At 41.5% G+C, this 72,089-nt stretch overlaps 1 protein-coding gene across 2 annotated transcripts; it reads right to left on the bottom strand.

Annotated features, from left to right (window-relative positions):
* Nucleotides 1–12,025: 12,025 nt before the first annotated feature.
* lmo1 (LIM domain only 1) lies at nucleotides 12,026–64,917 on the bottom strand. 2 transcript variants are annotated; one of them, XM_063063179.1, is made up of 5 exons: nucleotides 64,914–64,917; nucleotides 62,848–62,963; nucleotides 24,462–24,675; nucleotides 13,494–13,619; nucleotides 12,026–12,450 (listed from the first exon to the last, which is right to left on the bottom strand). In XM_063063179.1, the coding sequence occupies exons 2-5, from the start codon at nucleotides 62,867–62,869 to the stop codon at nucleotides 12,345–12,347; spliced, it is 468 nt and encodes a 155-aa protein (XP_062919249.1). In that variant the 5' UTR covers nucleotides 62,870–62,963; nucleotides 64,914–64,917; the 3' UTR covers nucleotides 12,026–12,344. The 2 variants fall into 2 exon arrangements, with proteins under 2 accessions (XP_062919249.1, XP_062919251.1); XM_063063181.1 differs by lacking the exon at nucleotides 64,914–64,917 and adding an exon at nucleotides 64,846–64,862.
* Nucleotides 64,918–72,089: the final 7,172 nt, after the last annotated feature.

Raw genomic sequence — 72,089 nt, 5'->3', positions numbered from 1 at the left:
AAATTTCAAAACAGTGAAACAAACCAACTATGTCCAAGTCTATAAGTAGTCTATAAGTTAAGGGGTGGGAAATTTAAAGCGGCGATGTTTTCTCCCCCATACAGGATAGCTGAATCTGGAAAGCACTGAGCACTATGGCATATAAAAAGTGCAAGAAAATGGAATTTGATGGGCAGTGACCTCCCCCCCCCACACACTGGATGAATAAATCCATATACATATTAGTGTTACATAATTTCATAGCACTGCTCCATAACAACCAAGCAGGAAACGAGTCCTAAAATAGGAACCTGGGCCTATTTCCAGGATGCACATTTTGTCAGCAAATCTTACAAGACTTTGTTCTCCTTGCATTAAACTCTTAGATGCCATGCCTTTCCAAAAACCAGATATTTCCTTAGCTCCATATTTCTTTTATTGTTAAGTTCAAAGTTCAAAATAAATGATCAAAGTACATATATGTCATCATATATAACCTGAGGTTCATTTTCTTGTGGGCATTCACAAATAAATTCAAAAAAACAATAGAACAAAGACTGCACATAACAAGATAGACAACCAATATGCAAAAGAAAAAGTAAAAATAGAAAATAAATAAATGCACATAAGTAGAGAACGGGAAAAGACGAATCCTTGAAAGTGAGTCCATGGATTGTGGGAACAGTTCTGTGTTGGGTGAGCAAGGTGGAGCGAAGTTATCTCCTCTGGTTCGAGAGCCTGATGGCTGAAGGATAATAACTGTTTCGGAACCTGGTGGTGTGGATCCTGAGCTCCTGTTCCTCCTTCCTGATGTCAGCAGTGAGGGGAGACCATGGCCTGGATTGTAAGGGTCCAGTGCCGATTTCCTGCGACAGTGCTGCATGTAGTTGTGCTCAATGTGGGAAGGGCTTTATCTGTGTTGGGCTGGGCTATATCCACTATTTGTACCCTCTCCATCTCTGATTCTCCGATGAGGACTAGCTCATGGACCACAGGTTTCCTCCTCCTGCAGTCAATTACCAGCTCCTTGGTCTTGCTGACATTGAGTGAGTGGTTGTTGTGGCACCACTCAGCCAGATTTTCAATCTCCCACCTACATGCTGCTTCTTCATCATTGTTTCAGCCATCGACAGTGCGGTCATCGGCAAACTTAAATATAGTTCTTTAGAATTGGCAAATAGTCTATAGTCCTTAGACCGGATCAATATACACAAACACCGAACTACAACAGAATGCAATTCTGAAATCATTCAATGAAAATTGTACTGAACAGTTTCAATCAATTTATGGTTTATAGTAACACTTCATTTACATATGGAAGTTATCAAAACTAAGTGAACTAATGGGAATATTCCTTTGTGAAAGATAAGCTTACTTTGCTAGCTGGAGGTTATACTAGTATTTGTTTGCTCAGATGGCAAAATTTGTCAACTAAAGGTGCATTGGGTTAAGGTTGCCAGCACTAGATTTATGTGAATTATGTGAATTTTGAATCAAATACCTTATGGCAAAACCCAAACAGAAAAAATTTCTATTAAAAGCTCAAGTGATAGCAAATGTATTCATTACTACCTTGTGTGCAACAATAGCTCGATTTTACAAACAATGTGTTGGCAGATTTTCGCTAAGTGAACACATTTTGTAGATCAGTTTTTATAGACCAACAGAAAACAGTTTCTCGATCTGTTTCCATCTCTGGAGACAAACTGTCAACGATGTCTTTTATAAACCTACTGATTCCCATGGTTATCAACTATACCTCTTTCCACCTGTAAAAATACTATTCTCTGTTCCCAGTTTCTTTGCTTCTACCGCATCTGTTCTCAGGATATCAGAGATGTCCTTTTCCTTTAAAGCATGGGGTTTCCCTCCCTCTACCTCTGATGCTTCCCTCATGCACATCTCTACATTTCCTGTACATCTGTGCTCACCCATCTTCCCACCATAGTGGTGGAGTACCTCTTGTCCTTACCTCCACCCCATCAACCTCCGTATCCAACACGTTATCCTCCACAATTTCCACCATCACCAAAGTGATCCCACCATAAAACATCTTTACCTCACCCCCCACTTTCTGCAGGGATCACTTCCTCCGCGATTCCCTCGTTTCTTTGTCCCTCTGCACGAATTTCCTTCTGAGCACTGATCTCTGCGAGCTGCCCAAGTGCTACCTGCCTATCCACCTCCTTCCTCACCTCTATGTAGGGCCAGAAAAATTCCTTCCAAGTGAGGCAACACTTCACCTATGAATCTGCTGGAGTTGTCTATTGTGTCTGGTGCTCCCAATGTGGCCTCCTCTACATTGGCGAGATCTGTTATAAACTGGGGGACCACTTCATCATGCACCCCCACACCATCTGCCACAAGCGGGATATCCCAATTCCCATTTCCCGTGCTGACATATCAATCCATCTGTGCCAAGCTGAGTCCACCCTCAGGGTGGAGGAGCAACACCTTATTTTCTGTCTGGGCAGCCTCCACGCTGATGGCATGACTATCGATTTCTCTTTCCAGTGAACAATTTCCTCCACTCCCACCCTCCCCCCCACTGCCCATTCTGACCTTTCGCTTCTCACCTGCTTAGTACTTCTCCCAGGGTCCCCCCCTCCTCCTATGGTGTATTCTCCTCTCCCATCAGATTCTTTCTTTCCCACACACCTGGCTTCACCTTTCCCTCCCCTCACCTTTTTATTCTGGAATCTTCCTCCTTCCTTCTCAGTCCTCAAGAGTCTTCTCCCAAAAGGTCAACTGAATCAGAATCAGGTTTAATATCATTGGTATACAGAGTGAAATTTGTTAACTTTGCAGCAGCAGTACAATGCAATACATAATTAAAAAATAGAAAAACTGAATCGCAGTATATTAAATAGTTGAGTTAAAATAAGTAGAGCAAAGACAAATAAGTAGCGAGGTCATGTTCATGGGTTCAATGTGCAGAGGGGAAAAAGCTCTTCCTGAATCACTGAGTGTGCGCCTTAAGGCTTCTGTTGTTCCTCCTCTGGGAAGAGAGCATGTCTTGGGTGGTGGGGGTCTTTAATGATTGTCACTGCCTTCCTAAGGCACCGCTCCTTGATGATGTCTTGGATACTGTGGAGGCTAGTACCATTGATGTAGCTGTCTAATTTTACAAGTTTCTGCAGCTTATTTTGATCCTGCGCAGTCAGGCCCCACCCCTTAACTAGATGGTGATGCAGCCACACTTTAAGTATACTCAATGTCTTGGCCTCTTCAGTGTGGCAATGAAATCCACAGACTCACAACCCTCTAAATTCCTCATCTGTTCTGAATGGACACCCCTGTTCTGAGGCTATGCCCTCTGTTCCTGGACTCCACTAACAGAAACTAGTCCACATCCACTCTATCTCGGCCTTTCAATATTCGATTGGCTTCAGTGAGATCCCCCTCATTCTTCTAAACTTTAGTGAGTACAGGCTCAGAGCCTTCAAATGCTCCTCAAACATTAACCCCTTCATTCTTTGAATCATTCTCAAACCTCCTCTGGACCCGCTCCAATGCTAGCACATCTTTTCTTACAGAAGGGGCCCAAAACTACTCAATACTCCAAGAGCGGTCTGACCAATACCTTATAATGCCTTGGCATTACGTCCTTACTTTTAGATTCTGGACCTCTTGAAATGAATGCTAACATGGCACGCCTTCCTCACCACCGACTCAATTTGAAGTTAACATTTAGGGAATCATGCACAAGGACGTCCAAGTTCCTTTGCACCTCTGATTTTTGAATTTTCTCCCAGTTTGAAAAATAGACTGCCTTTATTCATCCTACCAAAGTGCATGGCCATATACTTCCCTAAACTTTTTTTTGTCCCTTTTCCTAATCTGAGTCCTTCTGCAGATTGTTTCTTCAACTTTCTTCAACACCGACTACCCCTCCATCTATCTTTGTATCATCCACAAACTTGGCCACAAAGCCAACAATTCTGTCATCCAAATTATTGACACACAACATGAAACAGTCCCAACACCAGCCCCTATGGAACACCACTATTCGCTGTCAGCCAATAAGAGTAGACTGCCTTTATTCCCACTGATTAACGTCAACTGATTATCTATCCTGCCTGTCATTTCCTCAGAATTCCAACAGAATTGTCAAGCAATATTTCCCCTTAGGAAAATTGAGCTGACTTTGGCCTACATTATCATTTGTCACCAAGGTCTCCAAAAACATCCTTAATAATGGACTAACATCTTCCCAACCACTGATGTCAAGGTAACTGGCCTATAATTTCCTTTCTTCTGCTTCCCTCCCTTCTTAAAGAGTTGAGTAATATTTGCAATTTTCCAGTCTTCCATAACCATTCCAGAATCTACTGATTCTTGAAAGGCATTCACTGCTAATGCCTCCTCAGGCTCTTCACCTATCTGTCAGAACCCTTGAGTGTAATTCATCTGGTCCAGGTGACTTATCTACCTTCAGATCATTCAGCTTCACAAACTCCTTCTCCTTAGTAACTTCTGCTCTGATGCTCTTGAATTTCTGGCATAGTGCTGCCGTCTTCCACAGTGAAGACTGATGCAAAATGTCCTCTTTTGCTCTTATGCTGTCTTTGACTTGTGAGCCACAGCATTGCATTTGTTTTCCTTACTACTGACTCAACCTGCAAGTTACCTTGTACAGAATCCTTCACTCGAACTCCCAAGACCCTTTATACTTCCAATTCTGAATTCACCCATTTAGAAAAACGTCCACACAGTTATTCTATTAAAGTGCTTGACCATACACTTACCTATACTATTCCATATGCTTTTTTGCATATTTGCCTCATCTGTCCAAGGTCTGAAGATTCATTACTTCCTTAACACTCCCTGCTTCCCTGCCTATTTTTATATCATCTGCAAGCCACCAATTCCATCATCCAGAACGTTAACATAATGCAAAGGTAGTGAACCCAACATTGACTGTGGAACACTAGTTACCAGCAGCCAACCAGACAATTCCCCCTTTATTCCCATCTTTATCTTCTGCTAGTCATCCATTCTTCTGGCCATACTAGTATCTTTCTTGTAATAGCATTGGTTCTTATCCTATGTGGCATCTCGTCAATGACTTTCTGAAATCCTCAATTCCAACAGATTTGTCACACAAATTTTCCCCTTAAGGGAACCAGGGTGACTGTATTTGATCATATGCCTCCTAGTAACCCAAAACCTCATCCTTAGTAATGGACACCAACATCTTAGCAACCAGGCTATCTGGCCTATAATTTCCAGTCTTCTGTCTCTCTCCTTTACAGGTGCAGTGGTATTCAAGTTTTCCAGTCCTCTGCAAACATTCCCAATGTAGCGATTCATGTAAGATCACTAATGCCACTAAAATCTCTCCAGTTACCTCTTTCAGAACCATCTGGTCCAGCTTCCTAACAACTTTACTATTAATAATAGCCATTACACTCACCTCTGCTCTCTGACACGCACATTTTTTGGCATGCTGCCAGTGTCTTCTACTGAAAAAACTAATGCAAAATACTTTTTATTCATTTCCTGCACCATTTCTTCCCCTCTCTCAATTACATTTCCAGTGTTGCTTCAGCAGTCTGATGACCACTCTTGCCACTTTGGAAAATTTTTAGTATCCTCTTAATATTGGCTAGATTACCTTTTTATTTCATCTTTTCTCTCCTTGTTTTTTTGTTTTCTGTTGGCTTTTAAGAGCTGCCCATTTATTTTTGCTATTTTTAATGCTTTTTAGAACAGGGGCTCCCAACCTGCTGTCCATAGACCTCTTGCTTAACGGGATTGGCTGCTTTAGAATGTTTCAATGGGATGAACTATCCTGCATCTTTCAGAGGACTCCTAGAATCTCTAGCTATTGTTGCTCTGCCATCATCCCTAGTGTCCCCTTTTAATCATGTTTGGCCAGCACCTCTCTAATTTCCTTTATTCCACTGTAAAACTAATACACCTGAATTTAGCTTCTCCCTCAAATTGCAGGGCGAATTCAATTCTTTATGATCACTGCCTTCCAAGGGTTCCTTTACCTTCAGCATCCTAATCAAATATGGTTCATTACACAACACCCAATTCAGAGTTGCCTTTTCACTAGGGGGCTCTACCACAGCCACTCTAAAAAGCCATCTTATAGGATGCTAAAAATTCCTCATTATAGGATTCAGCACCAACCTAATTTTACCAATCTACCTGCATATTGAAATCCCTCATTACCATCATAACATTGCCATTTTTGTACATGCTCTATTTCCTGTTGTAACTTGTATTCCACAACCTGGCTGCTGTTTGGAGGCCTGTATAACTCCCATGAGGGAGTCTTTACCTACAAGGATTATACCTCTTCTGATCCTGTGTCACTTCTGTAGGGAATTGATTTAATCTTTTAACAAAGCCACTCAATCCTCACTGCTCACCTGCCTGTCCTTTTGATACGTGTATTTTTGAATTTTAAACTACCAGATGTCGTTTTCTTTCAACTATAACTGGACTCAATACATGCACACTTACAACTCAATCATACTTTATTTTACTTGTGCACAGGAACTGCATACCTATCACATTACCCTGAAGCCAGGAATGAAAAAAAACTTTTATACAGGATTGGCTCATCAGTTACAGTTATTGGCCATTTGGTAAGTAACCTTTGAATTCCTTACTTGCTAGATCAATCACCATTCACAGATGTTAAAAGTCAATGGAAGCTACAAGCTGATAACTGATGACACATTGAAGCTAAAGCAATTGCCCGAGTTGTTGGGTACATTTCACATCCTTCCATTATTCTCATCTCATTTGTATCTAGCACCCCCTGTGCAAAGGGAAGCCATGTTCTTCAAAGACCTTTCTAGAAAAGGTCTCACTTCAGAAGCCCATCTCATCTGCAGTATGCAGGGGTGTCTCCAGCAATGTCTCTTCAAAGGGCACTTGTCTGGGATGAGTACAAATGCCCCAGGCTATCCTTGCCTGGACATTGTTTTTAACCTTGAGTTACCACGACTCCCATACCCACATCATGCCTGTGAATTTCTAACTGTTGAAAGATCTACCTTGTGTATATTGCCTGCACTTAAATAGAGAACATTCATTCTTGGAAAACCATGAGACATAGGAGCAGAATTAGACAATTCAGCCCAGTGTGCTCCACCATTTCATCATGGCTGATCCATTTCCCTCTCTGCCAAATCTCCTACCTTCTCTCCATAACCTTTCACACCCTGACTAATCAAGAACCTATCAATCTCTGCCTTAAATGCACCCAGTGACCTGGCCTCCACAGCTGCCTATGGCAACAAATTCCACAGATTCACCATCCTCTGGCGAAAGAAATCCATCTGTTCTAAATGGATATTCCTTTATTTTGAGGCTGTGCCCTCTGGCCCTAGACTCCCCAAGGAAATATCTTCACATCCACTAACTAGGCCTTTCGACAGTTGACTGGATTTAATGAGATCCCCTCATTCTTCTAAATTCCAGTGAGTACAGGCCTAGAGCCTTCAATTGCTGCTCATATGACAAATTTCATTCCTGGAATCATTCTTCTGTGAACCCTCCCGAATGTCAGCATGTTCTTGGAAAAAGGTGCTCAAAAACTGCTCAATACTCCAACTGAGGCTTTACCAGTGGTTTATACAACCTCAGCATTACATTCTTGCTTTTATATCCTGGTCCTCTTGAAATGAATGCTAACATTGCAGTTGCCTTCCTCTTCACTGATTTAACCCACAAATGAACCTTTGGGGAATCCTTTATGAGGGCTCCCAAGTCCCTTTGCACCTTGAATTTTTGGATTTTCTCTTAGTTTAGAAAATAGTCTTTCATTTCTTCTACCAAGTGCATGACCATACACTTCACAACTATTCCATTTCCTATTCCCCCCCCATTCTTCTCACTTGTCTAAGTCCTTCTGCAGCTTCTCTGCTTCAACACCACCAGCCCCTCCACCTATCTTCATATCGCCTGCACACTTGGCCACAAAGTCTTCAATTCCTTTATCCAAGTTATTGACAAACAACCTAAAAAGATGTGGTCCCAACACAGACCCCCGAGGACCACCACTAGTCACCGGCAGCCAAACCAAAAAGGCTCCCTTTACGCCCACACTTTTACTTCCTGGGAATCAGCCGAAGTTCTATTCACGCCGGTACCTTTCCTGTAATACCCCGGGCTCTTCTTTAGCAGCCTCATGTGCAGTACCTTGTCAAAAGCCTTCTGAAAATCCAAGTACACGTCCATCAATTCTCTGTTGTCCATCCTGTTGGAATTCTTTGAAGAAAGAGCAATAGATTTGTCAGGCAAGGTTTTCCGTTAAGGAAACCGTATTGACCGTGGCCTATTTTGTGAAGTGCCTCCAAGTACCCCAAAACCACATCATTAACAATGGACTCCATCTTCCCAGCCACTGGGTTCAGGCTAACTGGCCTGCAATTTCCTTTCTTCTGCCTCTCTCCCTTCTTGAAGAGTGGAGTAACATTTACAATTTTCTAGTCCTCTGGAATGATGCCAGAATCTTTTGATTCTTGAATTATTACTAACGTCTCCACAATCTCTCAAGTCACCTCTTTCAGAACCCTGGGGTGTAGTCCATCAAGTCCAGGTGACTTAACTTCAGGCCTTTTGCTGCTTGTAAACATCCCCATTCTCAACCCCACCACTCTGGTTCCCACTACCCTACCAAACTAGTTTAAACCCTCCCCAACAGCCCTAGCAAATCTGTCTGCAAGGACATTGGTTCCGCTCAGGTTCAGGTGTATCCCATCTCTTTTGTACAGGTCACATCTTTCCCAAATATGACCTGCAGAAAATCTGAAACAACCCCCCAGCACCAGTTCCCCAGTCACACATCTGCCAAATCATTCTGTTCGGTCCTGATGGCACTGGCAGCAATCCAGAGATGTACCCCAGAGGTCCTGTTTTTGTTTTCTACCTAGCTCTCAAAATTCTCTTTAGGACCCCCACTTTTCTTTGGTACTAACATGTACCAAGACACCCGGTTGCTCACCCTCCCCCTTTAAAATGTCGTGAATGCAATCCAAGGCATCCTTGATACTAGCACCTAGGAGGCAACATACCATCTTGGTCTATCATGTCAGACTCTCCTATCTGCTCTATGAAATCTCTCACCACTGCATTTCTCCTTTGAGCACTTCCCTTCTGAGCCAGTGCCAGCAATTGTTGCTGCAGCTCTGCTGTTATGTACAGAATGGTATAACTGTTATTGAGAATGGCCAGATGGTTGCTCTGTACCAGCTGCCCGCATCCCTTCCCTCTCCTGAGGAACCCATTCACCTGCCTCCTGCAACCTAGGAGATACTTCCTCCCTGTCATCTTAGTTTCCCTTATGAGTCAAAGGTCAGCCAGTTGCAGCTCCAGTTCTTTAACACGTTCTGAGAGGAGCTGCAGTTTGGTGCACCTGGTGCAGATGTGGTTATCGAGGAGGCTGGAGGCCTCCCAGATCTCACACAGAGAAAACAGTCTGTGGAGCCATTCTTACCAGTTCAACTACACATTGGCAGATGAAGATGGAGGAAAAGCTTACCAGATACCCATGTTGCTGACACCTGTTGAGCCAAAGCCAACAGTCGCCCCACTAACACTGCCCCAATCCAACAATGGCCACTGTTCACACTGAGAATATGGCTATGAAGCGCCAACCTTTAAAGCAGTCTCCTCAACCCGGGTGAAGACACTTCACCTCCGAACTCCGATTGGCTGCTGTTCAAGCTCGAGGATTGTATTCACCATCCTTTACAATTTCATCTATGTTGCCCTTAAATTCTTATCTCTTTCTAAACATTACTTTATTCTGTATTCTGGAGACTACTGCAAGCTCTTCTACACTTTTTTTTTATTTTATCCATATTTTTTCCAAACTGTTTAACACACACACACACTATAAAGCCCAACCCCCAACCTTAGTTATGCAGTTTACTAGGACCCTGGTCCCAACGTGGCTCAGCTGAAGCCCATCTCATCAGAACAGCTTCTTTCCTCAGAAACTGGTGCCAATGTCCCACAGATTTAAACCCACTTCTCCCACATCCAACTTCATATCTTATTAACCCAATACCAATTTTTTTCTGGGCTCAGGTAACAGTCCAGAGATTATGACCTTATAAGTTGTTTAAATGTCATCCCTGGCTGCTCAACTTTCTTCAGCAGAACCTCTTCTTGTTCTTCCCATGTCATTAGTGCCCTATGGACAACTAGATCCTTCCCTTCCCACTCCAAATTTCTGTGAAGATCAGATGAGATGTCCTGAACCCAAGCACCAGGAGAACAGTTTTTGGGTCTGTCGAATTCTTGACAGAATTTTGTCTATTCCTATCTATACTATCCCAATTACTACATTTCTCTTCCTTCCTCCTCTTGAATGCCTCCTGAACTAGTGTCATGGTTCAGTTACTGATCCTTCCTACACCCCCCATTCTCATCCTTCGAGAATAATAATCACTGACCTGTTGAGCAAGCCCAAGGGCTGAGACTCCTCCAGCACAACTTCTTTGATCCCTCTGCCTCCCCAAGTCACACCCCTTTGTCCCCATGTGCAAGCTTGCCAGATTTCCTACATAAACGGCCAGATAAAAAGTATTTCCTTAACAGATGTGCACTGAGGCTCTGAAAGTGTTCTAGTGCTACATAAATCTACACAAATAGTTCCATTATTTAGAAAAATTAAATGTGATCATTTAAACTACAAGTATTAACACTACTTGCATTGACTTGGCAGTCAATTCTTGGATTTTAAGAGCTATTGAAATCATTTGAAAGCCATTTATTACTCAAGGAAAAAATTGACCATTATTCAAAATTTTGATTTTCTTACAGTAAAAACTGTTTTCAAAAGAATGCTTCATAACAAACATCTACTGGAATGCACAAATTAGGAGTTACTATGCAGATACAGATGCATAAAATCACCCAAATCCCTAAAGGAATTTTTCATTCGAATTCCCTTCATTAGTATTAGCATATCTAAACATTTCTATGTCAGACCCAAGACAGAGCCAGACAAGATTCTGAATAAATGCATCCAAAACACCAAAAGGGTTCACTTGTGAAATTAGTCATTGTGGCACATCTGCTAAACCAGCAGAGATCATACAAGTTTTTCCAAATTGCTACTCTGCATGAAGTATATTCCAATGCATTTGAAAGTGAAGGAACAGCATCCACTCAGCAATTTTCATGTATTGTACCCACTGTATTTTAAAAACTACAAAGGCAACTGCCAGCGAGTTAGAAAACAAATGCTTGAAATCCAGGTCAGGCAGAAGAGAACATGTTAACACTTCAGACTATTCATTAGCAGTTGGAAAGAAAGCAAAATTTCATTAGCAGGGAAAGTCCAGGGAAGGGTAAAACAAAATAAAATTGTCCTCATCTCACCCATTGTTTTGCCCATCCCTCCCTCACCTCTGCAACTGAAGTAATTTTTCTTCCCAATTCTGATCAGGGTCTTGGACTTGAAATGCTAATTCCACTTCTTTCCACAGATGCTGCCTAACCAGCTGAGCATTTCCTGTATTGTTTTTATGTCACATTTCTAGGATCAATTTTTGTGTTGATTCAGAAGTTTCAAACCATTTTGTAGTAACAATGCTACAAGTATAGTCAACGAATTAGACATCTGCATGTTCATTTCAGAATGAAGCAAGCACGGGATACAGCTAGCTAAATGATCATGCATTTGATAGAATGCATGAGAAATACTCTTTGGAGCACAAGGATCATTGCTGTCAACTCAAATGTACTGTTTACAGAAGCAATAATTCCCTTGAACCCAATTCACCATAACATTCCTGAAGTTCTAGAAGACAAGAAGTATGCCACTAAACTATTCCTTTCTTCCCTGAGAATAGTATTTAGTGGCACTCAAATGCCAATTTAGATTTTTCAGTAGTGGCATTGTACTTGTCTTGTTGTAGAGTGAGTCCCATAATAAAGATACATAATTCAATTAGAAATCTTGCAGCTGCATGAGTTATCAACTCTCCAGGACAGTTTCAATATCAAAATAATCCCCCCCCCGCAACTATTTTCCAAGGTAGAATTAAAAGAATCAGTTGTTCACAAGCAGAACATTTAATCTTCTTTAATGCACACCAGTAATAATAAAATTGCAATACATTTATGTAAAATAAATGTTCCAGTTTATATATACAGAAACAGACTGTACATACCCCTCCCAGACCCAACATCACAAAACATACAGGCAAAGCACTGCCCAGCTAAACAAGCACAGCTGTGCATCTAAAATCTTAACTGCTCTGTGTTGAAGAATGTTACTTTAATCCATCCTGGACTATTTGAAGTGTTGCAAGCAAGCTGACAGATGCTCTCCATTTATGTTTAAGCATTGTAGCTCACCCCACAATGCTTTGAAGGTCATGAGCAAGTCACTGAACTTGTGATGAGAAACTTCCATTCATTGCCCCTTCCTCATAGTCCATTTGGCAGAGGATCATGTTATTCTTCAGAAAAAATTTGTCTCCCACACAAAACCTAGAGAAAATTGCAAGGTACACTGGTGAGCTTGACATTTCACAATTCATATTCCACAACAATGTAATTTGGACCAGAGTGCATAACATTGGAGTTTGATACCACTGTATTTAATCATAGCACTGAATATGTTTATATACATTTTAAGTTTTATAGCTCAGTATCAGAAGGAAGTTTTTACAATTCCACCTGGCATATTTCAAATGCAAAATACTATTGATAATTTCCAACATGCTTTCAGCAAACAATACTGCACAGACCAAAATCAGTTCTGCATTGCAAGATCTTGAAATTAAACTGCTGTGTACCTACAATAGATGCAGATTCAAGTTCACTGGCTGCTATCACTAGCGCATTGAAGATTTTAAACATATCACACATTTCCTGATTATGGAAGGCAAATTACTGCCTGTAGTAAACATGATTGAGCAGGTTTTCAGAATGAGGTCTCCTGGTAGACGTCTATGATCTTGAATGGTCAAATCTGCTTTCAGATTTTCCAGATCTAGCCTGTCTGTAGTAGGTTACCATATGATAAACTGGTGACCAGAAGGTTCCCTGCTGCTATTCCTGTAAATGCTTTAGATTTGCTCAGATTTTTGTCAGAAGACATCTTAATTGGCCTCTTAACTGGTCAATCTCCAGAGTGCTCAGGAAAATCAAGAGGTTGGAATTTCTGGCTTCTTGTCAGCCAAAGGCAATATAGAAAAGCAAACAGACTCTTTCCAACCCAATACATGCTACTGAAATGCTCAAGACATGTTAAAATTTCACAAGTTAACCATTTATTCTGCAGAATTTCCTTCCCTTAAAAGCAACTCAAAAGGCATGTTCAATTGTTGTCAATTAGAATTCATGCAATGCCTGTTACCATGTAAAACATTCAGTTTAACACCTGCCCACATTTAGGGATTAAAGATTGGTAAACTTTAGAAGGACAATTGGAATCACAAAACAAACATTCCAGCTGGGTGTATTATAGACAATAGATGAAGCCTACATGTTTAATTACTAACATAAGGCAATTGCTCTCCCAAACCTACCTCTGATTGCAAAGTTGACAGGCAAAGCAGTCCAAGTGGTAGACATTATCACGGGCTCTCATCACCATCTCAAAAGCAGGAATCAGTTTACTGCATGCTGCACAATTCCCAGTGGTACCAAAGAGCCTAGACAAATAAAACGATGTAACATGCAATGAGAAAAAAGGTAATTGGATAAAAAGCAAAACCTAAATTTAGGGCCTTGATCTTGTACTGCAGTTATTAATTGATGTATCTTATTAAGTAAAGAGCAATTAGGCAGAGTGGTGCCTTCTCTTCAGAAGTTTAGTTTCAAGCCTTATTAGCATTCAAGGCAATGGTTCCCTTCAGAGTGTAGATTATTGCAAGGCACATCATACAAATCACCACCACTTCCATTTGCTTGTGGACAAGGATCCTAGAGCACTACTAAGAACAAATAATCTCTTGATCTTGACTATTCAGATGTTAACCACCTAGCAAGCAAATGTTTAGAGACTACACAAGGTGCATAAAATGCCAAACACCCCAGAAGTCTTAATTCTGGGCTGTCAAGGAGCATCTGTGGAGAAAAACATTTTGGGTCAATGAACTTTCATATGAGGGAGAAATGGCATTGTTTTTGCCTTTCCCCTTTATGTTTAATGCAGGACTGCAAAGATATGGAAATCTGCACTAAACATGAACAATCAAGGAAAAACCCAGTGACATTAAAGCCTGATTTATACTTCTGCGGCAATGCGTCGCCGTAAGTACTGCGTCGCTGCAAACCCTACGCAAAGCCAACGCAGAACCCTACGAGAGAGCCTGTGTTGCTGCGACGCGCACCTCCCCAAAATGTAACCGCGCGTTGCAGCAACACAGACTGTAAGAACTCCGATTGGTCACATCGCATTTCATCCTATGCTGCAATAGCTTCCCACTGGGCGACTGAAGGGCAGGGAAGGAACTCTGGCTGCAATGCTTTCCATAAAGCTTTACAGACCTCCGAAATTATGGAGGACACATTTGCTTTTACAAAAAAAGACGCTCGCGTCTTGTTTACCCCAAGAAAGACTACCATGACCATGAAGCCTTGCACAGGCAGGTGAGTGCGCATGCGTGACATGTGTGAATTGCAGAGCGACGCAGACACACCAACGCACAAGTATAAATGCTCACAACACACGCAAGTCACTTGCATAGGTTACGGTGTCCAGTTAACGCAGAAGTATAAATCAGGCTTAAGGCTACGTCCACACTAGACCAGATAATTTTGAAAACGCCGGTTTTGCATAAAAACAACAGGCATCAACACTAGGTTTTTAAAAATACCCCTGTCCACATTAAAATGGATATTTGGGCAAATCTCCTCCTACTGGGCATGCGCAGGACACACGGAAAACAAGCAAAGAGGAAACTGGATACTTGGTGCACATTTACCCAGTTATGGACTAGAAAAACTTAAGGAAATTGCCAAATGAAAGACTTGGTGAGCATTTGTCCAGAAACATTTCCTACAGCCGTAGTCTCTTCACCGATGAAAGAGACGATAGCTACAACTAAATGCAATAAGGCTTGTTACTGGGCATGGGTGAAATTTGCTGTTACCTCATTTGTTTGCCTTTACTTTTGCCACATCTTTGTGTATTATTTTTGCTGTATTTAACATGTGCAATAAAACAAGTTACTGGGCAAAAGTGACAATTGCATCTATTGAATGTTTGCACAAGCAATACATTAATAAAGCACCTTGTTAAATGTATGAAACATGTCTGGATCAGTGTTATCTTGTACTTCCATACAATGTTACATTAGGATGTTACACATCTATTGTCAGATATTGCTGTTGTGGTGTTGGAGGTTGCGTTCCAGAAAACAATGAAATGCCATGCTGCTGCCAACATTTGTTCCGGCAAGTCATGACAGCGGTTTTAAAAATATCTGGCATAGTGTGTACGGGATAACCGGCTATTAGACATTTTCAGATTTATTCACTCTGGAGGGAGTTTCTGAAAATCTCCATTTTTGGGGGAGGAAATCGCCATTTTAGTGTGGACTGAGGGTCAAAACGAGGAGAAAAAGCTTTGCTTACGGATTTATCCGGTCTAGTGTGGACATAGCCCAAAACAGAAGCTGAAAATTGTGCAAAGCCTCTAATGCTGCCTGCCTGAATAGTTCAACACTTCTGTTTGAATGGCAGGGAGCCTTCTCATTATATAGTTTCTAATTAGCACATTAGTTGGATGCAGCTTAGGTGTCGCTTAAAACATTAAGAATTTCCCCCCTCCAAAGACAATCAGAATACACCTCATTCCTGAAGTATGAATCAAGTTGCTTACTTTATTCAACTGTGTTGACTCAAGTCCGCAAGAGTCATCTATCAATGTTCAGTGATGTACTGGTGCATTCTTAAATTTACGCTTGCCCCATTCTCCCAAATGGAGAATATCATATACAAGTTACATTACCCACACTTCGGAACAAAATCCCTGAACACTTCCTGGAGAAAGCATACCATCTTTCTGCCCACCAAGCCTTAAAGTTGGCATCAAATCCATACGCAGGTCAAAATTACAAATGAATTTATATACCTTAAATTTAAAAAATAGCACATCTGTAATTCCTACATATTAACAGCCCCTTCCCCCACCCTCAAAAAGCAAATTGGTTCAAACTCGCATATTAATCTGGTGCTCCCAATGGTCAAAAACTTGGTGTAATTAGTCTAGTAATTAGAGTGAACCAGATGTTAGTGCAGGTGGTAATTGTCTAATCACCTTTGCAATGGTGTTTGTTATTTAGAACTATTTACATGCTCCATTCCCTCAGGTTATTGGTGGTGTGAGGAGGAGACTGATAACATGCATCTCTATCTCTTGGTAAAGCATCCCATTTCAAATTTTAACTTCATTCAAATATCTGCATTGGTAGCTTTAAACAGCACTTTGAGAACCATTGTACTACAATCCAAATTACTTCTTGCTAATTGTCCCTAGTCACCCAGTTTTTTTTTACTCCACTGGAATCAAATTTAGCATCACAATTTCATACATTACAGATCCCAATCCAAATACAACAGATTTATAGGGCAATCCATATTCCAGAAATCCGCATGCATTACTCGCTCTTCATCTTTAATGAATCTATCAATCCACTTCTTCAGACATGATCAAAGCTTCAGATTAGTAAATGCTCCAGCATCATCTTCCAAAGGATTGTTCTGGGAAACCTTGGTTGGAATGGCTGACCCAGGAGTTTGTGCCTATTTCATGGGCCATCAGCCCTTGTTTTCACCTGGCTAAAAGGTGATGTTCCATGCTTTAGCATCACAAATGTTCCTTCAATTAAAGGACTTTCTTCCTTCTCATTTGCACTCAAGGGCCCCACTTGTACAGAACATTTTTCTCCTCAAAGTTCATACAATGTTTGACATCCAATATCCAGCCCCACACCCAACCATTTATCACCATCCTTTGGATTCTTGTACTTCACTTTCTTGATAAACATTACGAGAATAGACCTTTTAATCCTTTAGTTTTAGTTGACCAACATACTAATTCAATAAATTCTCCACCCTCAGATCACACTGTTTTTAAAATCGATATTTTATGACGAATACCAAAGACATGTGCAGATCAACTGACTGGAATGTTCAACAATATCCTTAACCTCCTGCTTCGGCAGTGAGGTACCCAACTGCTTCAGGCAGACTTCGATTACACTGGTGCTGAAGAACATAGTCACCTGCTTCAATGACAATTGTCCAGTAGCACTTACATCCACTATGACGAAGTGTTTTGAGAGGTTCGTGACAAAACACCAACTCCTGCCTGAGAAACACCAATTTGTTTACTGTCACAACAGTACGTGTCATTTAATTGGCTACTCGCTCAACTCGAACATTTGGAGAGTGTAGATTTATACACCAGGATGCTCTCATGGACTACAGCTCAGAATTCAATATCATCCCCTCAAACTTGCTCAACAAGCTTCAAGACCTAGGCCTCAATAGCCCATAAAGCAACCAGATCCTTGATTTCTTTACTTGCATACACCAGTCAGTTTGGATTGGCAACATCTCTTCCACAATTTATTTCAGCACAATTGCACAAGGCTGTGCACTCAGTCACAAGTGTAAAGTGAGCAGAGCAGGTGGCCAAGGCCAAGCACAGCTCCAATGCCAGACTTGTTTGTTGTTGACACCAGTGTCATTGGCCGACTCAAAGGTGATGAATCAGCATATAGGACAGAGATTGAAAATCTAGCTGAGTGGTGCCACAACAACCACCTCTTGAAAATGTCAAGACAACCAACGAGCTGGAGGAAGCCAGTGGTCTGAGACAGTCCTCATTTGGAGATCAGAGGTGGAGAAGGTCAGCAACTATAAATTCCTCAGTGTTATAATTTTGTAAGATCTGACCTAGATCCAGCACATAAGTGCCATTAAGAGGAAAGCATGCCAGCGCCTCTACATTTTAAAGTTTGTGAACATTGAGCACGTCATCTAAAACTTAGACGAGCTTCTATAGATGTGCGGTGAAGAGTACCACACATCTACAGCCTAGTATGGAAGCACCAATGCCTTTGCAAGGAAAAGCCTACAACAGCCCAGTCCATCACAGCTAAAGTCCTCTCTACCATGGAGCACATCTACAAGGAATGCTGTCACAGGAAGCAGCAGCAAACACCCCCACCATCCAGGCCTTACTCTTCTCACTGCCGCCATAAGGAAGGTACTGAAGCCTCAGGACTCAGACTCTGAGGTTCAGGAACAGTTATTACCCCTCAACATTAGGCTTCTTGAACCAGAGGGGATACCTCCACTGACCCCATTGCTGAACAGTTACCACAACCTATGGACTCATTTTCAAGAACTTTTCATCTCCTGTTCAATATTTATTTTTCTTCTTTGTATAGTTTTGCAATTTGTCATCTTTTGCAAATAGGTTGTTTGTCTTGTTGGGTGCAGTATTTCATTGATTCTTTTGTTTCTTTCATTTATTATAAATGCCCTCAAAACGAATCTCAGGTTTGCATATGGTAACATAAATGTACTTAATAAATTTACTTTGAACTTTAAAAAAAAAGTGCTTTAAATTGTGAGAAGATTCCCAACCTTAGATTCCATCTTGCAGAAATGGTTTCTCTCATCTCCTTTGTTCCCAGAATGTTAGAATCACTCAATTTACAGATACAAACCCTTGGCTTGTCTCAATTATGTTCTCAAATCTATGCAGTAAAGCACAGTCAATATACTTTTTAATCACTGCACATCCTTTCGCAGTTCTCTTTAAAAGCCAGAATTCCATTAACCTGTGATTTTTAATGTCCCAAGCCTTCAGGTCCGGAACTACTTAGCAGCTTTACCATTCAAAAGCTTCTTTCTAGCTCTGCCTCATGATTGACTACTGTTATAATTTATTTGAGATGTGCACCATTTTCATTCTCAATGCTATCATTTATGAACCAAACTATTTTGTATTTATTAAGACAGTACTTTTTATCCATTATCCAAAATTCTTTAAAGAGCCAGTGGCTATGCAGACCCCAATTCATGCCATGCCAAAGCCTGTCTGCACATCACCCTTCATCTCCAGCCAGCCAGATTTGCATCTAGCTCACGTAATTCCTCAATCATTAAAGTTATTCATAACTTGACACTTTCACAAATTTAGCTTATTGAACCACATCATAGGAACAATAGGGATACATTGTGCATGTTCAGTCAAGGTTCTCTTTGGCAAGAAAGCTCAGTGCACTGTAATTTATAAACATTTTAAAAGCACAAGGAGTGGATTTGTACTCAGTTGGAGCCTACAGACCAACTTGCTGACAATTTGTAAACATGAATCATTTCCTTACTTCCTACCCTTTAACCTTCCCAGAAACTTAGAGCAAATGATTGCAAGCCACACTGAGAAAGACCATCTTACCAAGTTGTAGAACAATTCTGGCAATTGAACTAGTGTAGGCCATCAAAGAATGATAGCCTTGTTATTATATTTGACTCAAGGAATTCTCACTACCACTACAGCTCCCACCCAAATTCCAGATCACATCTACATACTAAACCTTCTAATTAGACAAAGCAGTATATAACCTAAAAATGTAAATAAGATTTAAGACTTCAGTCTTACATGTATATATACATTTAACAAAATTCACATTTGCAGAAGGAAAAAAATGGAACTGCATTCAGTACACCCTTTGATCTGAATGGTTCTGACAACTAATAAATTGCACATGACTGATTTCTTCCAACTAATCAAATTGGTGGTTGCCAGTTTAAAATGAAACCCATTCTAAGAGCTAGCTATGAAATTTACAGGGAGATTTCACTATGGTGGTCAGGTGAAAATTAGTCTATACAGTTGCAAGTACCTAAAGATTAACTAATAAACTCAAGATCAATGACTGGATAAAAGCCACTATTAATATCATGGATCAGAGGTTAACATATACAGAAATATCTGGAAATTACAACCCCAGCATGGTAGGAGAAATTGCACATCTCTTAAGGGAGAAACCTTTGATGTTAAACAATGCACACCAGTGGAGTGGACATAGAGAGGATAATGAACCATGGGTTTACTTTTACTGAGGTAGATTACAGGCTAAAATGAGACTTTGCCCCCTAAACAGCTAAACTTAGAAATGCCCTAAAATGAGCAAATCTAGTACACACCCAGCACAATTATGGAAAAGAATGGAAATCAAGTTGGTTCAATCGAGAAATGCCTTAGCAATATCACATGAACAAAGACTTCCAAAATCCTGCCTTATTTGATCACTCGTGCAGCAAAACCAGTTAAAGCAACTGAATGGTCGGACTGAAAAATAGCCAACACTTAACGTTTAATTGCAAAATAGCTCAACACAAGCTTAGTCATACATGCGAGGTGCACAAGTATTCAATTGAAGCGAGTCATACATAATTTTAATGTCTTGTGTGAATATTTAAAACAATGATTTAACAAGTCAGTTAATAGCATCCTTTAAGCTCCATAGCAGAGTTAGAGAGCAGTATATAAGCAGTGGGTTTTAAGCAGTAGAGGGGTGGGGGGAGGCAGGAACAAAACAAATCCCCACTCCTTAGAATCAGATTTTAAAATTCCCTACATTTTCCTAGTTTGAAAAGTCAAAACATTCTGAACAGTTTGCATCTGGAGTACAATGCTTAAACCATGGACAAGGCAGAATTAAGTAAGTGGATTTATTGGCTTCAGTGGAACCAGTACCTAGTCAAGGTGTCAGCAAATCCATGCAAAGTGAAGCCACAATGATACAGCTCCTCAGGACTTGTATTCTTTGGGACCAAACTTTGTTTAAAGAGCTTCCATTCACTCCCACATTCAGGCTGTGCTCTGAAGAGAACTACAAAGGATGACATTTTAAAGTTGGCATGATCTTTCCTGTGCAGTTTGAAGACTGAAGAATGCATTACTAAATTCCAATTGGTTTCAGCTTGTTTTTAAACACTGCATTAAAATAATAAAGTAACTTAATTTTGAAATGCATCAGGTACAGGTATATGCAGCTTGGTCCCATGTTACTGGCAAGAAGTTCTTAAAATGACCAAGAGAGGTAGCTGAAGAGACAGGAGGCATTGGTAACAGTCACTAGATTCTGGAATGGTTCTGGAGGGCTAGAAAATTGTGAATGTCACTCCACCCTTTAAAGGAGGGAGGCAAAAGAAAGGGAATTATAGGCTAGCTAGCTGGCTGCAGTGGTTGGGAATATGTTAGAGTCAGTGAATGTTGTTTACCTGGATTTTCCAGAAGGACTTTGATAAGGTGTTACGCGTGAGGCTGCTAAGCAAGAACCCATTGTATTACAGATATGACTAGCATGATAGAAGATTGGTTGACAGGTAGATGCCAAAGAATGGGAATAAAGTGGGTCTTTTCTGGTTGCCTGCCAATGACTACAGAGGTCAGTGCTGGGTCCACTACTTGCATTACATGTAATAAACTGGATGATGGAATTGGTTGTTTTGTGGCCAATCTTGTAGACGATAAAGATAGGTGCAGTGCAGTGTTGAGGAAGCAGGGCATCTGCAGAACTTGGACAGATTGAGAGAATGGGTAAGGAAGTGCCAGATAGAATATAGGGAAGCCTGTGGTGAAGGAAAAAGGTAGATATTTTCTAAACGGGAAGAAAATTTTAAAAAGGTGCAAAGGAACCTGGAAGTCTTTTTGCAGGATTCTCTACGGGTTAACTTGCAGGGTGAGTTACTGATAAGGCAAATACAAATATTGACATTTATTTTGAGGGGAAAAGAACACAATAACAAAGGTGTAATGCTGAAGTTTTATTCGACATTGGTCAGACTGCACTCTGAATATCAAGAGCAATTTTTGGCCCCTTAAAAGATCTGCTGGCATAGGAGAGGGTCCAGTGGAGATTTATGGACGGTTAACTTACGAGGTGCCTGTAGTCACTGGAGTTTAGAATGAAGGGTGGGGCAGGAAGAAGCTCTGATACCTATCCAATAGCAAAAGGGTTAGATACAGTGGATGTGGAGAGGATGTTGCCTATAGTGAGTCCAGAACCAAAGAGCACAGCCTCAGAATAGAGGGACATGCATTTAGAACTGATGGGAGGAATTTCTTTCACCAGGTGTTGAATCTGTGGAATTCATCGCCAGGTCTGCTATGTAGGCCAAGTCATTGAATATATTTAAAACAGATTGATGCCCTGGTTAATCAAGGACCTATCAAAGGTTACAGGGAGAAGTCAGGAGAACGGGCTTGGGAGGGATAATAAATCAGACATGATGGAATGTAGAGCAGACTCAATGGGTTGAATAGCCCAATTCTGCTCTTCTGTCTTCAGGTCTAAACTACACTAATCCCCATGTATTTGAAACAATACTCAACCAGACACAAATCAAAACATCTGGAATCTGGACAGGAATAAAGTGACCAAAAAGTCCCCCCCCCCCCCCCCCGGTAAGCATTGTATTTGTCTTAAACAGAAGTCAGTCCAGGATGCCAACATACAGAAACACACGAGACTGATTAGCTATAAAGTTTGGAACACTAGGGCAACAAGCCTAATCTATGGCCAGTCTTGAAGTTTGAATGCAAAAAAAAGCTGAAATTGATCACTGATGCATTCACATTTGTAAATGTGGGTGGTGTTCTTTATTCTTAGAAATATGATTTAGTAGATCAAGTAGTGTCTGAGAGGAATACAATGAGGCCATTTATCAGGACTAATCAAGGGTCTGGGCACAAAATATTGACTAGACACTACCCTACATGTGGAGTTCCTTCAGCATTTTGTATGCTGCCCTGGATTTCCAGCATCTGCAAAACCACTTGTGTTTATGATTCAGTAGATGAAGTCATTTGAAATGAGAGGTTATCAATTTTAACTTGGGAATCAATGGAATACATTTTTAAACCACCTTAAATACTAACAGTGCCAGCAGTGTCAAGTCCATTATATCCAATTGACCTTCTGTCCAGAAGGAAATTCAATATTGCAGCTGAGAAATGACCAAAGTTTTATGCAGAAGTGTATCAACATTACACCGACTTAAGAAATGGATGCATTCTTGCTCATATGCCCTTTTAAAGAAAACTTGGGCAAATTTGTAAATTGAATGTCATCAGTTTTTCTTATCCCAATTGCATTTTTAAGCAACTAGATCTTTTAATCACCTCCCAGTGAAGAATTCTTGGATTTAGAACAAGCAGTGATTAAGGTTTCCATGTTCGGTGCAATGTAGAGGGAATTTGCAGTGATACTTCACATATTAGCTAACCATCCTGGTTTTCTGATGAAGGTCACACATGTGAGGTGCTGACAGTAGTCTGGGAAAGTAATTATACTTCATTTCATAGATGATACATTATGCAGAGGGAGCAAATATTCGTGATGGATGAGATACCATGCATGCAGGCTGCATTGTCCTGGTCTGTAATGAGCTGTGTTTTGTTGAAGCTGCCGTCATTCAAGTAAATTTATTCCATCTATATCAAGAGTGTGATGGTGGGAATGTTTTGAGTACATAGAGACTCACTTGCATTAGAATACCCAGCCTGGGGTGGTATCACTGATCCATTTGATTTTCTGGACCATGAATAACCCCTGCCTAATATTACTGATGGCAAGGTAACTACACCATTGATTAGCAAATAGTTAGACTCCAGGTGAGATGTTTGACATTTGTGGTGAAAAATGTTACTCACTATTCCTTACAATCATGCCTTAATCTATTCTGCAAACAGCAGGACATTTCATGAGAGGGGCTCAGTTCTGTTTGCATCATATATACACTTTATACCCTCTGCTCAAAGTTAGTGATGAAACAGCAAGTTGGTTATCCCACAGATACTGTCAAGGAAATCTGCAGCAAAGCCCTGCTCAAATTATTAACCACCACCCCCCCCCCACCCCCAGGAGCCCCAGCCACATTGTTTCTACAAAGGGGGGGCCCTTTTACCAAGTGATAGTGTCAAACAATGAGTTACAAGGACAGCCAATCTCAAGTTCAACTCAATGCTGGAGGAACTCAGTCAGGCAGCATCCGTGGAGGGGAAAATCCAAAAGTCAACCTTCTGGGACAAGACCCTTCATCAGGGCACTTCAGGGTTCTTCAGCCAATTTCAGAACAATAGTACAAGTTCACTGATATTCATTTATTCTGGAAACTATTTGAATGTGGATACAATATTAGATTTTTCAGAACAGAAAGATGGTGGATGTAAAAATGGTCTCATCAATTTGAACTGCAAGGCAGGACTGTTATAGATTTGCAGATTGTGATATTGACCCAGATATTTTTTTGGCAGCATGTAAAGTGTTCTTCAGTTTATCAACAACTCCCTAGCCATCATGTTCAATCCAAAGCAAATGAGGTTTTTCCAGTTTTGTCAATCTGTGCGCTATGGAACAATGATTTAGTATATTACCTTGGAAGCAACAAATTAGTACCAAAATTGTAATCTTCAAGGAGTGTTAAGTTCAAATTTTATGCTTTTCTGCAACTATATTTACCTCAAGTAGTCTCTACGGCAGAGAATTAGATTTGCTTTTGTGTAGAGAGTTGATCCAACCTCTCCAAGGCGGCAGTCACAACAGGCACATTTTAGACAGTCTTCATGCCAATATTTGTCCAGTGCCTTTAGCAGATATCGATCCTTGATCTTGCGATTGCAGCCTGCACAGCCCTTCTGTTTTCCTTTTGGTTGCACAGAAAGCATGGGTACACCTGCAAGCCAGAGGAATTTAGTTAGAAGGATTAATGCTCAAAACTTCCTTTCCAAAAGATCTGGACTTGATATACATCAGCCAGATAGCATCCTTCTACTTCTCTACATCCGTTGGGTACAGAAGGACTAGTAAAATTGGATCTGCATCTTACATTTAGGAATTATTGAAAGAATCAAATTTGCAAGGTATTTTATTCTACCAAAATATTGGTATTTTTGTAGTTTATGACCAAATAACAAGTTTTTATAGCTGATTTAAAACTTTTGAATGGTGGTATGGTTTAGAAAACATATCAGGCAAGTTAACCAAAGCCTCCAAGTTAGTCTGGTAGTTCAAATCCCACCTCAGATAAAAAACTTCAACTAAGCCAGAGTTTAAAAGTTAGTCCCATTAATGTGGTCAAACGCCTGCAGACCATTGTTAAAAAGCCACATAGAACAGAACATGAACAGGTCCTAAAGCCCATGTCTGCACTGAAAATGCCATCTAAACAATCCTGTCAGCTGCACAAGATAGGAGTGAAGTGAGGCCATTTGGCCCATTGTGTTTGCTTTGTCATTCCTTCATGGTTGATTGATGATCTCTCAGCCCCATTCTCTTGCCTTCTGCCTGCAACCTTTGATGCCCTGCTGAAATAAGAACCCATCAGCCTCCACTTTAAATATCCCCACTGACTTGAATATCTCCACAGCCATCTGTGGTAATGAATTCCACATTCACTACCTCTGGCTAAGGAAATTCCTCATCTGTTCCAAATAGAATGCCTCCATTCTGAGGCAGTGCCTCCTTCCTAGATTCCCACTTTCCAAAATATCTTCTCATCCACTCTCTAGGCCTTCCTATATTCAATAAGTTTCAATAAGACCACCCCATCCTCATTCTTCTAATCTCCAGCAAGAGACATCAAGTGCTCTTACCTTTTGTGCATCACATTGTGCTCTGGTAATACAGCCATCAGAACCCAATACTGTTTCTAATTCTGAACTCTGTCAAACTGGCTAAGCCTTACACATCAAGTTTATTGTCATTTCAACTGTATACATGTATACAGCTAAATGGAACAACATTCTTCTGGACCAACATGCACACAGTACATATAACAAAGTAGTATTACCACAAATAAATTAGCAAAATGCATTTATGTCACAATCTAAAGAGTAAACAGCGTAACACTACAGGCATTTCATACAAGGTGAGGCCTGGGTTGTGGCAGTGATGTGGGATAAATACAAGATAGATCCAAGTCTCTTTAAATGCCTGTTAAACATTGCTATTATACCACCTCCCAGGCCTCTTCCATGCACCCACTTAAAAAGTCCAAAGTTTCATACTTTTATCAGCTCATCCCTCAGCCTCCAATACAGTCCTGTCTACGACCAAGCCAATATTGAATAATTGTTTTAATAACCACACGATCTTCCAGATCAGCAAACCTGGAGGAATCTTGTTAAATTAATGCTCACCGTCTTACTCAATTGTCATATTAGAACAATCCAAATTTAGACAGGAGACCATGCCCACCCAAAGCCATACTGACTATCCTGAACTAGTCTGTGCTTTTCAAAATGAGAAGTGCCCAGGAAACTTCCGCAATAAATCCCAACCACTGACAACGTTCACCTGCCTATTTACTGGTTTCCCAACTGAACTAAAAGGAAACAAATTGGCTATTCTCCAGTCTTCAGGCACCACAATTATGAATAAGGAAAATACAAAGACCTTTATCAAGATCCCAGCCATCACCTCCCATGCATCGCTCTATTTATGGGATAGATAATCAGGCTCTGGGGACTAATTCATCTTAAATGTTTACAGACATCTAGATATTTGTATCTTTTAGGATAGGAAATCTTCCCTCTAACCAACCTGGCCCATGAACATCCAGACCTCTTGCAGTATTATCCATGGCCATCTTAACTTACCCTAAATGTCTAACAAGGCTGCATCATGTTAAAACACTGGATTTTAATACCTGGCATCAACCTGTGAATTAATTTAGACAAGTCTTTCCTGACCCTGTGAAGCCCGTGTCACAAACATCAGGCCACTTGACTAAATTGAGAGAGCTATCTTGGAAGAACAAGGTAACAGTTATGCCAAGTTTGTTGGATTCTTACACCACTGAGAAGTCAGGCCAGTTCAAGATAACAATACAACAGTTTTCAAATGGAGTATAACTGGGAAGCATTTGAAATCTCATGGCAAGCAGGGCCAGGGGAACCCATCAACCAATTGCAGGCTACCTCCAGGTTACAAACACCTGGATTTGGAAAGGGTACAGAAGAGGTTTACCAAGGTGCTGCCCGGATTAGACAGCATGTGCTATAACAAGAATATGGACAAACATGGGTTGTTTTGAGTGGAGATCTGATAGAGGTTTAAGATACGAGGAGGCATAGAGAAGACCATCTTTTTCTCTGGGGTGAAATGTCTAATACCAGAGGGATTACATTTGAGGGGGTAATTTCAAAGGAGATGCGAGGGGCTTTTTTTTTTTTAAATATAAAAACAAAGTGGTGGGCACCAGAAATGCACTGCCTGGCGTGGTGGCAGAGGCAGATACATTAGACTTCTAAGAGATGTTTAGACAGGCTAATGAATGTAAGGAAAATGCAAGGATATGGATATTGTGTAAGCATAGAGGATTAGTTTAATTAGTCATTTGATTATTAATTTGTTGGGCTTGGCAAAACATTGTGGGACAAAACGCTTGTTCTTTTGCTGTACTGTTCAATGTTCTAACTTATGACATCTTTATATACAAATGAGTTACCATTAAAGTCTGGCATATATACAATTATTCTTACAAACTGCAGAACGAATTTCCCCTCCACTAGTAATTGTTCCTTTAGCCTTGTAGGCTTTTAATGGAATTACAATACAATTGAGATGTTACCACATCGTGAGTTTTGCACATTTTTCAATAGAAAGTAGTCTTATAGATAACTGTAAAAATGGAACTTGTTCAGTACCTGGGGATTACCCAAAATCAGTACTCCACATTGACTGATGAAATGAACACATCCATAACCAGCAACTTGGGTACCACCAGCACTGACCAAATCCTGAGCAACAGCATATATAATCTGACAGGTAGTGATCAAGCCAACATCATTGGACTGACTTGGCCTGGGCACATTCCACCAGCTTCAGATGCTCTTGTCCATGAAAGCATTAATAGGTGACACTATACAGTTCTTGTAAACAAAGTCCACCCAACATACAAGATACTGAAAATCTTGTTCCACACTATAGATGACTGTCCACTGCAGGACATTCCATTTACCACTCCAATCAAACCCGGAGTTAACCCTAATGCAAAGTAAGCCAACATAATGCTAACTTGAGGCTGATTGAGTGCATGGCAAGATAGCATGGTCCGGACAGCCAAGATGAACCGGGTCAGGTCACAGATCTCTCAGTGGGTGAGCATCTGGGGGACAGTGACCACCACTCCCTGGCCTTTAGCATTATCATGGAAAAGGATAGAATCAAAGAGGACAGGAAAATTTTTAATTGGGGAAAGGCAAATTATGAGGCTATAAGGCTAGAACTTGCGGGTGTGAATTGGGATGATGTTTTTGCGGGGAAATGTACTATGGACATGTGATCGATGTTTAGAGATCTCTTGCGGGATGTAAGGGATAATTTGTCCCGGTGAGGAAGATAAAGAATGGTAGGGTGAAGGAACCATGGGTGACAAGTGAGGTGGAAAATCTAGTCAGGAGGAAGGCGGCTGATATTAAGGGAGAGGTGGTGTTGGAGTTGTTAAAATACATTAGGACAGATAAGTCCCCAGGGCCTGACGGAATATTCCCCAGACTGCTCCACGAAGCGAGAAGAGATTGCTGAGCCTCTGACTAGGATCTTTATGTCCTCGTTGTCCACGGGAATGGTACCGGAGGATTGGAGGGAGGCGAATGTTGTTCCCTTGTTCAAAAAAGGTAGTAGGGATAGTCAGGGTAATTATAGACCAGTGAGCCTTACGTCTGTGGTGGGAAAGCTGTTGGAAAAGATTCTTAGAGATAGGATCTATGGGCATTTAGAGAATCATGGTCTGATCAGGGACAGTCAGTAAGGCTTTGTGAAGGGCAGATCGCGTCTAACAAGCCTGATAGAGTTCTTTGAGGAGGTGACCAGGCATATAGATGAGGGTAGTGCAGTGGATGTGATCTATATGGATTTTAGTAAGGCATTTGACAAGGTTCCACACGGTAGGCTTATTCAGAAAGTCAGAAGGCATGGGATCCAGGGAAGTTTGGTCAGGTGGATTCAGAATTGGCTTGCCTGCAGAAGGTAGAGGGTGGTGGTGGTGGAGGGAGTACATTCAGATTAGAGGATTGTGACTAGTGGTGTCCCATAAGGATCTGTTCTGTGACCTCTACTTTTCGTGATTTTTATTAACGACCTGGATGTGGGGGTAGAAGGGTGGGTTGGCAAGTTTGCAGATGACACAAAGGTTGGTGGTGTTGTAGATAGTGTAGAGGATTGTCAAAGATTGCAGAGAGACATTGATAGGATGCAGAAGTGGGCTGAGAAGTGGCAGATGGAGTTCAACCCAGAGAAGTGTGAGGTGGTACACTTTGGAAGGACAAACTCCAAGGCAGAGTACAAAATAAATGGCAGGATACTTGGTAGTGTGGAGGAGCAGAGGGATCTTGGGCTACATGTCCACAGATCCCTGAAAGTTGCCTCACAGGTGGATAGGGTAGTTAAGAAAGCTTATGGGGTGTTAGCTTTCATAAGTCGAGGGATAGAGTTTAAGAGTCGCGATGTAATGATGGAGCTTTATAAAAGCAACATACATCAAAGTTGCTGGTGAACGCAGCAGGCCAAGCAGCATCTATAGGAAGAGGCGCAGTCGACGTTTCAGGCCGAGACCCTTCGTCAGGACTAACTGAAGGAAGAGTGAGTAAGGGATTTGAAAGCTGGAGGGGGAGGGGGAGATGCAAAATGATAGGAGAAGACAGGAGGGGGAGGGATAGAGCCGAGAGCTGGACAGGTGATAGGCAAAAGGGGATACGAGAGGATCATGGGACAGGAGGCCTAGGGAGAAAGACCGGGGGGGGGGGGTGACCCAGAGGATGGGCAAGAGGTATATTCAGAGGGACAGAGGGAGAAAAAGGAGAGTGAGAGAAAGAATGTGTGCATAAAAATGAGTAACAGCTGGGGTACGAGGGGGAGGTGGGGCCCAGCGGAAGTTAGAGAAGTCAATGTTCATGCCATCAGGTTGGAGGCTACCCAGACGGAATATAAGGTGTTGTTCCTCCAACCTGAGTGTGGCTTCATCTTTACAGTAGAGGAGGCCGTGGATAGACATGTCAGAATGGGAATGGGATGTGGAATTAAAATGTGTGGCCACTGGGAGATCCTGCTTTCTCTGGCGGACAGAGCGTAGATGTTCAGCAAAGCGGTCTCCCAGTCTGCATCGGGTCTCACCAATATATAAAAGGCCACATTGGGAGCACCGGACGCAGTATATCACCCCAGTCGACTCACAGGTGAAGTGATGCCTCACCTGGAAGGACTGTTTGGGGCCCTGAATGGTGGTAAGGCAGGAAGTGTAAGGGCATGTGTAGCACTTGTTCCGCTTACACAGATAAGTGCCAGGAGGGAGATCAGTGGGGAGGGATGGGGGGGACGAATGGACAAGGGAGTTGTGTAGGGAGCGATCCCTGCGGAATGCAGAGGGGGGGGGAGGGAAAGATGTGCTTAGTGGTGGGATCCCGTTGGAGGTGGCGGAAGTTACGGAGAATAATATGTTGGACCCGGAGGCTGGTGGGGTGGTAGGTGAGGACCAGGGGAACCCTATTCCTAGTGGGGTGGTGGGAGGATGGAGTGAGAGCAGATGTACGTGAAATGGAGGAGATGCGTTTAAGAGCAGAGTTGATAGTGGAGGAAGGGAAGCCCCTTTCTTTAAAAAAATGAAGACATCTCCCTCGTCCTAGAATGAAAAGCCTCATCCTGAGAGCAGATGCGGCGGAGACGGAGGAATTGCGAGAAGAGGATGGCGTTTTTGCAAGAGACAGGGTGAGAAGAGGAATAGTCCAGATAGCTGTGAGAGTCAGTAGGCTTATAGTAGATATCAGTGGATAAGCTGTCTCCAGAGACAGAGACAGAAAGATCTAGAAAGGGGAGGGAGGTGTCGGAAATAGACCAGGTAAACTTGAGGGCAGGGTGAAAGTTGGAGGCAAAGCTAATAAAGTCAACGAGTTCTGCATGCGTGCAGGAAGCAGCGCCAATGCAGTCGTCGATATAGCGAAGGAAAAGTGGGGGACAGATACCAGAATAGGCACGGAACATAGATTGTTCCACAAACCCAACAAAAAGGCAGGCATAGCTAGGACCCATACGGGTGCCCATAGCTACACCTTTAGTTTGGAGGAAATGGGAGGAGCAAAAGGAGAAATTATTAAGAGTAAGGACTAATTCCGCTAGACGGAGCAGAGTGGTGGTAGAGGGGAACTGATTAGGTCTGGAATCCAAAAAGAAGCGTAGAGCTTTGAGACCTTCCTGATGGGGGATGGAAGTATATAAGGACTGGACATCCATGGTGAAAATAAAGCGGTGTGGGCCAGGGAACTTAAAATCATCGAAAAGTTTAAGAGCGTGAGAAGTGTCACGAACATAGGTCGGAAGGGATTGAACAAGGGGTGATAAAACAGTGTCGAGGTATGCAGAAACGAGTTCGGTGGGGCAGGAGCAAGCTGAGACAATAGGTCGGCCAGGACAGGCAGGTTTGTGGATCTTGGGTAGGAGGTAGAAACGGGAAGTGCGGGGTGTGGGAACTATAAGGTTGGTAGCAGTGGATGGGAGATCCCCTGAGCGGATAAAGTCGTTGATAGTGTGGGAGACAATGGCCTGGTGCTCCTTAGTGGGGTCACGATCGAGGGGTAAATAAGAGGAGGTATCCGCGAGTTGTCGCTGTGCCTCGGCAAGGTAGAGGTCAGTACGCCAGACTACAACAGCATCCCCTTTATCAGCGGGTTTAATAATAAGGTTAGGATTAGTGCGGAGGGAGTGGAGACCAGAGCGTTCCGAAGGAGTGAGGTTGGAATGGGGACAAGGTGCGGTGAAGTCGAGACGGTTGATGTCCCGTCGGCAGTTGGCAATAAAGAGATCCAGAGCAGGCAGAAGACCAGAGCGGGGTGTCCATGAAGAAGAGGAGGGTTGAAGACGGGAGAAGGGGTCACCGGTGGGGGTGGAAGAGTCCTTGCCGAAGAAGTAGGCTCGGAGACGGCGGAAGAAAAGTTCCGCATCATGGCGAACACGGAACTCGCTGAGGTGTGGGCGAAGGGGGACAAACGTGAGGCCCTTACTGAGGACAGAGCGTTCTGCCTCCGACAGTTGAAGGTCGGAGGGGATGGTAAAGACCCGGCACGGATGAGAGCTGGGATCAGAGGGGGGAGGGGGGAGGCTGGGGGTGTCAGTGGAGAGGGGAGGGTTGGGGTGAGAGGAAGATGGAGCCTCTGAGGGCCCAGGAGTTGACGGTGGGATCTGAGGAAGACGGGGCTGCGGAGTGGTGGTGGGGGAAGGGGAGACGGGAGTCACAACAGCAGCACATAAAGACCCGGCCTGGAGTTCAAGGCTGGAGTCGCAGTTGGTGGTTGCGTAATCATTTCGAATGTGTCCATGGTCGTTGCTGGAGTCCGGGTTTTGAATATGTCCTGACAAAGCTCTACGCTTCTTTTTGGATTCCAGACCTAATCAGTTCCCCTCTACCACCACTCTGCTCCGTCTAGCGGAATTAGTCCTTACTCTTAATAATTTCTCCTTTTGCTCCTCCCATTTCCTCCAAACTAAAGGTGTAGCTATGGGCACCCGTATGGGTCCTAGCTATGCCTGCCTTTTTGTTGGGTTTGTGGAACAATCTATGTTCCGTGCCTATTCTGGTATCTGTCCCCCACTTTTCCTTCGCTATATCGACGACTGCATTGGCGCTGCTTCCTGCACGCATGCAGAACTCGTTGACTTTATTAACTTTGCCTCCAACTTTCACCCTGCCCTCAAGTTTACCTGGTCTATTTCCGACACCTCCCTCCCCTTTCTAGATCTTTCTGTCTCTGTCTCTGGAGACAGCTTATCCACTGATATCTACTATAAGCCTACTGACTCTCACAGCTATCTGGACTATTCCTCTTCTCACCCTGTCTCTTGCAAAAACGCCATCCTCTTCTCGCAATTCCTCCGTCTCCGCCGCATCTGTTCTCAGGATGAGGCTTTTCATTCTAGGACGAGGGAGATGTCTTCATTTTTTAAAGAAAGGGGCTTCCCTTCCTCCACTATCAACTCTGCTCTTAAACGCATCTCCTCCATTTCACGTACATCTGCTCTCACTCCATCCTCCCACCACCCCACTAGGAATAGGGTTCCCCTGGTCCTCACCTACCACCCCACCAGCCTCCGGGTCCAACATATTATTCTCCGTAACTTCCGCCACCTCCAACGGGATCCCACCACTAAGCACATCTTTCCCTCCCCCCCCTCTCTCTGCATTCCGCAGGGATCGCTCCCTACACAACTCCCTTGTCCATTCGTCCCCCCCATCCCTCCCCACTGATCTCCCTCCTGGCACTTATCCATGTAAGCGGAACAAGTGCTACACATGCCCTTACACTTCCTGCCTTACCACCATTCAGGGCCCCAAACAGTCCTTCCAGGTGAGGCATCACTTCACCTGTGAATCGACTGGGGTGATATACTGCGTCCGGTGCTCCCGATGTGGCCTTTTATATATTGGTGAGACCCGACGCAGACTGGGAGACCGCTTTGCTGAACATCTACGCTCTGTCCGCCAGAGAAAGCAGGATCTCCCAGTGGCCACACATTTTAATTCCACATCCCATTCCCATTCTGACATGTCTATCCACGGCCTCCTCTACTGTAAAGATGAAGCCACACTCAGGTTGGAGGAACAACACCTTATATTCCGTCTGGGTAGCCTCCAACCTGATGGCATGAACATTGACTTCTCTAACTTCCGCTAGGCCCCACCTCCCCCTCGTACCCCAGCTGTTACTCATTTTTATGCACACATTCTTTCTCTCACTCTCCTTTTTCTCCCTCTGTCCCTCTGAATATACCTTTTGCCCATCCTCTGGGTCACCCCCCCCCCCGGTCTTTCTCCCTAGGCCTCCTGTCCCATGATCCTCTCGTATCCCCTTTTGCCTATCACCTGTCCAGCTCTCAGCTCCATCCCTCCCCCTCCTGTCTTCTCCTATCATTTTGCATCTCCCCCTCCCCCTCCAGCTTTCAAATCCCTTACTCACTCTTCCTTCAGTTAGTCCTGACGAAGGGTCTCGGCCTGAAACGTCGACTGCGCCTCTTCCTATAGATGCTGCTTGGCCTGCTGCGTTCACCAGCAACTTTGATGTATGTTGCTTGAATTTCCAGCATCTGCAGGATTCCTGTTGTTTTTTTTTGAGCTTTATAAAACTCTGGTTAGGCCACACTTGGAGTATTGTGTCCAGTTCTGGTCACCTCACTATAGGAAGGATGTGGAAGCATTGGAAAGGGTACAGAGGAGATTTACCAGCATGCTGCCTGGTTTAGAAAGTATGCATTATGATCAGAGATTAAGGGAGCTAGGGCTTTACTCTTTGGAGAGAAGGAGGATGAGAGGAGACATGATAGAGGTGTACAAGATAATAAGAGGAATAGATAGAGTGGATAGCCAGTGCCTCTTCCCCAGGGCACCACTGCTCAATACAAGAGGACATGGCTTTAAGGTAAGGGGTGGGAAGTTCAAGGGGGATATTAGAGGAAGGTTTTTTTTTTATTTAAAAAACTCAGTGGTTGGTGCGTGGAATGCACTGCCCGAGTCAGTGGTGGAGGCAGATAAACTAGAAGTTTAAGAGACTACTAGACAGGTATATGGAGGAATCTAAGGTGGGGGCTTATATGGGAGGCAGGGTTTGAGGGTCGGCACAACATTATGGGCCGAAGGGCCTGTACTGTGCTGTACTATTCTATGTAAATCCCATGACCAGATTGGGTCTGCTGTTATAATACATCTGACAATTAATGGTGATAGACAAACAAGAAAATCTAAGAATATTCCTAAACAATTGTCAGACCTTACAGGCAAGTGCAAAAGTTGGACTGTTTGCAACCATGCTTTGCCTGAAATATTTAGGAATACTTCCTAGGAGAGCTGAAGGTACTGTTGTTTCAGAGACAATGCAAAATTGTCCACATCTACAGCAAATCCAGACAGGAAGTGGCATCCTGTCAAGCTCTCATCTCTAAACCAGAAAGGCTATGATGGAAGTGAGATCCTGCAACTTGTAGAGTAAATCTGATCACCTCAAGATTTGCCAAACCGTACACAGTTGTGTCCAGAGAGCTAGACCATCACAGCACCAGCAAAGAGACCAGAGTTCCAGGTGCTGCCAACACCCTGCATTCCAGGTCTCAAATAAGACACTAGGCCAGAAGGAATGCACTGTAACCCAAACTGTAATGAGGCTAGTCTGAAGGCTCCAGGAGATAAAAATCATCCTTGTACCAGAGAATGCCAGGAAATTTAGTCAGCAAAGCAATTCTGGAGACTCCATTCAGCAGAATATTAAAGCCCAAGGAAAATGTGGTACTGACAGCACATGCAAAGTGGACCAGGAAAGCCTGTAGCAGTAGCATTAATGCAAGTCACCTCCAGTGAAGGACCACTGATATTTAGAGCAGGTACCCCAATGTTTAGGAAAGTGAGCAAACTTGGAGTCAGCAAATTGCAATGTGAAATAGGTTCTCCTTAAACACTAGCTTCACAATAACAATTTAAAATCTCTGTAAACCACCTAGTGACTACATGGCATATGTAACAACTGAATTTTCTTGGTTGTAAGTTAATTTTGGGATCAATGATCAATTTGGAAAGCTGTTTGTCAGGACTACAACGATACAAGCTATATAAGCACTCATTTCCACCAAGTTTATATTTTTGCCTTCAATACTCAACTGGATAAGATGTGTTGATTTGTCAATGGTTCCAAAAAATTTCCTAAACCACATTTAAGCCCTGAAGGAATGCAATCCAACAAAAAATTGTCACTAACTTGCTATCATAGAATCTAACTCAAATGCATAAGCATCAAGGTGTTTAGGTTTAATTGACACTTACTAACATTTACAAGGCCCTTAACAGTTTTCCTTTGACTCCAGATAGAAACAAATAGATTGGCTTTCTACATATGATCTCTTGCAGAAAAATTCCATTTTACTGAGTGCCAAGATTCATAATCCTACATTCAGCTCTAATCTCAAGGAAACTGGAACCCAATTTGAGGCAAGCCAACTACAATAGACTTTTTTCAGAGAGACTAATGTTACACAGTCAACTTCCATTAAATGTTTTCAATTACATGAAATGGAAACCAATATCCTAGCCAGAAAATCCATTAGTTCACTATCTATGAAGAATGGACAAGTCTGAATTATAAATTGGGTATTAGAAAAATCAAGGAAAATGAAGCATTTTACTCTTCAGAGGGAAACTCCAATGGACAGTCAAAAAGTTTAAACTGTAAATGGGCTATTAAAAATGCTACAAAACTACAGCTTTAAAGTCAGAACTAGGTAATATGAAAAGAAATGAAAACATTTCCATTGGCTCGCCACCAGTAAATCCAGCTGTCTTCAATGTGGTAGTGGCGCTGCACTGGGTACTTAATTAGGAGAAGTCTACATAATTCATAACCACCAACATTGAGTTGGGTTTTGCTTTGAGACTGGGCTGATGTAATGACATGGTTACATGAGGATTTTTAAGCACGCTTTTGTGTTTAGGGTTTCATTAAGCATAAAACACCTCACTGTTTTATTTGCACAAATCTACACTGCCACCTCAGCTTGTGATTTAGGTTCAGTCCTGGCCTCTGGTGCTGTATGGAGGTTCACAAATTCTACCTAAAATTATATAGCTTCCTCCCACATACCACAGATATTCTGCCTATTACATTAATTGACCACTAAGCTCCTGCCAATGTAAGTGGGTGGTGGAAAAATCAACAAGACAAATTCAGGATTGAGATAGATGGGACTGTTGCAAAAGATAAAGACTGGCCTATGTCACAATAAAATACAAAGTGGAGTTGAAATCCTCAATCCCAGGTGATTTGTGTCAGGGTTCAAGATAGGGATCAAATAGGCAAGCATTACAGTCAATATTTGGATTAGATAGCAGACAATAAACTGCAGTTTACCTCAAACTTGCCAAGCAGACAATTTGACTCAAGGACTTCTACCCTAGTGCATAAATCCAACACTTTCTTGGATATGGATGCAGTTACTTCTTCTGCATGATCCTACAGTTTTGACTCCTGTTCTGGGTTTAACACAAAGACAATACTGAAATATTTGTAACCAAGTACCAGACACAGTATCCGGATAGACTTTTGGGTGAAATGCCATCTTTCAGGCATCAATTTGTTCATCTGCTCTGTCAATTGTGGGGGTTAGTGGCGAATGCTTTAATGTACAGGAGCTTGAAAGGCATAGTATCACCATTAACTGGTTCACTTATTTCATAAAGCCAAAACCACACTTACACACAGAGTCATTGCAAGGAGGCCACATTGTCAAAGAGATTTACCAAGACACTGCCTGGATTAGAGAACATGTCTTATGAGGATAGGTTTTGCCAGACAGAGCTTTTCTTTGGAGCAGAAGATAAAAGGCAAGTTGATAGGTGTACAAGATGGGGCAGGGGGAGATAGAGTGCACAGCCAGCACATTCCTCTCAGTGGTAATAGCCAAACTAGCGGGCACCTGCTTAAAAGTGAGCGAGGAAAGTTTAGGAGAGAGAGAGAGGTACGAGTTCTGCTTTCAAACAGCGGTGGGTGCCTGGGGTGGTGGTAGAGACCGATACAACACAGATATTTAAGTGACTCTTAAATAGGCACATGGATGCAAGAAAAATGGAGGATATGGGCCATGTAGAAGAGGTTAGATTGTGGAATAGGTTTAAATAGGTGAGTAAAACTTCGTGGGCCGAAAAGGCCCAGATTGTGCTGCACTCTACATTCATGAGCTTTATTTGTTCCCTCACTACAAATTTCTAAAGCATATTTTGAAGTCTGTCTCCACTTTTACAGGCCTGAGTGATTTGAGAAGGTGGGTGAAGAAAATGTCTAACATGACTGCTTAGTCAATTGAGTATACACTCCAGTATTTCTAGTCTTTATCTTCTTAACCCTGCAAGTTAGTAAACCATTTATTACCTTCATCCAGCAGCTGCAGCTGTTCAGTGAGTTCAAAGTATTGGTATATTATCTATCACATGTACCAAGGTGCAGTGAAAAACTTGTCTTGCATACTTTTACACAGAGCAAATCACTAGACAGTGCACTGAGGTAGAACAAGGTAAAACAATAATGCAGAAATGTAAAAGCTTTCAAAAAAGTGAATAGGTGAATAAAAGTGCAAGACTATTAACGGGAGATTGTGATGCCAAGAATCCATCTTATTGCATGAGATAATTTCACGAATCTATGACAGTGGGACAGAAGCAATTCTTGAGCCCGGTGGTGTGGCTTTTGTATCTTCTGCCCAACGGGAGATGGTAGAAGAGAATGACTGAAATGTGGTCAACAACAGGAATTCTGCAGATGCTGGAAATTCAAGCAACACACAAAGTTGCTGGTGAACGCAGCAGGCCAGGCAGCATCTCTAGGAAGAGGTGCAGTCGACATTTCAGGCCGAGACCCTTCGTCAGGACTAACTGAAGGAAGAGTGAGTAAGAGATTTGAAAGTTGGAGGGGGAGGGGGAGATCCAAAATGATAGGAGAAGATAGGAGGGAGGGGGATGGAGCCAAGAGCTGGACAGGTGATTGGCAAAAGGGATACGAGAGGATCATGGGACAGGAGGTCCGGGAAGAAAGACAAGGGCCGGGGTGGGGGAGACCCAGAGGATGGGCAAGGGGTATATTCAGAGGGACAGAGGGAGAAAAAGGAGAGTGAGAAAGAATGTGTGTATAAAGTAACAGATGGGGTACGAGGGGGAGGTGGGGCATTAGCGGAAGTTAGAGAAGTCGATGTTCATGCCATCAGGTTGGAGGCTACCCGGACGGAACACAAGGTGTTGTTCCTCCAACCTGAGTGTGGCTTCATCTTTACAGTAGAGGAGGCCGTGGATAGACATGTCAGAATGGGAATCCCAATCCCATTCTGCCATGTCTATCCACGGCCTCCTCTACTGTAAAGATGAAGCCACACTCAGGTTGGAGGAACAACACCTTGTGTTCCGTCCGGGTAGCCTCCAACCTGATGGCATGAACATCGACTTCTCTAACTTCCGCTAATGCCCCACCTCCCCCTCGTACCCCATCTGTTACTTTATACATTCTTTCTCACTCTCCTTTTTCTCCCTCTGTCCCTCTGAATATACCCCTTGCCCATCCTGTGTCTCCCCCCCCCCCCGCCCTTGTCTTTCTTCCCGGACCTCCTGTCCCATGATCCTCTCATATCTCTTTTGCCAATCACCTGTCCAGCTCTTGGCTCCATCCCTCCCCCTCCTGTCTTCTCCTATCGTTTTGGATCTCCCCCTTCAACTTTCAAATCTCTTACTCACTCTTCCTTCAGTTAGTCCTGACGAAGGGTCTCGGCCTGAAACGTCGACTGCACCTCTTCCTAGAGATGCTGCCTGGCCTGCTGCGTTCACCAGCAACTTTGATGAAATAATGTGGTCTTTGATTCTGCTAGCTGAGGCAGCAGGAAGTACAGGGAGAGTCCAGAGGAGAAGCTGGCTCCTGCAATGTGCTGAGCTGTGTCCAGCTCCTTGCGGTCCTAAACAGCAGTTGCCATACCAAGCCGTTATGCATCCAGACACTTTCATTGTTGTATCAAAGTTGCTAAGCATCAGCAACACACTGAATTTCTTTAGCCTGCTGAGAAATTACAGGCATTCTTGGCTGTGACATCAACATTGGGCAACCAAAGGAAAGCTATTGATGTTCACACCTTGAAGCTCTCAACCTCAACACCTTTGATAACAGAAACATGCACAACATGCTCTACCCCTCCCCTTTTTAGCTCCATGTTGACACTGTCATGACATGACACTAGGCCCTCCACCTCCTTTCTGTACTACATCTGGTTACACATGCAGTTCTCCACAGTGGTATCATCTGCAAACTTGTAGATGGAGTTAGAGCTAAATCTGGCCACACAGTCATGAGTAACCCTCAGTACAGATTGATTGCATCTGAAAATCATGCTGTCTTGAAATTGTAAATGGCCAATTGTAGATGGCCAATTTTAAATTTGCAAAATCCTTGCTTATTGAACACATTTTATTTAGAGATTCTGCACAGAACAGACCTTCCCAGCCCAAAGACATGTGACCCCAGCTTTTAAATACTAGCCTAATTACAAGGCAATTTACAATGACCAATTAACCTACTAACTGATACATCTTTGGACTGTTGGAGGAAACCCACCTGGTCACCTTACAGATGGAGGTAGAATTGAATTCTAACATTGAACTGTAATAGTGTCACACTAAACACTACACTATCTTGGCAACCATTATATGCCATTACAATAATACAAATACATTAAGTTTTGCTTCATTTGCAAAGCATTGCTCAGCCACCAGCGTTATTAAAATAAGTGATGCTCAGGTTTTATTTTGAAGTGAATCTTGCATAAAGACTAATAGGATTTCATTTAACATCCATCATTTGCAATGGGAAATTTGGCTGAAGCTCCCCTTCCTGGAGAAAGTAATAAGCACTAGAATGTGCCAAATTTCTGGAGAAACATTAGGATTGCCTAAAGATCCACAGCAAACAGGGAGCCTTCGGTTGCAGTGTGTAGGCAAAGTCATATCAAAGCAGCAAAATGGTAGTCGATTACTCCAAGAGCAGAGATGCCTTCAATACGTAAGGTATAGCATGGTGCCTGTACCTCAAAGTCACATGAGAATTGTAGTGACTGGATTGGAGCAAGTGCCAAGCTCTGCCAAGTTTAATTGTTAATCAGCCATACACATGTATACAGTCAAAGGAAACAGCATCCCTCGAGGGTCAAGGTACAAAGCAGTACCAGTCAGAGCACATTTAGTGCTTATAGACACAATAGCAGGAAAAGATAATATAGCCCAAGTCCCGGAGTACCAATGGCCTGTAGATTACATGAGGATGCTGCCCTGAAGGCACACTTCTGCAAGACAAGCATGCAGCAGTTCCTCATGATACGCTGATGCAACTGCAGATGAACGCAATCTGGGTCATTTTCCATCAAGTGAACACTGGAGGGCAGCATCAGTGGAAGAAGGGGCCAGCTCCCACCACAGCCTCTATCTCCCACACCTGCTCCTGGGTGCTGCAGCAGGCAACACTGTGGCACGAAGGCTCGGTCCATGCAACAATCGAGACCATCCAGTTCTGTCAATTTCACCAATGAACCCGACCGGCAGTATTCAACATTATTAATGCCCAACAGGGTCTTGCAATCACAAGGAAAGCATCCAAGACCATCATTTGTTTGACGACACTGTATCTGACACCACCTTCTCTGGGTGGTTCTAGCAGGTGAGGACACTATGCAACACCTGATCATCTTCAGGAAAATGGCAGCCTGCTAATAAATGTGGGAGTCCAAATTTAATCATGTTTTCCTTTCCAGACCAATGCATTCTGCTTTCACAAGTGTCTATAGAAGCTTTCATGCGGGAATAAGGTTCAATAAAATGCTGTCTACAGTATTTTGTTTACAGAACCCTCTACCTGGGGACTGACTGAATTGTGTATGATACTTCAAGTTTAAATGAACGATATTATGAAAATAAATGCCAAATTGCACTCCAGACTATTGTAGGAGTTATGGTCCTGGCATTGTAGAAACCAAACATCCTTTGGCTGTAGTTTTACTAAGGAATATGCCAACAAAATCATTTATTCATGCCATGGTGCCCATCATTCATTCTGAACAGGCATAGGTGTATCAAGGCTAAGAATGGTTATAATCAAAATGAATTCAAATATTACATATCGCAGCTTGATTACAGTTTAAATTGCCAGTTATATCTGCATTGGAAAGAGTTAACCCCATTCTTTACCCATCACACACAAGTACATTGATAAAGTTTCGATATATAGCTTCATCATGGAGGCAGCATTCTTCCCAGTTCAATGACTGAAGTCAAACTACATCTTCTATCCGTCTTACCTCAAGGATAGCTTCTACCCTGCTAAGGCTATGAATGGGACAAGATGGGGTAGATTGAGGTCAAGCCCATTTTGAACTTCATTTTGTTTAAATTCACTGCACTTCTGCAATTCTAACTATCCTGCACTTTTGTTTGACCTCAATGCTGTGATGAATTGATCTACATAAACACTGTGCAAGCTTTTGAAGAAGAAAGCCCTCAACTCCGAATGGAGTCATCAGGATGCCGTCATGACGGCGTTTTTTCAAGCAGGCTTTCTTATTTTTACGAGGCTGAGTTGCTAGCTCAACGCTCAACCCAGCACGGATGAAAAGCGTGCAAGGGAGCCAGCTGGATTCGAACTCGGGAGCCTTTGCTCTGAAGTCCAGCGTAGATGCCATTACGCCACCAGCCAGTGGGTGCAAGCTTTTAATGCACCTCAATAATATGACTAAAACCAATTTGCTAAACACAGATTTCACCTGGCAACATCACAAATCAAGTTACAGTTGCAAAGGATTCATGGGATAAAGGCCACAGGAGCAGAATTAGAACACTTGGCCTATTGAGTCTGTTCCTCCATTCCATTGTGGCTTACTTATTATCCCTCAACCCTATTCTCCTGCTTTCTTCCCCTCAACTTATGACACCCTTAATAATCAATAACCTATCAATCTCTGCATATGGGGATTTTATTTAGCTAGAGGATGGTAAATCTGGAATTCACTGCCACAGGTGGCTGTGAAAGCCAAGCCACGGGGTATATTTAAAGCAGAGGAGGTTTATAAGGATGTTGCCTGGATTGGAGAGCATGCCTTATGAGAATAGGTTGAGTGAACTTGGCCTTTTCTCCTTGGAGAGACAGAGGAGAGGTGACCTGATAGAAGTAGATAAGATGAGAGGCATTGATCATATGGATAGCCTGAGGCCTTTTCCCAGGGTTGAAATGGCTAACATGAGGAGACGGTTTTAAGGTGCTTGGAAGCAGGTACAAGGGGGACGTCAGTGGTGGGTGTGTGAAATGTACCGCCAGTGAAGGTGGTAGAGGCAGATTCAATAGGGCCTTAAGACCTAGATGAGTACATACAGCTTAGAAAAATAGAGGCTATGTGGTAGCGAAATTCTAGACAGCTTAAACTCTAAGTTACAACATTGTGGGCCAAGGGGGCTGAAATATGCTGCAGATTTTCTATGTTTCTATCTGTTCAAAAGGGCTGTCCTTGTTTTGAAGCTGTGCCCTCTTGTCCTAGCTACCTCACTGTAGGCAACATCCTCTCCATGCCCACTATCTAGGCCTATCAAAATTCAATATACTTCAATGAGATCTACCTTCTAACAGGTAGAGACTAATCCTTAACTGCTTAACAACCAGAGCAGTCTGGCCATCTTTTGTCAAAGAGCATAGGGAAAACAATGGACCTACCTCAAATCTTCAGCGCTTATTTTTAGTTCAAGCAAATTAGTTTTGTAGGCATGACAGAAGGCTTTGTTGCCAAGTTTGCAGATGAGATTGGCAGAAGGACAGGTCATGTTGAGGGAACAGGAATGCTGCTGAAGGATTTAGATTAGGAGAATGGACAAGTGGCAAATGAAATGCAATGTTGGAAGGTGCATGGCCATGCAATTTGGTAGAAGAAATAATTGTGCAGGCTATTTTCAAAATGGGAAGAAAATCCAAAAATCTGAGATGCAAAGGGACTTGGGGGTCCTTGGAAGTTAACCTTTAGACCAGAGTGTTCTGCACAAGTTGAGTTCAGTGGTGAGGAAGGCAGATGCAACATTAGCATTCATTTCAGCAGTCTAGAATACAAGAGCAGGGGTGTGATGCTGAGGCTTTATAAGGCACTGGTGAGGCCTCACCTTGAGTATTGGGAACAGTTTTGAGCTCCTTATCCAAGATGTGCTGGCATTGGAGAGGGTCCACAGGAGGTTCAGAAGGATGATTCCAGGAATGAAAGGGTTATCACACAAGGAACGTTTGATGGCTCTGGGTCTGTACTAGTGGGAATCTGGAAGGACAAGGGGGTTTCTCATTGTCCAGGCTTTTCAATATTCGCAAGGTTTCAGAATAGGTGTGGAAAGGATGTTTCCCCATGGTGGAGAAGTATAGGACACAGGCTCAGGATAGAGGGGCGTCCATTTAAAATGGATGCAGAGGGATTTCTTTAGGCAGAGTGTGGTGAATTTGTTACAAAAGGCAGCTGTGGAGGCCAGGTCATTGGGTGTATTTAAGTCGAAGATTGATAGGTTCTTGATTGGCTATGGCAAAGATTACAAGGCCAGAGAGTGGGACTGAGGGGGGAAAATGGGATCAGCCATGATTGACTGGCAGGGCAGATTCAATGGTCTAATTCTGCTCCCGTGTCTTATGGTCTTGTATACACTCGGAAAGTTAAATTAACTGAAAATTTAGGTCACTTAATCAGGAGCATGGCTTTAAACAAAACAACCAGAGCTGTGCCAAACAAGAGAAAATGTACAGATGCTGGAAATCCAAACACAGAGGCTGGAGGAACTCAGCAGGCTAGGCAGCATCCATAGGAAAAAAAAAAGTACAGTTGACATTTCACACCGAGACCCTTTGGCAGGACTGGAGAAAAAAGATGGAGTAGGTTTAAAAGGTGGTGGAGAGATAAAGAGAAACAAAGTGGTAGGTAAAACTGGGAGAGGGAGGAATGAAGTAAAGAGCTTGGAAGTTGATTGGTGAAAGACTCAGGCCTGGAGAAGGGGGAGTCCAATAGGAGTGAACAGAAGGCCATGGAAGAAAGAAAAGGAGGAGCACCAGATGAATTTCACGGGCAGGCAAGGAGGTAAGTGAGACAGAAGGGGATGGGGAATGGAAGAAAGGGGGCCCATTACTGGAAGTTTGAGAAATCGATGCTCATGCCATCAGGTTGGAGGCTATCCAGACAAAATACAAGGTGTTGTCTCCATCAACAATGCTGCCCTCAACCTCATCTTCCATTTCAAACCTCATCTGCTTTTACCCCATCCTCCACTACCCTACCAGTGATAGGGTTCCATTTGTCCTCACCTACTTCCCCACCAGCCTTCACATACAGCACACAATTCTCCAGAACTTGTCATCTCCAACGGGATACACACACACCCCACCCCCAACTTTCTGCTTTCCACAGGGATTGCTCCCTACATGACCCCCATGTCCACTCATCATTCGTCCCCCCCCACTGACCTCCCTCCTCGCACTTATCCTTGCAAGTGGAACAAGTGCTAAACTTGCCCTTCCACCTCCTCCCTCGCTACCATTCAGGGCCCCCAAACAGTCCTTCCAGATGAGATGACACTTTACCCAATTCAGTTGGGGTCATATACAGTGTCTAGTATCGCCTCCTGCATATGTGAGACTCAACGTAGATAGGGAGACCATTCCACTGAACACCTCTGCTCTGTCCACCAGAAGCAGGATTCTCCAGTAGCCATCCATTTTAATTCCACTTCCCATTCTGCTATGTCAATCCGTAACTTCCTCTACTGTTGCAAGAGGTCACACTCAGGTTGGAGGAATAACACCTCATATTCCATCTGGGTAGCCTCTAACCTGATGGCATGAACATCAATTTCTCAAACTTCCAGTAATGCCCACCTCCTTCACCATTCCCCATCCCCGTTTCTCCTCTCATCTTATCTCCTTGCCTACCCATCACCTCCCTCTGGTGCTCTTCCATTGCCCCTCCCTTCCATGGCCTTTTGTTCTCCATCAGACTCTCCCCTCTCCAGGCCTGTATCTTTCAATCAACTTCCAAGTTTACTTCATCCCTCCAGCTTCACCTATCACCCTGTGCTTCTCTCTCTTCTCACCGACCTTTTAAATCTACTCATTTTTCCTTCAGTCCTGCTGGAGGGTCTTGGCCTGAAAGATCGACTGTATCGACTGTACTTCCTCTGCCACCACCCCTGCGCGCCCCCCCCCCCCCACAGATGCTTCCTGGCCTGCTGAGTTCTTCCAACATTTTGAAAGTTATGCCAAGTCATTTAGAGACCAGTGAAACTGCCATTACGAGCCGCTGCTCTTTTCACTGCCAATCTCCAAACCAACTGCTAAGTTTGAAGTAAATATTACATTCCATTAACTGAAAATTTCCTACAGCATTCCAGAATCATTCTGGTACATAACAAATCAGAGAGCTGCCCATTAAATCACAAGTTTACAACCAAATATTGCATAAATCATTATATTTCAGCAAATTGTTTGTGGCCAGAATACAATAAATTCTTCCAGAAACAAACCTTTGAAGTGCAAACCAAGGCAAACCAGTGAAGATTTAGAAAAGTCAGCCTTGTATTTAACATCCCACTAAGATGCCTTTCAAAATGTCTCATTACTACTGCAGTTCCTCAGACTGCAATGCATCCCTACTAGCCAAGGCACAAATTTCTCAAGTCAACAGGAGGGAATTTGGGCAATTTTATTACTGCATACTGTACCAGTGCTATTGGTTTACAATTACATTGAGATTGCAGATCATGGTTGAATTTGAAGAGACTTAATTTGCTTGGCAAAGACTGATAAAATTGGGATGGGGGTGGAAAGAAGTTGCAACTTTTCTCACCACCCCCCCCCCACTTATGCATCGAAAGTTTTACACCAAATCACACGTCAAGATGCAATGTACACTGCTTATCATTAACCCTCAGAAGCTGCATCCTTGTTTGAGCTGCTTTATTACAGAACATGCAAGTTGAATTGACTTAACCCATAGGCTTTAAGATCAGATCTTGCGTCTCAATCCAATATACAATTTCAATGTTATAATCAACCTAGTACAGCCTCAAATCACCTCTTACCAGTCAAGAATTGGACAACAGCAGAATTGCAGCCAGAGATCAAAATCTATAGAGATTTACAAATAGTACATGGGAAGTGGGTTTTAGATACTGAGAGATCACATTGCAGCTTCCTATAGTCAAGGACAGAGCATGAAATCACTACTAAGGTAGGAAGCTGCCAAACGGTAACCAAAGAGCACATGAAGCTTCTGACAGAAATCCACCTATTAACCACCATAATTGATAACTCATTTACTTTGTCAAATCAGTTTAATCCAAGAATGTTTTTACAATATATTCATAATATCCAGCAATACAACTAGGATATGTTTTCATTGCAGATCAAGTATTTAAGAGGATGAGAACATTTCCTCGAGTGCAGAGGACAGCGTGTTTAAGGCTGCAGATGTGCATCAAGGGAGGAGACTTTAGCACCAGCTAAGTCTTGGTGCTAGTTTATGTACTCCAGTGAGGAGATTCATGACCTGTATTCAGGAAATTGACAAGACATTGTGCCGACCACTGCCCAACTGACTACAGGCCACAGATATAGTTCCAAAGCAAGCTTTCTACTATGGACAGCCAGTGCAGTAGAGTTTTAACTGAACAGAGCATACTGCAGCAACCAAGATGGGCTCCAACCTTCACAACATTGGACAGGTAGAACCTTAGCATTTAATCTTTACAGGGATATCCAGGCCCTGTACCAGGACAAGGGAAACTTTAGGGTGATTCCTCCCTGTTGTGTGAAATCAAGTTCACAGGTTTGAGTGGGGACAGACAACACTCACCACTAGTAACTAAACATTCAGTTACTCAAGTTACTCGGTTACAATTACTTATCTATCTTGAGTGCCTAAAGTGGCAGGATGAAACAAACTAAATATACATTGGCAAACTCTTATCTAAATGTGCACCCAGGCCCACTTTACTGCAGCACACCTCCAGTTTACTGTTTCCATGGCACTGATCCCTCAGCCCATGGCAACGGGACAGCACATAGGATTTAAACTCTACTGGTGCCATGCCAGTCAAACAGCAGCTTGTGCGAGGGGCTGCAATGCTCTTTAAATAGGCCAATCCCTAGCTAGCATGGGAGAGCAGCCATCAATGTACAGGTAAGATGAATGCTTACTGCAACAGTTCCTCTCTCTCTCTCTGTAAAGAGGGAGGGAAGAAGTAGTGAAATTATAGGCCAGTTAGCCTGACTTCAGTGGTTGAGATGTTGAAGTCCATTGAAGATCAGGTTTCAGGGTACTTTGAGGCACATGATAAAATAGGCCAAAGTCAGTATGTTTTTATTTTTAAAAAAGAGACAATCTTCCCTGACAAATATTTTGGCATTCTTTGAAGAAATAACAGGATGGACAAAGGAGAGTCAGTGGATGTTGCTTATTTAGATTTTCAGACGGCTTTTGACAGGAGTCTGCTTGACAAGAGCTATGGTATTAAATGAAGGAGGCAAAGAGTGGGAATAAAGGGGTTTTTTTCTGGTTGGCTGCTGGTGATTAGTGTGCTGCGGAGGTCTGTATTGGAACCACTTCTTTGCATGTTATAAATGAATGATTTGGATGAATGAATTGATGGCTTTGTGGTCAAGTTTGAGAACAACACAAAGATAGGAGGAGCAAGTAGTGTTAAGAAAGCTGGGCGTCTGCAGAAGGGCTTTGACAGATTGGGGAATGGGCAAAGTGGCAGATGGAATATGGTGTAGGGATGTGCATGGTTATGCACTTTGAGAGAAGAAATCAAGGCATGGACTATTTTCTAAATGGGGAGAAAATCCCAAAAAAAAAAACAGGTGCAAAGGGACGTAGGAATCCTCGTGTAGGATTCGCCAAAGGTTAACTTGCAGGTTGAGTCGGTGGCAAGGAAGGCAAATGCAATGTTAGCATTCATTTCAAGAGGAGCAATGCTGAGGCTTTGGTCAGATCACACTGAGTATTTTGAGCAGTTTTGTGCCCCTTATCCAAAAGATGTGCTGACATTAGAGGTGGCCTCAAGGAGATGCACGAGAATGATCCCAGGATTGAAAGGGTTTTACATGAGCATTTGATGGCTCTGGGCCTGAACGTGCTAGAGTTTGGAAGAATGAGGGGGATCTCAATGAAGCCTTTTGAATATTGAAGATCTAGATAGAGTGGCTGTAGAGAGGATGCTTCCTATAGTGGGTGAGTCTAGGACCAGAGGGCACAGCCTCAGAATTGAGAGATATCCACTTAAAACTGAGGAAAAATCTATTTTGTCAGAGGATGGCAAATCTGGAATTCATTGCCATGGATGGCTGTGAAGGTCTAGTCAATTAAATTTAAAGCAGAGGTGGATAGTTTCTTGATTTGTTAGGGCATTAAAGGTTACAGGGAGAAGGGAAGAGAATGAGTTTGAGGGGGATAATAAATCAGCCATGATGGACTGGTGGAGCAACCAGGATGGGCCAAATGGCCCAATTCTGTTGCTATGTCTTATGGCTTGATGGAGATCGAACTTATTTTTTTCATATCTGGCTACAAAGAAAGTGCTGATCGCAGAGCTCCCTTCTTAGTAATTATTACTTCCTAACTGTTGATTACAGAAACAGCTGGGTGGCTTTGAAGTTGGCTGGATATTAAGTTTGCAACATGCAGTGCTTTTCATATTGTTTATTGGTGTCACTTTGAACCCTATTGTTTATAAAGAGCACAGTCAGTTGTTCTGTCCAATATGCCACAGGATTTTGTAGACTGTTGTACTCACATCAGATGCAAGTCTCAGAAAACAAATTCAGCTTCTCATTCACCAGACACCCTGCACTTCAAAAAGGGATTGGGAAATTACAGGCAGACTCCATTAGTTCAATGACAGTTTAAAGAAAATGCTGGGGTCAGTCAGTACCTGTGGTGGCAGTGAAGCTAAGTTTCAGGTGCCCAGCTTTCAGACTTTTATTTGTGTCTCAGTTGAAACAATCTTCCCTTCTAGTCTGGATTTGCTCATTTCCTTCCCCAGATATGCAACAAGCCTTCATTCCTTTAGCCAGTACTCGACAGTCTTCCATTATTCCCTCCACCCTTCCTTTTGCTCTGCAAGTGCTTTTCAATGAAGAGTTGTCAACTGCATCCCATGGTTGTATAAAGTATACATTCTTGAATAAATGTACTTTGGAATTAGTATTTCAATACCATTTTAATTTCAGCTTTAACATCAGTTTCCGATTCACCAGCAATCAAGAAATTAGAAAAATTAGAGCCATGATTTACTTTTAGTTTTAAAAAAAGGGATTGCTTTGAAAGATGTTTAGGAATTGTATAATTGAGATTGGCAATTGTAGGATGCAATTATAGGGACTATTGAAGGGTTCAAATTACCAATATGGCATTCAAAGATCACAAGTTAAATTTATCAAAGAACATGCATATCACCATATATAATCCTGCGATTAATTTTCTTGCAAACATCTTCAATAAATCCATAATAGAATCAATGAAAGTCCCCAACTTGGATGTTCAACCAGTGTATAAAAGGCAAGCTGCAAGTACAAAAATAAAATAATAAATACACAGTAGAGATGGAGTTCTTGAGAACAAGTCTGTAGGTTGTGGGAACAGTATAGTGATGGGGCAAGTGACGTTGAAAGTTATCCCATTTGGTTCAAGAATCTGTTGAACCTGAACCTGGTGGCAAGTCCTGAGGTGCCTGTATCTTCTTCCTAATGGTGGCAATACAAGGAGATCATGTTCTGGGTGGTAGGGGTCCTCAATGATGGATGCCGATTTCCTGCAACAACGCTTCATGTAGAAATGCTCAGTGGAGGGGAGGGGTTGACCCGTGATGGACTGGGCCGCATTCACTACCTTGTGTAGGTGTTTGCATACCAGGCTGTGATGCAGCCAGTCAATATAGTTCCTCTACACATCAATAGAAATTTAAGATTTTGATGTCATGCCAAATCCTCAAACTCCTAAAGGAAGTAGAGGCACTGCTGTGCTTTCTTTGTAATTGCACTTGCATGCTGGGCCAAGAACAAGTCCTTTGAAATAATGACACCAAGGAATTTAAAGTTGCAGACCCTCTCCACCTCAGATCCTTCGATGAGGACTGGCTCCTGGACCTCTGGTTTCAATAGACAATAGGTGCAGGAGTAGGCCATTCGACTACTGGACCTCTGGTTTCCTCCTGAAGTCAATAATCAGCTCCTTCTTGCTGACAGTGCAAGTTGTTTTTGTGGTCTCACTCAGCCAGATTTTCAATCTCACTCCTATATTTTGACTTATCTTTGATTCATTCTTTAATGGTGGTGTTGTCAGCAAACTTGAATATAGCATTGGAACTGTATTTAACCACGCAGTCACAATTGCCTATGGCACACCTGCATTGATGGAGATCATTCAGATGTTGCCAATCTAAACTGACTGGGGTCTGTACATGGGGAAAGAGAATCCAATTGCACAAGGAGGTATTGAGCCAAGGTCTTGAAGCTTATTGATTAGTTTTGAGGGGGATGATGGTACTGAATGCTAAACTGTAGGCAATAAGGAGCATCCTGGTGTATGCATCTTTTCTGTCCAGATGTTCCAACGTTTAGTGAAAAACCAATGAGATGGCATCTGCTGCGGACTTGCTCCTTCAGTAGACAAACTGGAGCAGATCCAAGGAGCTTCTGGCAGGAGGTGACATGTTTAATCACCAACCTCTCAAAACACTTCATCACTGGATGCAAGTGCATTTGATTGACATTCGGCTCATTTGATCCCAATGACTTTGCTTGAAAAAAAAAATCCACAGGAACCTCCAAGCAAAGAATTTCAACATCTGAACATTTCAGTGTCTGCTTAGGAGCAACTTACCACCACTGCCATGCTTCGTATGATACAGTTGCTCCAAATGCAAAGGACAGTCTTTTGCAACAGATTTGTACATTCCATTTTGTACAAAAAAGGTACAAAATCTTAATAGATCTTCAAGAAGCCAAGCCCAATATTCACCTTGGCAGAAGAAGGAACTCCAATGCAAACTCATGCATTCACAAAATCTCATCTTGGTCATTCTTTGATAATGCACAAACATAGTTGTTGCAGGAATCAGTAACTGTTGACTTTAGCAAGCACACTGATCAGAGTAGTAACTCTTGATATTCGACCTGATACCATCAGCACAGTTTAGGCTCCTGATATGTACTGCATCTATACAACTTTTGCCAAGGACTAGCATACATATTCGCCTTTTGGAACGAAAGCCCATTTTTAAAATCTAAGCACATTAGCTAACATCTTTCAACTGCTGACAAGATGTTCTGGGGGCTGAGCATCCACAGTCCCCAAGTTCTGCCACATCTTACTAGATGATCAGATGCAGAAGACAATCACCCACCAAACCAGTAGGGGGTGATTGGGGATAAGCTAGGATAGGATAAAATCTGGGACAATAAGAAATAGAAGCAACATGAAATATAACTGGGACTGCGACACCACTAGTGGATATCATTTAAGTCATCTTGTGCTCCAGTTGAAGAGCTAGATGCTCTGGTGGATAACATATCACAGCCTACAGTTATTGACCCAAATCACACTGACTGGTCAGTAGTTACACCAGAATTGCCAGCATTCAGCCATTTGTAGACAAGTCCCACAGGTCAGTGTCCAGGATAAGCTGGAACTCTCTATGTCACTCAGCTACATTGGTTTCAGGGTGGAATGGCAGGTATGATGTGGTGAAATTCTGCTTTGTTTTGGGAAATGCAATCTTTGCCAGAAAAAACAGACAGGCATCAGGTCCTTGATTGTTTAAATGGGATCTCCCCAGAGGATGAAGAGCAAAGGTTGCCAAATTCCAACAAAGTCCTGGCCAAGCAGCCAGTTAAAGTACAGTTTAAAAATTCTATCTTAAAATATTGCAATCACTCAATGCATTGCAGAAAACACAGAACATGTGCATGAAAGCAAGACCAGTTATACTAAATCTAGCCAGCCATTCCTCCAAGCCCAATAAAAATGAAATCCCAACTGATCGGAAATCGTGCAAGAGGAGTTAATGTTTCTTTAATTACTGGATATAAACTATGTCCCCATTGTATTCATCTTTTAAAAGGGCAAACACTGACTACAGCAGCCATAGCATTACAGCATGGAAATAGGCCTCTTGGCCCACTTACCACACTGGTCAAGAACTCATCCACAATTCTCCACATTCCCAACTCTGCCAGATTAGACTATTACATACACTAGGGACAAGTTATATTCTTCAATTAATCAGCCCACACACCTTCAGGATGTGGGGAGAAAACTGAAACACCTGTAGGAAACAGTCACACGCCAACTCCAAGTCAGCTTCTGCCCAGCTCACTGGAGCTGTGAAGCAGCAGTTTTAGTAGCTGGATCACACAAACTCTGCTTATGGGTAAAGATGTTGGGAATCAAGACTACTGGCTTTTTTTTAAAAAAAATAAAAAAGACAAGTTCAGGTCTTGGAACAAAGTTTACTGACATGATTTGAGAGAAAACACGGCAATCCCATGTGTAACCACACAATTCCTGCAGCAACATCATTGAAATGACTATTATTGAATAGTATCCAGTCAAAGTGATTAATATAGCAAAAAAAGCACAGTACACTTTATGATTAAGAAAATAACACAGGTTAAGTCATTGATACAGAAATAAACAAGCAAGCATCAGCTCCTAGAGATATACAAGTAAGTTAATCTGGAACCCCTGGATTGAAACTGAATTTATTGGATACAAGGAACTTGCAGGCCAATTGCATCAGACTTGGCAGGAAACAGACAAGAGGTGGTGGATACTGGAACCTGGAGCATCAATCTACTGGTGGAACTCAGCAGGTCAAGCAACATTGTGGGGCGGGGAGATGAGGAGGAAGTGTAGAGACAAATTGATGCTGTTAAAAAAAACATACCACCTCTTGGCCTACAGTTCTCAACTATTTCCAAAATGCAGGGAAAAAAATTAGTTTTTAAATAACTTTAATGGGAGAAAGTTTGAAATCTCCCATATCTGGTGACTGTCAGCAAATCTTGGTACATTTGGTCATCTCCCAAAAATTACAGATTGGAGGCTGGCAAAAGTGAGGGAGAGTAGAAACATAGACCACAAACCAGTTAGCTTGACAATAGTTTAAAAACTGCTAGAATTAATGCATTTAGCAAATAGGATTGGGCAGCATGAAAAGGGATTAATGAAGGGAAATGTTCAGAACTATTGAATGAGTTTAATTAGTGGAATGAAAACTAATTACTGTATTCAAATTTTAGAAAGTCTTTAGTAAAATGCTATACAAATAGTTTTCAAATGCATGGAATGCTATACTGACTTAGATCAAAGGTTAATGAAAAAAATTTGCAATAAATAATGGGTTCTTTTCAGGTTGGAGACCAATAGGGCACCTCAACCGATGACTGGGACCCAAAATCTTCAGTCTATGATTTAGCTGTGGGGAATCTAATGTTAATCAGTTTCAAGATTTGTACAAATCTGTGTGGCAGTGTGGGCTGTGTGGCAGTGTGGGCTGTGAAGCAGATGCAGAGGGACTTTGAGATACAGGGTGAATGAACAGGCAAGGACATGACAGATGGAACATACTGTAGAGAAATGAAATCTCCCACTATAGTACAAAAAGGTAAAGTTTCATTTTAAATAACAACATTAAAAGATGTTTATATTCAGAGGAACCCAATGCCTTTGTACATCACTGGAAACATGTAGGTATACCAAGCAAATTGGAAGACAAATGTTACACAAATCCTCGTAAAGGTCAGGGGTTGGCATTGTTCCTAAGGCCCTGATGTGGGAATACACAAGTGTATTGATTTGGTTTACTTAAGGACATGCAACAGGGGCATGAAATTTCAAATTGTTCAAGATGTGATCTGATTATGAGAGACTTTTAGTTTAGAATATGGGAAAAATAGGAAACTACTGCTAAAATACACGTCATATGCAGTCATAGAGGCGCAATGCCTACTCCAGTCTTCAACAGTGCAGGAGCAAGCAATGTATTTTCTCAGTGAGGAACTAAAGAAATTTTGATTTTGCTATTTATTATTTTGCATATCAGGTTTAATTCCAAATATGAAGCAATACCCAAAACGTATTGACCATATAAAACTTCCAATATGCAGCTGCTTACTGGAAAAAGATAGCAGAACATGACCCCAAAATACATTCTTAGAGGGGACTTGGGGTCATTGCAAGTATGAAATACAGTAACACTTCCATTACAAACCTGTGACCAAAACATCGCACTCCCTTTTAAGTTTTCTAACAGGAGCAAGTACTTCCAATAAAATGTTGGCATTTTGCAATGTTTCCTCAATTCTTAAGGGGACAGAGACATATTGGAGTGCAGTTTCAAAAGAGCTCTCGGGAAAATCTCAACAACAGCCAGCATCTGGGGGGAAGAGAGAGAAAAGAGTCCTGCTGAAGGGTCTCAACCCGAAACGTCGACTCTACTCTTTTCCGTAGAAGCAGCCTGGCCTGATGAGTTCCTCTTGCATTGTGTGTAGCATACAAATTAGGATAATACATTATCAATAGCTAGGAAAAATTGACCACTACTAGATTGGGCTGGTTTAATGCAGATCATTATCAGTCTCAGTTACCAATATCAACAATTATCCACTAGAGCAAAGTTGCTCTGAAATATCATAGATTATGCAAAGTAACACGTGGACATTACTTGCCAATAGTTTCTTACTCCACACAAATACAAACATGATATATACAGAGCCAAAACAAGGTGACCAAAAGCTTGGTCACTATATCTGTACAGTTCACTCACCAATCAGAAGTTGTGGTCCCAGGTTATTAGGTCAATAAACATGGAGCAGAATTAAACCATTCAGCCCAACGAGTGTTCACCATTCAATCTTGTTTGGTTTTCCTTAATTCCAGTCTTGATTAGTACAATCACTTTACAGCATTAGCTGTAAGATTGGGATTTAATTCCCACTGTTTGTAACAAGCTTGTACATTCTCCCTGTGAACATGCTGGTTTCCACCCACATTCTGAGGACATATGAGTTAAGGTTAGTGAATTGTTGGCATGGTTTTTTAGTGCTGAAAGTGTGGCAATACTTGCAGGCTACCCAGCACAATCCTTGCTGAGTTGAAGCAAAGGACACATTTCACTGCATGTTTATCTGCGTGACAATTAAAGCCAAGCCTTACAAAACCTCAGCATTATACCGCATCCTTGCTCTTATATACGATGCAAAAAGATTGCACACTTGTATTTGTCTTCCCTATTGAGCAAACTTTAGGGAACCCTACACTAGGACTCCTAAATTCCTTTGCACCTCCGATTTTTGAATTCACTTCCTGCTTAAAATAGTTTTTTGCCTTTATTCCTTTCCCAAACTGCATTACCATACACTTTCCTGCACTGTATCCTACCTGCCACTTCTTTGCCCATTCTCCTAATCTGTCCAAGACCTTCTGCTGACCCATTGCTTCCTCAACACTACTTGCCACTCCACCCATCTTTGTATCATCTGCAAATTTAGCCAAAGCCATCAATTCTATTATCCAGTTCATTAGCATAATGTAAAGTGGGCCCAACACTGACCCCTGCAGAATACTAGTCACTGGCACCCAGCCAGAAAAGTCCTACTTTATATCTAATCTTCACCCTCTGATAATCTGCTGTCCATGTCTTTTCTGTAATACCACAGGATCTCAGCTTGTTTAGCAGCCTCACATGTAACACCTTAAGGGGCTTCTGAAAATCCAGGTAGACAACATTCACCAACTCCTTATCTATCCTGCCTGTTACTTTCTCAAGAATTCCAACAGATTTGTCAGGCAAGATTTTCCTCAAGAAACCATGCTGAGTTTGACTTCTCACAATATGCCTCCAAGTACCCCAAAACATCATCCTTTAGAATGGACTCCAGCATCTTGCCAATCACTGAATTCAGCCTAACTGGCCTATAGGCCTATATCAGTCCTGACGAAGGGTCTCGGCCTGAAACGTCGACTGCGCCTCTTCCTATAGATGCTGCTTGTCCTGCTGCATTCACCAGCAACTTTGATGTATGTTGCTTGAATTTCCAGCATCTGCAGAATTCCTGTTGTTTGGCCTATAATAGCCTGTCTTTTGCCTCCCTCCTTTAAGAGGGAGTGACATTTGTGATTTTACAGTTCTCCGGAAACATTCAAATATCTAGTAATCCTTCAAGAAATATTAACACCTCCACAAACTCTTTAGCTACCCCTTTCAGAAACCTAGAGTGCATTCTATTACATCTGTGTAATTTATCTTGAGAATTTTCAGCTTCCCAAGCACCTTCTCCTTAGTAATAGCAGCTGCATTTCCTTCTACACCAACACTCAAAACCTCGGCACAGTGTTGATGCCTTCCACAGTGAAGGGTGACACAAAATACTTAGCTCATTTGCCATTTCTTTGATCCCCCATTACTACCACTCCAGTGTCATTTTCTTGTGATTGATGTCCCATGTTACTTTTACTCCATGTATCTGAAAAAACCTTCTATATCCTCATATTTGCTAGGTTATCATATTTCATCTCTCCTTATTGCTTTTATTTTGGTTGGCTTTTGTTGTTTTTTTTAAGTTTCCCAATCCTTCAATTTCTCACTAATTTTTGCTTCATCATATGCCCTTTTGTTTTTATGCTGTCTTGAATTCCCTTGGCAGCCACTGTCGACTCATCCTCCATTCAGAATGTTTCTTTGGGATAAAGAGATCCTGCTTCTTGTGAATTTCTCTTAGAAACTACAGCCATTAATCTTCTACCATCAAATTAACTGGCTATCTTCTCTCATGCCTTTGTAGATCTCTTTACTCCAATACATCTGACTTTAGCTTCTCCCTTTCAAACCGCAGGGTGAATCCCATCATATGATCACTATTACGTAAGGGTTCCTTTACCTTAAACTCCCAATTAAATCTGGTTCATTAAATAACACCCAATACAGAATTGACTTTTCCCAAGTGGGTTCAACTACAAGCTACTCTAAAAAGTCATCACATAGGCATTCAATAAATTCCTTCTCTTGAGATTTAGCACCAACCTGACTTTGACAATCTACTTTATATTGAATTTGCCCACGACTACCATAATGTTGTCCTTTGTAAATGTTTTTTTCCCCATCTCCTTTTGTAACTTGTACCCCACATCCTGTCTAAAGTTGAGCCCTGCACACAACTCCCATCAGGGAGTGTTTTTTTTTAAAAAAACCCTTGCAGTTTTTAAAAACTCTACCCTGAAGGATTCTACATCTTCTGATCCTACAGTATGTCATTTCTTTTAAGAATTTTATTTCTTTTTTCCAACCCGCAGAACCACCCCAGCCCACCTGCCTGTCTTCTTGAGAAGATGTACATCCTTGGATGCCAAGCTTCAGCTGGATCTTCTCTCAACCATCCACAGCCCTGGTTATGCAATTCACCAGGACTCTGGTCCAAGCATGGTTCCACTCCCTTCTTCCCCATTTCTGGTGCCAATGCCCCACAATGCCCTGAAGAATCTCAGCCTGAAAAGTCAGCTGCTCATTACCATAGATGCTGCCCAACCTGCTGAATTCCTCCAGCATTGTATTGCTCTGGATTTCGAGCATCTGCAGAATCAGTGTACTGTATAAGATTTTCCACAAATTCAAACTCACTTCTCCCGTAACAACCTTTGAGCCATACTTTTAGCCATAATTAACCCATTCAACCAATGGAAAGTTGTATTTAGAAACCCATCTATCCAAATGACTCTTATATGACTACAATGCAACTAACAATTTGAATTACAAGTTTTACCTTGCATGACCAAATATCACATAGCTGGACAGTAAGCATGTAAATCCATATCTCACCTGTCCAAAATGTAGAAATACTGAAAGAATCAATTAAGATTTTCTTGCTTTTCAACCTCTTCAATGCTATCACTTTCCAAGCTACTCATCTTTCTTCATTCACTCCCACTGGTAAAGTACCAGGTTTAAGCAATCTTTGCTTAGAAAATTCATTTCTGAATAGAATTTTATACAAGGTTAAAAATCAGCCGAGTCCATGCCAGGTTATGACTGCCCTTCAGATAGCATTGCTGCGATTCTGGTAGCATTTTAGTGAAAACCCTTTGACATTATAATTTTAAGATCCACTACGCACAATCTACACCCTATGTCACCATTTTCACTTCCTACAAAATGTACAAACTGGATAGTTCAGTATCATTGATGAACAACAGGATGCTTTTGCTTTCGTTTACCGGCTTACCGATTGCCATTACAAAATATTAAAGGCATGTTTCTTAGAGACAGTGAAATCACTTCATTACACAAAGGAACTATCCTTTTGCAGAGGATCCATTCTGAAATTGAAAAAGCCAAAAGATTAATTTTCCACAAATTTGCTACTTTTGACTTTCTACATACTTTCTCATGCCACAAATTAGATCATATCCTTTTAAGGCTTAACATGAATTTTCAAAATAAACTTAACTGGACCTTTAGTTCCTTGAAAAATAACAACATTGACAGCAAAAGGTAATCCAAATTTGGTGGAATTGTACTGGGGAAATAACAGCTCCATGCATATCAAATTCAAATATTTAGAACAATGATTCCAATTTCACCCTAGACTACAAAATGAATATGATCTCCAATGTCTTTGGTACTTGTGGTTCAATAGGAATTAATCTTGCTTCAAAAGCTTTATAAATTTAAATCCCAAGGTAGCATAGAGTGGTAAAAGAAACTTGCATTTGCAAACCTCTCCCTTTCAGGGAAAACAACTGAGACATTTAGGTTAGTGTTGCCTGTGCAAGAAATAACGATAATTCATCCACTACAATTTTCCAAAAATGTCTTAGTAACCTTTACCATGAAATAGGTAAACATTCACCAGGACACCAAATATACTCTTCAAAGTAACTTTTTTTGCAGCCAGAGGTTTACAAAAATATTGGGCAAGGCTGGAGGAAAATTATCTGTCCAGTACAATTTCAAACTACAGATTTTAGTCTTGCAATTTTTCTCAAGTTAAGCAAACTGTAGGAGCTCCAGGATAATTGACAGGAGCATAACTGCCTACTATTATAACATTATGTGAAAGGATCATAATGGCAATGCAAATAAAGAAATTCTTTAAAAAATACATAAAGCACACTGAAGCCCATTTTGTGCTACAATAGTCAGCAATCTTGGGGTGTATACTAACATTTGCAAAGGTTTTAAGCAGGTATTTTATGAACATTACAGAGCTACTTGCAGATCAGACTAGCTTAGTATGTTCGGATTTTGTTTGATCTTTCCAAAAGGGAATATTCATAAACAATCTAGTAATCTACAAAGTAATGTAGTCAAGTTTATTATAAACTAAATGTATCAAATTGATTCAAGCTTAATTCCTTAGGTTATCTGCAGTAAACTGAAGTTTAATCAATTAAAATAACCTTAGGGTACCAAATAACATTGTTTCATCAAATGAGACTGAAAATATTTGTGCATATTGCATTATTTGGAAGTCAATGTCAACTAATAGATCCAAGACCTGTGCCAATCAATATCCAACTTTAAAGCTCAACTAAGGGCAAAGTATCTTGCACTAAAGGAACAAAACATTTAATGCGTGGAATGCAAGCCCATATGAAACCTGGTCACCTTTTTGGAATGTGATGCAAAATATTAAAATAGCTCAAATGTGAGAAAGCATTGAAAGATTTTTCTTACATTGTTATTGACCAAATTACCTTACTCTAATCATTTTAAATAACACATCAGCACCATCATACACATTAGGTATGTACTACAAAACAATGCAGCCAGTGTCAGAACCAAGTCAACCCCATTAAATATCACATTGTAAGGACTATCCATTTTGAAGAAATTGCCTACAAATTACCCTCCACTTTAAGCTTTAACAATTCGTGTTTGCATGTACAATATCAGAATCCCATGCTTCAACAAATCAAAGATCACTTTTTAGTAATAGCTATTATAAGTACAATTGGAAGACACAGACAACTACCAAGTACTTATTCAGCTGCAGAAACTTAAGTATCCAGTGAGGAAAGAAAAGGACTACAGTCAGATACAATACTTGTATCATAAAGATAACTTGCTAAATTATACTCAACCAGAACACACTACAAATCTGTATGTTATTAAAAATAGGCACAACCCCTTAACATTTTCCAAGTAATATTGCTATTATCAATATTAGTCAAATACAAACATTCCTGCAAGTCTTCACAAATTCTTAAAGATCATTTATGTGAATCCAGGTTCAAACTGAGTCATGATTAAAGCACATTCTTAAAACTGATACTTGAATCAAGTACAGTACTTTTCAGACTTATGAAGGTTTCATCAAAACCACTCCAAAAAAATACATGTTCTTGCTAATTCATCCATTAAATGTGGCATATTTTGCAGTTAGTGGAGGATAAAAGCACATTTGGGATCAATGTTGTACTTCAAACAATGCAATTCATGGCCAGTTAGTTCCACCTTTACCACAGACTCGGCATACTGCGGAAGTTAGCCCAGACTATAGGCAAATATAATGGCTTATTACAGGTACAAGACAAAACCAAAGTAGCATCCAAAAATAGGGACAGGGATTTTTAATAAGACTAAAAATAGATCCATTTGCAAAATTTATTAATAAAGGAAAACATAGGGTATCTAGTCCACGAGTTCTCCAGGTAGGAGCAAGGTGAAAATTTCTCAGCTATTGCTCACAGTGACTGGTTGAACCCAGCAAATAAAGGGTGAAGCTTTTAGGCAATAAACAGCAGGTGATCACACTCTTCTGGAAGTCCTAATGCTACTAAAAGCCACTCACAGTGCAGTGTAATTGGGCTTCAGTAGTTAATGCAGTATTGACTGCATTATATGGTCCTGTGTATCCTCTTTTACTAATGCCATCTGTATCGCCTTTGTACATTTACCATAATGCATAGCCAATATCTGTTAAAAGCAATCCAAATCATGAATCATACAAAAAACTTTTAGTAAGACAGACATCCAAAGCAGGAAATTTACAGTTGACTTGGTACATGGTCCATTTTAGAGAAACAGGATTTAATATTGCTCACTAAAGTTGTCATGTGTTATGGTTTTCATCAATTACCACTTAGGGAAACAAAGCAATCTACCCTGTATTTTCACTTATTTAACCTCAGACATACTCCAGTACAAATAGTTTTAACTCCCATCAAGAACAAATATGTTCAAGGGGGGCTAGGTGCCTTCCGCTACCCTTGGAATTTAAGGGGGGAAAGTGACTTGAGGAGAGGGGGAGAAGCGTGTAACGGTACAAGTATTATTTACCACCCCCTTTCCCACCTTTTACACGCACCAAGTTGTTCAGACTTTAAAGAGTTAAGTGTCGGTTTACTTCGCTCGAACCAGTAGGAAAACAGACGTCTGACAAGTCACAGATTAAGCCCAATCATTTTAGTACAGAGTTTATGATGATGCATTAAGGTAGCATTTTATAGATGGAAAATAAGTGTTTTAAAACACGCTCGTCTCGGCATTTTGTTTAGATGTGAAGGATATGTACAGTGGTAAGGGAGGAGAGTCGGAAACGGTTTATTAAATGCAAGAGGATTGGAAAGTAATTGTGTTAATTGTGTCAATTTCATCTCCGTAGCAACCGGGCAAGCGCCAGCCAGCAACTGATCTGGGAAGAGAAAACACAAGGACAGAACTAGCTTCAGTTGTTTCTTTATGAACCGTGATAGGAAATTAAAAAGATTGAAGCATTTCGGTTCCTGTGATCCGGCTGCTAATATTTTATACACCTAAAAGCACCAGCCTCAGAATTTACCGCTGTAACTTTTGCAGAGAACTAGCGGAACAAAAACAATTGCGTTTTAAACCACCTCACTTAGAAATACAAAAGGTTTGCAGTACTGTGGCAGGGAAAACGGTAGTATAAGGGGCGATATCAAACCACCATCACACAAAGTGAAACAACACAAAAAGGAAGGGGGGGGGAGGAGGAACCACAAACAGCGCGTACAAAAGAATAAAAGCAGTTTATTTTGTACAAGGACGGAGAAAATAAAGAGCTTCAGAAGCGATTAGAGTCCGGTGGGGACGAGACTCAGATCGGAACCATTAAAGACGCAATGTTTGCAAAAAGGACACGGAAAGAATGCAGAAAGAGAGCTTGAAAGTGATCACATAAACATCTTCTACCTTAGCTCAGTGGCCGTTCTCGGACAGACTACGGTAACAGCCGACACATTAAAAAAACAACAAAAAAACAGTGCCGCATCTCACCTTCCTCCTTGTCTAACACCATGGTCCCGTGGATGCAACGGAGTCCGGGGCACGGCGCTCCTTTCTCGGCTTCTCCAGCCAGCGAGCTTCGGTAACTGAACTGCGATCTATCTTGCCTTTTGAAGACAGGGGGAAAGCCGCGACAACCGACCTTTCTCAGTTAGTGAATTATACAGTGATCGCACACCTTCAACGATCGTTAGCTAAAAAATTGCACTAAACCGCTCTCAAAAGCCGGCAAACAGCGACTATCAGCTTTTTCCTTCAATTTATGTGGTTCTATACCCTTTAGGGTTCCTGGCTGGTGAATAAATGCACACATTTCCCAGTATTCCTCAGGTTCCCTGGTTAATTAAATCAATTCATTATGCTCATATCTGATTAGCAGCCCCCGAATCAATTATTCAATACACAAACATAATTGCCTGTGCCAGAGGTGTCTAAGTTTTAGCTTATTTAACTCCAAGGACACTAATTACCCCTAGGGCAAGGGAACTTTTCTCATTAATTCTGACAAATACAAAAGCCCATTTAAGGAGTGTGCGTGGTTGGCTCACAAAGGGAACATTCTGTAACACACGTGCATTTAGCAATAGAGAGAGAGAGAGAGAGAGAGAGAGAGAGAGAGAGAGAGAGAGAGAGGATATAAGGGGGGGGGGGTTGACTTTTGCTATTAATTTTTAAATGGGCAATCTTATTTCTTATACGACGCAAGAGTAAACCACCCTCGAATCCTTTAATTAAACCTCGAAGATAAGTGGGATGGGGGGGGGGTTGTTGAATGATTGGATTCATACCGATCTTCTCATGAAATGATAGGAAAACTGCCAAGATCCAAGAGTCTTTCCTTTCTCTCCACTACCACCCCCACACCCAGAAACTGACAGAGACAGACACACACACTTTCCCGTTTTTAACATTTATTCCAACTTTAATCCTAACTATTAGGAATTAGGCATGCAGAGCTATCCAACGACAGTTCTAAATTACAATCAAACGGTTACCAATTACACAAATTATTGACGGCAGATTCTCTTTTCAACTGCAAATTAAGGCTATTAAGAAAGCCTTTTTTAATGCAAAAGTGACTAATTAACCAACGGATGGGAAATCTGCAGCCCAGATATCAAAAAAGTGCTCTGTGCACATTGCGGAAACACAAGGGAACCAATTAGTTTAATTATCAAAACAGCTAATTAAAATTGCACAGTTCCTAATTAGTTCTTTGCTTTTTCCTCTAATTGACAGGATGGAGATAAATGGGCAGCCGATGAAAAAAAAGAGTGAAGGAAAACAGAGAAACTCTGGTTGAATATTTATGCTGACTTTATCTCGGTCTGTGTGGCAGCCTTGAAACTGGGAAATTAATGACCTTAATTCCCAAACTCTTTTACACTAACTGCGCTCCCCTCTGCGTTCCCTAAGCATTCTGAGTTTTATGGGTCCAGCCACCCCGCCAACAATTTACACGGGAAATAAAAAGCTCTGGGAGGTGAGGAGGATCCAACAATTCACCGCCTAATGTGACAGTTCCCAGTTAAAGACACAGGGGCCTCTTTGTGCGTTACATTTAATAGATGCCAGGAATCCGATCTTCATTACGCATCGCTTGCAAACCGTTGTGGCAATGTTCTTTGTGACTTCCAATCAGGTTAATTAAACGGGTTTCCAGCTCCGTAGCTGGGGAGGGAGAATCGCCAAAAATTGACGCAAGTGATCAGACGATTGATTTTCATTTGCGACCTGACGTATTTTGATGCAAAACTGCATAGTCGCGGAGCGTAAAGCAAAATTGATGCCAGGTACTTTTAAACGTAGACTGACTAGCCAAGCAGACTTTGCTGCATGAGTCGTTTAAATGAATTCTAGTATTATTTACAATAACATCACTGAAAGCTGTTACCGATATTGAAAAGAGATGGACTGCTTTATGTTTACTTAGATATATGCCAGGACTTTGGAAAGTATGCATAAAATGTACTTGCGCCTCTTATTTACCTCGACCTGCTCCCCGGCCCTGGCTAACCACTCTTCTCCCGAAGGAATAATGTGAACATGCAACTTACAGTATGGGAATTACAGATCTCCCTCTGTCAACGCCTCCCCCAAAACAAAGTGTTTTGGAAAGTCAATGATTTACAATATCCGGATTACTAAAAACCAAAAATTCATTACAGAATTACGTGAATTTTGGCCTGTTGACAGTTCTATTTTCCATGGGCCACTTACTGATTCCACTGCTCATTCAGTCAGCAGTTATCTGGATTTTTATTCCCCTCACATGAAGGGTACTAGATCCTCGCGTACCCCCTTTTTAACAGCTCAATTTCCAGTAAAATATCTAACTAGACTACTAAAGGGTTGGAGAGCGCAGCATTCCAAAACTGCTAATAATTAACTGACGACTCGCTAGTACTAAGTTTTCTTCATATTCCGAGGTTTTGTTAAAAACTTGTTTCATAACCGTACATGCATTATTAATGAGCTTTATTAAAAACGGTTATCTTTACACAACAGGTACGTCACGGGAGTTAAAGTACTCAATGTCCATATGGAACTGCAGACAACTTGTGCCGCAAATTATGAGAGGTTGCAATGCATTCATGCATTTTCCTTTGTGTTTCACCAGAAAGCTAAATATGTCCGCATAACTCACTCATGAAATTGGCAATAGTTCAGCTTGAATTAATTCTGTAAATTTCAAGTTTATTTCTGAAAGCAGGATTTTCAGCAAAGGTGATTATTCTCCTCAATGATTGTCAAACGATAGTGCCCACACAAGTGTTTTGTATGCTTGCTTAATAAAAAGCTCATTTAAAAATGGGGGAAAATTAAAAAATCTTGCTGGCAAAATAATCACAGATAAACACAAGATGGAGTAGCTCCATTCTTCTGAACTCAGTTATGAAACCTATTATCCTCACCTTTGCTTTCTGGATTGCATTCCTTTCTATTAAAACATTTTCCCTAAATTTGATCTCATGTGAAATTCACCACTCCTTTAAAATCAAAATGGGCAGGTCTTTGTGGGCTAAATGACATTTCTAAAACTTAAATGCTCCGTGTCATAACATTCCTGAATATTCTTGTTCCAACAAGCATTGTCATAAATAACCAGGAGGGTCTCATTATGATTTGATTGACAATGGCCTTATGGTTGTGGCTAGATTTTTACCTAATCCAAGGTGTAGCCTTACTCTTGCTGTCATGGAGGTGTATAAGATGCTTAGCTGAGCATCTTTCTGCTTGACTCAACAGTTCAGCTGGATGATGGTGAAGATTCATGACATTGACTGAAACTGATCAAGTTGTACTGGTCAACATTCCTCCCTCAGAAATTACTACCAAATACAATTGATTGGTCATCCACATTGTTTGTGATTTTGTCAACGGGACTGGTGAATCTATTTTCTATCTATTGATCTGCTCGAAATAACTTGATAATGGTATTTTAAAGTAATTCATTATATGGAAAGTACTGAACTGCTAGATACAGTGAATGAAGGTAATAACACATCCTAATGGTAGTTTACAGCATATTTTAAGAATAACACATTTTTGGAAGAATGTTGATATTCATTATTGCATGAAGTGCTGAAAGAGAAGGTCAGATGTTACAAATTCAAGGCTATAATTTAATTGAAAAATGCTCATCTTTGACTGACATTTATAAGTCATATGCTGCTTAGTTATTTAGTATATTGAGTAATTTTATATGACTTTCAGTGGCAAATATCCAAATATTTCTGGTCTTCATATTAAGTGATAGATTTAAATATTTCCATAAGTTTTACGATGAATAGTATAGCTAGTGCCCATGCCAAACTAGGTACATTTTCAATAAGACAGCTTGATATAATCAAAATAATGATAAAATATGGTTATTCTAAATTTATCAACTTTGTTCAAAACAAATTCTCCTAAAATGAATTCTCCCATATAATTAAACTCCCGTGCATAAAGAATAAACCAACGTATTTTAGTTCATGTGTCCTTTGGCCTGTGACTATCCATTTGCTAAGTTAAATGAAGACTGGGCAAACAGCAAAATAAGAGATCATTTACACTTCTACCTACAGTGTTTCTGCAGCTGCTTAGTGGCTCCTACCAAACTGTAGATGATTGTTTCAATTTAACAGTTGGGAACTTTGTGAAGGAATATCACCAACAATGCCTGTTGTAGCTTGAAGACATGGAGGCAAATTTGAAGATTTATGGGGCAGACAATATGCTTCATCTTGGAGATACTGAAATAAACCCCATGGCCAGTGGAAAGTCAGCTGCTAATGGTATATCATCTGTATGGAAATATGGAAAATAAATGACTTTAGTGAAGCATATTTAAACCACTAGCACACCAGTAAATACTTGATGTAATGATTTACACTGAAACAAAAGAAATCTCTAATCTTTCCGTAAACAATTCAGTGGATCAGAATAATTTACTTTATGAAAGAGACTATTGAAATCAGGGGAATGTTTATAAAAGGAACTAATTTAATTTTTGCTTCTTTTCCAGAATGCTTACATGTTCCAGGATTCTGCCAGTAACCCATAGGTGTATATATTTCATATCTGCAGTTATTTGATTCCTCCGTGGACGTAGTAGATATGTGGTTTTACTTTTATTTTTCATTCAGGCGCAAATAAATATATGATGAAGAGAATCTGGTTATTACCCGTGCAAAGACTTGTTAGTTAATTTGGAATTCTCTATATAGCAGAATACAAAAAAATATGTAGAGCCATTGGCCAGAGACTGCTTTCAAGAATCTCAAAATAGGGGAAGAATAACATAGTAATTAAATAATATAGTTGATATTATTTGATTTATCTTGAGACATAAAACTACCAATTAATATTAACATAACTTATACAGTTGCTGAGAACGCACCCAATGGATTGACAACTGCACGGAGTATTTTTAAGTTAACTTGACAACATAGATGAACTTCAATCTCAGCACAGCAGCTAGTTCTTCCTTCAGAACCAATATTTAATATTACTGCCGTGTTAAATTGGACAGCTGGATGGAAATTAGCCTAAACTATTTACACTTAGACACTTAGCTATGAAAGAAAGATTTTCATTTCATCTGTCTGCTCTGAATTTGAACACAGGTCACAGAGAAGAATGGACATACTTTGACCAGCTGTGAAAACTAGCTCTCCTGGAGACGATATATCATTACATTTTAATGGTTGGTGCGGCAGGATTTGGCAAAGATTTGACTCCTGTGGAGTAAGGAAGCAGTTCTGCATTTCCACACCGCAGGAAAGTTACTTGTAAATAAATAAAAATCACTACATACCTTCTGTCAGTTGGCGGATGTTGTTTTCCTACACTTCACATCACCAGCCATAATTTGATAGGGGATGCCAAATAAACATGCCCCATGAATTTATTAATGAAGCCAAAACCTGAACAAATTAAATCAGGATATAAGTAAATACATATTTTTGTGCTTACTTGAAACTCAGAACATAATCATATTTCTACTACTAGGCATTTTAAATGGTCAAGATACCATATATTTTCTCCTTTGATTTTTCCATTGAGGTACACATTCATAGAAAATAACATTTCAATCTGTTTATTGCTTTAGTAACTCTAGGAAACAGTATTTTCAAAGGCCTGTTACATCAGCAACTTACAACCTTGTTCATTAAACTGAAGTAAAATCCGTGTTTTCTGCCCAGAACACTGACTGAAAATCATGTCACTTTCTGTCTGAAACCTTCATTGTGTCTTTCATGAGGAGTTATATTTGAATTGGATTGACTTAAGTTTTTGCATGACAAAGAAGTTTTCTATAGAGAATTCCATATTTCAGATTCCAACTGGACGACATTTGATAACTTTTCTTATTGAACATTTTATAGTTTTAATGATTTTAGTGGAATCACTGAAGGATATGATACACAAAGGAGGCCATCTTGCTATGGTCAAGTTACAGTATATGGTGGAGAAATTAACCCTTTTGCTATTTAAAATATCCTTTGCAACACGCACAAAATGCTGAAGGAACTCAGCAAGTCAGGCAGCTTCTGTAGAAATGAATAAACAGTTAATATTTAGGGCCGAGACCCTTCTTCACAAATTGTTAAGGAAGGGGGAAGAAGGCAGAATGAAATGGTGGTGGGATCCCACTAGAAATGACAGAAGTTGTGGAGAATGTGAAGGCTCCTGGAGTGGTAGTTAAGGACAAGAGGAACTCGAATATCACTGTTAATGCGATGGGAAGGTGGGGTGAAAATGAGGCGGTTAGGGCCATGGAGTTTAAAGTTATTGCGGAGATTGAGAGCATTAGAAATGTCATGGCATAGGTTTCTTGGAGCATGGGCTGTTCTACGTAGCCAAAGGAAAGGCAGGCATAGCTGTGACCCAGGCCGAGAAGGATGCAGCATCCTTCTATGCTGCTTATTTACATGCCCTTGAACACCTTTTAAATGTTGAGATTGTATCTGATTGATTTCTAATCACTCCTTGTCTTTAAAGCAGATTTAAATTTTGAGCTTTCCTTACAAAGAGAATGTTAGGCGCCTAGAACGTGTAGCACAGGGGATGTAGTGGCCATTTAGAAAGGCACATGAACAGATATAGATTGGAAAGCTATAATCTACTTGCAGGCAGATCTGCAGTTCAAATTGTCATCATGATCAGCATAGACATTGTGGACCGAAGGGCCTGTCAATGTCATGTACTGTTCCATGCTCTAAATCTCTATAGAACTCTTTCCTCTCACCTTATACCTGCACCCCCTTGTTTTTGACCCTTCTACCATGGGGTAAAAAGATTCTGATTATCTACCCTCTTGCAATTTATAAACATCTATCAGATCACTCATTAGCTTTCTTCACTCCAGGGGAAACAAGTGCAGCGTATCCAATACACACACACACCCACCCACCCACCCACCATAAATGACCAACCCTTAATGGACTTTCCAAAACGCATCAGCTCTCACAAATTCCTTCCGCCAATGCTCTGCCCAACTTTACAACTGATCTATTACCTACTGTAGTTTTAATCAACCTTGCCATTCACAACACCACCAACTTACTAATCATACCTTCAACATTTACATTCAAGTCATTACTACATCACAAACAACAAGGGTCCCAGCACCAATCCCTGTGGTACACCACAGGGCACAGATCTACAAGCAGAAAGGCATCCTTCCATCACTACCTTCTGCTTCTACTGCCAAGACAATTTTGGATCTAATTAGGCAGCTCTCTTTGGATCCCATACATTTCAATCTTCTAGATCAGCACACCAAGTGATATCATAGAAACATAGAAACATAGAAAATAGGTGCAGGAGTAGGCCATTCGGCCCTTCGAGCCTGCACCGCCATTTATTATGATCATGGCTGATCATCCAACTCAGAACCCAGCCTTCCCTCCATACCCCCTGACCCCTGTAGCCACAAGGGCCATATCTAACTTCCTTTTAAACATAGCTAATGAACTGGCCTCAACAGTTTGCTGTGGCAGAGAATTCCACAGATTCACCACTCTCTGTGTGAAGAAGTTTTTCCTAACCTCGGTCCTAAAAGGCTTCCCCTCTATCCTCAAACTGTGACCCCTCGTTCTAGACCTCCCCAACATCGGGAACAATCTTCCCGCATCTAGCCTGTCCAATCCCTTTAGGATCTTATACGTTTCAATCAGATCCCCCCTCAATCTTCTAAATTCCAACGAGTACAAGCCAGTTCATCCAGTCTTTCTTCATATGAAAGACCTGCCATCCCAGGAATCAATCTGGTGAACCTTCTTTGTACTCCCTCTATGGCAAAGATGTCTTTCCTCAGATTAGGGGACCAAAACTGCACACAATACTCCAGGTGTGGTCTCACCAAGGCCTTGTACAACTGCAGTAGTACCTCCCTGAGCGCATAATAAGCGCATTATAGTTGTTGAAAAGCAATGTGACACTTCTGTATTTGGCATATCTTGAGAGGACTGGACTGAAGAAATTGTATAACATCTGGGTCCAGCCTGGGCATTATTGCCAGGTTGTTATAAAAACATGAATGAAGTCGCCCCTCAGTTCTAGTAGAAATAACCATGTCCTTGTAATCATTCTTCTTTACCAAAATATTCCACTCCTGGTGACTTCCTTGTGACTCCCCACTGCATCCTCTTGATCAGACCGATGCAGTGCTCAAGTTGCATCTAACCAACACAGTACGCAGTTTCAGTAATCTTTCCTATTTTTGTTTTCAATGTTCAGCTAATAATGAAAAGCATAGTTTATGACATTTTATCTTCCTTCTTGGTTTGTCCTTTTATATTTACGGATCCATGGATATATATACCAAGGTCTGTCTGTTGTTCCACGCCCCTAAGTATCTTTTCATTTATTATTTATTCCTGTATTGAAGCTCCTAAAATGCATTGGCTCCTACTTATCCATTTGTATTTTTCTACACAAATCTCCAGACCAATGTTTCCCAAAGTGGGTGACATCACCCCCTGGGGATGTGGGAGTTTCTAAGGGGATGGTGGGAGGGAGTTCTTTGTGGTAAAGGGGGACAGCTAAGGGATTACAGACATAATTTAAGAAATGAATTACTTATTATAAACATTTGATCCTCGGTGCCTCACAATTGACTACAATGATCATGTAATCACCTCAACTCTTGCTAAACCATCATCTTTTTTTTTTAGATATCACTCAAAGCGCATTATAGTTGTTGAAAAGCAATGTGACACTTCTGTATTTGGCATATCTTGAGAGGACTGGACTGAAGAAATTGTATAACATCTGGGTCCAGCCTGGGCATTATTGCCAGTCATTACTGTAGCTAGTATGATTCCTGTACTCTAATTACACAGTGACACAATTCCTGTGAATTAGGGTATGGCATTGAATGGAGTAAAGTTCAGAATATGCCCTTTCAGTATTCTTGACTGCATTTCTCTAGACCAAGACCCAACTGAGAAATCGCTACCCCATTTTATATACCTTCAGACAGTGAGTCAAGTTTTGACTGAGCTATGATGACATCGTAATTCCCCTTTACAGATCACTGCGCTTGAGGGTGGACTTAAACAATAGATTGACTGTGATTATTAATCCATAACAAAAGCAGACCAAATTAAAAAGAAGTGTGGATGATCTAAAATGTGGATTTATTCAGCATCAAGCAACCAATAGCAGCCAACGTGTCTGTTGTGTGAAAAAGTTTTTTTTCCAAATAATGCAATCACATTGATGAAGGAAGAGCAGCAGAT

Source organism: Mobula hypostoma, chromosome 11 (assembly GCF_963921235.1).
Source record: "Mobula hypostoma chromosome 11, sMobHyp1.1, whole genome shotgun sequence".
Classification (NCBI taxonomy): domain Eukaryota; kingdom Metazoa; phylum Chordata; class Chondrichthyes; order Myliobatiformes; family Myliobatidae; genus Mobula; species Mobula hypostoma.
The sequence above is the reverse complement of the archived record's forward strand: the minus strand, read 5'-3'. Positions and strand labels throughout refer to the sequence as shown.

Coding starts and splice junctions, on each gene's coding strand:
- lmo1 (XM_063063179.1), bottom strand. CDS start 62,869: ATGGTGTTAGACAAGGAGGAAG. Junction 13,620..24,461: donor TGCCGTAGAGACTACTTGAG/GTAAATATAGTT, acceptor TTATTTGTCTAG/GCTCTTTGGTACCACTGGGA. Junction 12,451..13,493: donor TGTCAACTTTGCAATCAGAG/GTAGGTTTGGGA, acceptor AATTTTCTCTAG/GTTTTGTGTGGGAGACAAAT.